Source organism: Onychomys torridus, chromosome 9, assembly GCF_903995425.1.
Source record: "Onychomys torridus chromosome 9, mOncTor1.1, whole genome shotgun sequence".
Classification (NCBI taxonomy): Eukaryota; Metazoa; Chordata; class Mammalia; order Rodentia; family Cricetidae; genus Onychomys; species Onychomys torridus.
Window position 1 is genome coordinate 96,282,816 of NC_050451.1, and position 72,089 is coordinate 96,354,904.

Below are 72,089 nucleotides of genomic sequence, written 5' to 3' on the forward strand. Positions count from 1 at the left end.
TGAAATATTAATTCTTAATCAAACATTTGTGTTTATAATTTTACTCATTGAAATATCTATAGGATTATATGTCCTATCACCCAGAATTTTATAGATGGTATATAACATAATAATCTTACATTTTTTTTCATTCTAGTAGATTCAGAGATCCACTGCCAAGCACTGGACTGAACTCCTGGAGTCTTTCTGAAGAAAGAGTGGAGGGATTGTAGGAGCTAAGGGGATCCTGATGTGGAACCCACAGAGACAGTTGACGTGAGCCCATGGGAGCCCATGGGAGCTCATGGACTCTGGACCAAAAGTTGGGAAGCCTGAATAGGACCAACCTTGGCCCTCCGCATGTGTGTGACAGTTTTGTAGCTTGGTTTCTCTGTAAGACTCCTAGAAGTGAGATCAAGGCCTGCCCCTGGTGCTTAGTTGGTTTTTGGTAAACTGTTCCCCATGCTGAATTTACCTTTCCCAGCCTTGATGCAAGGGAAGTAACTTGGTCCTGCTTCAACTTGGCTTACCATGCTTTGTTCAAGCCCATGGGAGGTCTGCCCCTTTAGGAATGGAGATAGAGAAGAGTAGGTGGGAAGCAGGAGCAAGGAACAGGAGGAGGGGAGAGAGTGGGAAACTGTGGTCGGTATGTAAAATAAATTTTAAAAATCTTATTTAAATTAATTACATAAATTCTTTTTCATTACAAAAGCATTCTTTTCTTTAGTAAGATACACACACACACACACACACACACACACACACACACATATATATGTACTCAACTTTACTATATACACATATATGTATGTACGTATGTATATGTATGTGTGTGTGTGTGTGTGTGTGTGTGTGTGTGTGTGTGTGTATGTATAGTTTGTATGGGGAATGGGGAAAGCACATGGCACAACATTCCTGTAGAGGCCAAAGGATACTTCTGGAGTCAGTTCTCTTCTTCCATAATGTAGAACCTAGAGGGAAGTCATGAGGTTTAGTGGAAAGTATCTTTCCTCTCTGAAAGAGCTTTCCAGTGAACAGATCTCTTGTTGTTGTTTTTATTATTATTATTGTTGTTGTTGTTTCTGTTGTTTTACTACTGAGAGAAGTAGATCATTTACTAAATCCTGTTAACATCCTGAAGCCTGTTCTTCCAGATTCGGAAAATCAACATTACAGATATGATTAAAGCTGTGGACATTAACATACAAAATGTGTTCATAAACTATTAAAGCATTCATACTGTAATTACACTAACAATGAAAAGAAAATAATTTACCAGGATCAATACACAGAATTTCAGTAGAAATGGGGAAACACTCTTATCCTGCCTCAGAGCTAGCAAGGAATTGGAGACTGTAGTCCTGAAACACTAGGGACAGGATTTGGCGAGCAAACTGGATGAATTTAGAAGTCAATGTTTCTCTACAGTCCCCCGGAGTACAAACACATCTGCTGAAAGTTGATTTCAGCTTTCTGAGAACCTAAGAAGATGATCCAGATAAGCTCACTGAACATTCTGACTTATGTAACTTAGATTTATTAAATATGTATTGACTAGCCATCAAATGTGTGGTGATTCCAGTGGTGGCAACAGAAACCTTACCTAAACTGTTTGGTAAACTGCAGTCAATTAGTAATGAGCAAATAAGCACTGAAACTATCAAAGCTTCTTTCCCATCCTTTAGATTGGCAATGATTAATAATAATTCCATTCAGGATTAACCAAATCCTTTTAGAAAAAATTGGTGACAATATTAATTTGTCATTGTTCCCAGTAGACTAATTTAATGTGCAAAGATTAAAATTTATTTGATTTGATGCAGAGCCACTGACACCTGAAAGACATGCACAAAACGTGTTGAGTTTTATGACACACTTTTCTGCTATATAAACAGAATAGTAGCAATTGTTTGAAAGCCCTTTCATGTATACTGGTGCAAAAGTACAATAATCAGCCATCCAGAAATTTTCACACTCTGTGTTTATTGCTACAGAATAATGAAGGTGCTAAGGATGGCTGTGTTGCTGTCCTATCACTGTTATCTGGACTGTATTGGATCAAAGCATCAGCGCATTAAACATTTGTTTCCTTTTCATATGACACATCTTGCTGCACTGACTCTTTGCTCCTTCGCTTTTGTCTTAGAATTACCTCTGATGCCAGTACTGAACTTCCAGATCTTCTGCTTATAGTCGCTTCTTCACTGAATTTAAGTTTCATGTTTTGTTCAACTTCATGAATAAAGTATCTTAACTCTGTCCTCTACATTTGACGAATAAAGATGAATGTAATGATATCATAATTATGCATTAATATTATTTATCATTTATAGTTTTCATGCAATTCATTGAAAATAAATATTATTTTTATGGATTTTTGATACAGTGTATGTCTCCTTGTTTATTACTTCCAATCTGCCGTCTGTTTCTAAGGGTTACTGCTGCACCTCTCAGAAATTTCAATATCCAATATTTGGTACTATGCTGTCAACTCTTGGTTAACTCTTTGTCACTGTCAACTCTTTCACTTCACAATATAGCATGAGAGTCATGTCATATTGAGTTCTCATCTAGAGAAGCAATTCATTTTATTTTGACCCATTTTCTGTCCATTAATATTGGCAATATTAAACTTTATTTTATACCTACATCCTAGGGGAAGATATAACGTAGAGCCTTCATAAGTTAAATCTTTTAGTGCATGTGAATAAATTTTGGCTAATTAGATGGTATAGAATACCACAGCAAATTATTTCATGTGATTACTATCAATTCTTCTGTGTGTGTGTATTTGTGTGTGTGTGTGTGTGTGTGTGTGTGTGTGTACTTTATTAGTAAATTCACCTGTGTGTAGAATCTGTATGTAGTACTCTTTAACCACTAAGGGATGTGGGATGAGAACTTCAGGAAACGGGTTGGTCAAGCTGAAACAGGGAAGGAGTGGGAGAGCAATGAAAGAGACCATGACAGTGGGGGACATCATGGATATAGGGACAAACAGGATTCCAGCGAAGTTCCCAGGAATCCACAAGGTTGACCCCAGCTTAGACTACTAGCAATAGTGGAGAGTGTGTCTGAACTGTCTTACCCCAATAATCAGATCGGTGAATACCCTAACTGTTATCATAGAACCTTCATCCAGTAACTGATGGAATCAGAAGCAGAGATCCACAGCCAAATATCAGGCTGAGCTCCAGGAGTCCAGTCAATGACAGAGAAGATGGATTGTATGAGCAAAGGACATCAAGATCATGATGGGGAAGCCTACAGAGACAACCAAACCAAACTAGTAGGAATTCATGAAATTTAGACCAACACCTGTGGAACCTCCACAGAACTGGACCTGCATAAGTATAACAGTTGTGTACCTTGAGCTTCTTAAGGGACCTGCTGTCATTAGGATTAGGATCAGGATCCATCCCTGGTGCATGAGCTAGCTTTTTAAGCCCACTAACTATGGAAGCGTGGGTGTAGGGGAGAGGGGGATCTGTGATTGGTATGTAAAAGGAATACAAAATTTTCTTTAAAAAGTAATCTGGATGTAGACATCAATGTCTTCCTCTCTTGCCCTCCAACAAATGTTTTGAAATAAGGTTTCTCACATAAGTTGTAACTTGCTGTTTTGGCTTTCCTAGCTGTACAGCAACCTCCTGTTATCTATCTTTAAACACACACACACACACACACACACACACACACACACACACACACTTTACACTTCTGGCTTGGTATCTCCATCCTCTGCCTTTACACTGATGCTTTGGGTCCTATCCAAGATATAAATGCTTGCACATCCTTTGATCCTGTAAGTTTTCTCTTCAGCCCTTATCAATTCATTTTGAAAAGTATTATAAATATATGGTGTTCTCCAAAATAAAATATATAGTATGTTATTTTGTAAACTCTAAATAGTTTACATATTTCTAGTATTTAAGATTGACTTTTTTATGCTTACAAATGTTTGTCTTCATATTTGTATGTTTATGTAATACATGCCTATTGATAGTAGAGCCTAGAATAGGGTGCAGGATCCCTTGGAACTAGAGGTAAGGACTGTTGCAAGCTGCCATCCTGTGCTGGTAATCATACCTGACTCCTCTGAAAAAGCAGTAAGTTCTCTTAACCATTTCCCAGCCACATTGTTCATGTATAGATGTGTTTCTTTATATAAGATTTCTACTATTAATTACCTAGAAAATTTCCATTTTTATGATAAAGTAATTCTACATGCCTTTTATTTCCTAAATGTAAAAATCTTGAATTTAAAAAAAGAAAAACAAAAAAAAGTTATTTTCATCCTGTAACTCAAAAACCTTGAAGAAATGTTTGTGACAAGTTATATCCTAGTGAGATGTGTGCCCATTTTTCTTCTGTAAGACTTTTAGAATGTACATAATATAGACTTATGTACTATTGTGATTTTTTTCTCCTTTTTTTATTTATTATATTTGTGTTTTAATTTTACACATCTGCCATGGGGTCCCCTGCCCCCCCCCCCCCCAACCCCACCTTTTCCCCAACCCCTCCCCTTCATTCCCATCTCCTCCAGGGCCAAGACTCCCCTGGAGATTCAGCTCAACCTGGTAGATTCAGTACAGGCAGGTCCAGTCCCTTCCTTCCAGGCTGAGCAAAGTGTCCCTGTGTAAGCCCAAGGTTCCAAACAGCCAGCTCATGCACTAAGGCGTAATGAAGGGCAAGGTTTGAGGGAAAGAGAGCTTAGGGGAGCAGGAGATCCCAGCTGGATCAAGAACAGAAAGGGAGAACAAGGAATAACAGACCATGATAAATAAAGACCACATGAGAACAGGAAGAAGCAAAGTGCTAGAGAGGTCCCCAGAAATCCATAATAATACCTCCACTGTAGACTGCTGGCAATGGTTGAGAGAAAGCCTGATCTGACCGAGTCAAGTGATCAGATGGTAATATTGTGATTTTTGTTCTCTGTCTTATCGTAAGGCACAGGCTTCAGAACTCATGAACATGAACACTTATGAGTATACATATGAACTAGTTTTGTAAAGCAAATGTATCTTTCTAGTTCTAGTATATTTTGAAGACTGAAATGCTGGAGCACCAGAGAAATAATAACCTATGTTGTGGGATGAAAGTTATGTATATTCATATTATATATTTCTCATGGTACATATAGACCTACTGCATAGAAGATAATGTAAAGGAGAAGATACAAGGCATGCTACTAAGTTAAGTGCTAGAAAGAACTTTGCATGACAATATATTATCCTATATTATCAGGAAATATTCATGCATTTGTGTTCACTAAGCTTAGGGTTGGGTTCCTGATACATATTTTCTGTTATTTTATATTGTCTATAATAATAGTGAAACAGAATAACAGAAAATATTTCATAAAATATATACACTGTGAGAGATATAATGATTTATCTGTGTCATTATTAAATTTCCATAAAAAATAGGGTCTCCACCAGGACCTTTTTAACAAGTGAGAGAATGTTAGAATCGTCACCCCTAATAAATAGTGTTTCCTATTCCGCCTCATTGGAAACATGTTTTTACTATTTGCATTATTTTGGGCATTATGTGTGTTTTGCATGAATGTTGTTACATTTCTGTGAAACACATGAGTTCTTAAAGTCCTTGGAGGCCAGTCGGGAAATCGGATCCTCTGAAAGGAGAATTTCAGATGATTGTGCCTTGCCATGTGAGCAGTGACCAGGGTTCTTAACCACCACACAGTCTCTCTAGTCCCTGAAGTGTATTTTTAATGTCATAATCATATCATACACTTTCCATTAGTTTCCATGGGCCTTCATGTCAGTAATTGATAGATATTTATGAGTTGTTACTAATTCCCCGATCTCTGATGTGGCTTAATACAAAGGTTGGAAATGGATTTGGGTTTCTGTTATGTACATTAGAAACAACACATAGAATATTTTCCCTCTTACCTGTTTTTCCAATTCTTTATTCACAAACTGAGGCCAGACTTTGTTTTCAGTAGAGTCCATCCAGGCATGAATTTCTCCTTTGATAATCAGAGTTTATTTAACCATGTTTGAATAAAAAATATTCTGTTTCTGTTTCCTCTGGATGGAGGAAAAAGAGCCATAGGAAACTTGCCAAAAACCTAAAAGACCCGCAAGGCCCCACGTTGAAGGTTACATAATCTGTAAGCAATTGTTGAGGAAAGGATATTTCCTAGAGTTGTTTTAAGTGATACAAAGAAATCAAGGGATAGACCATCACCACATCCGCTTTATGCTGTGTGTGTGGGGTTGTTGCTTTTATTTTGTCGTTAGATTTTTAACGTATCTACCTGTCACCACAAGTAACCCCTGAATCATGCCCCTGTTAAAAAAAAATCTCAATGAGCTCATTGGCTTGTGATGTTAGGCTTGACAATGTGGTTTCTACATTTTGCCACTGCTCCTTTTTATATGGTGAGTAGAAATGTAGACACTCCAGGTAAAACACCTCAGCCAATAAAAACATCTTAATTTTAAATCCCTAACCTCAATCAAGGAAGGAAAAACACCAACATGTTTATATTAGAGGAGAAATAGTCATAAAATTAAAGACTCAATGAAGATATTAGCACTCCATTACATTCAAGAAAACTGCACATTGTCTCTTGGCTGGCCCATCCTAATATTGTGCTTTGCTTTGTTTCTGCTCAGTTCAGCTGTGTTCTTGTACAAAAGTAATGCGATCAGAAATATCATGTGCTTCCAAGAGCTTTATCATTAATCTTTTACTATAATTCCAGATTTCTCATCTACACTACTTAAAATTCTCTTCATGTTTAGCATCTTCAAAAATAATTCCCTTAAGCAGGTAAGCTCTCCTCTGTAAATCATTGGCTGTAGTTCTCCATTGCCAGAAAAGGATTCCTTCTTCTCTTAGTTCTGAAGCCACCTAGATTATCTCTGGTTGTACTTTGAGAGCCAATTACATATTTTATGGGTGTTTTGATGCAGCAATGACTTTAGAAATGTATTTTCCTTTAGAAGGAATCGCAACATTTGATATCTAATTCATTACTTGGGTTGGAATGTGTTTACTCTTCAGAAATGATCAGCTTTCTTGATCAAATGCTACAGCTTATTATGTTTTACTTCTCACCAAGGCCAAACTGTTTGACACATCAGTTGTGGACTATGAAATATGAGCTAGAGTTATTTGCAGCACAGTTAGCATTGATTTTAGAATTTATTGGAACAGTTTCTGTCAGATGATAAGTATTTTTGTTGCAACAAAATTAATGTATTTTCATAATGTTTTGATAGATGAACATATCTCTGGCAAAAGACACACCTTGAAAATTTAAATAAAATATCATAAAAGCTACCATTAGTCCTCTCTTTTGTATCAGGGGACCTAGATATTACATGAAGGCATTTATGGAGCAGGCTCTCTGGATAAGTGAGCCAATTGAATAGCTTGAACTGTTTGGGAGGCATCCAGGCTGTGGGACCCGGACCTGGCCTTAGTGCATGAGCTGGCTGTTTGGAACCTGGGGCTTATGCAGGGACACATTTCTCTGCCTGGAAGGAGAGGACTGGACCTGCCTGTACTGAATCCACCATGTTTAAATGAATCCCCAGGGGAGTCTTGGCCTGGGGATTGGGAATGGAGGGAGGGGCTGGGGGAAAGGTGGGGGCGGGGGCGGGAGGGGGGAGGACAGGGGACCCCATGGCTGATGTGTAAAATTAAAACTCAAATATAATAAATAAACAAAAAACAAAAAAAGGAAAAATACCACAGAATGCTTGAAAGACCTTCTTCATATCACCTGTGCAATCTTCTCTAAGGTAATTAAGCTCAGAGGGATTTGCTTATTTTATTTTCTGGTACAATGGGAACATTTAAAAAGGTTTAATCATTTGCCTTGAAACATGAGCAGACATTTGCAAAGAAAATAACAAAATATTTTTAAGCAATGACTAAATGCTACTAGACCAGATCAGTAACTAGGGATTGTGGAACAGTTTTACTTTGAACATTTAGTATCTACCATATATACTTAAAATTTAAATTAATCACTGAAGAGTTTTACATGGTGCTATTTATAGAATATATAGAAAAGTAGTTGTATGTAAGGAAAATCGTAGCAGTAATTTCAAGATAGAAGTCTGAAACAATTTCAAATACACCCTAGATGACCCAAAGCATCAGGTGTCCAGAATGAGGGACTATGTAGGGTGCAGGTGTGGGCATTAAGGCTTATAATGTGCGTCAAATGCTTTCTGGAAGAAAATATTGTAACTATATACAGAGTCCTCTATATTCTGTATACTTTAGCAGAAAAATACGCATTAAATCCAGAACACAAATGTACTTTCCTGAAGGAGATTCCACAAAATCAAATCTGTGGAATCCAGATTAGTGTCATGCTCAAAACCCCTAAGACATTTTCATACAAGAAGCATTGTTTTTGCTAAAATAGTGGTCCTTTTGGACTTTATTCCCCTCTCTGGCCCAGAAAGAAAAAGAAAGATGAAAAAAAAATCACATCTTTTTTTTTTTTTAACCCCCTAAAGAAAAATAGCATGCCATTGAGGCTTTATCATATAGGAGTTTTCCACAGGTAGAATCCTCTAAGTAGTGATGTTAAGACCTGTGATTTTTTTTTTTTTTTTTTGGTACCCAGTGTAAATGAGGAAATACATCTGGCAAGCAACATTTTAATCCCCAAATGCCCGTAGCAGTTCTTGAAGCAAAATAGCTTATTGAGAGCCAATGTATAAATTTGGAAAGAGGAGTTGGATAAAGTGTAAATAGAAGGTAGCTGTTGTAAATAAACACATCTCTTGTGCCATTTGTTGCATTAAATTTTTAGCGTTTGTACTGTGTGCTTTTCTGTTCTGCTTTTGAAAGCTGTTTTCATGGATTATCAGTGAGGCAATGGTACCCAGGGAAATATGTTCAGTTACAGCCCAGTGGGAATATGGGGAACCTTTACAACTCAGTCTGTGAAAATGGTAGTATTGATTGTTGGATTTTCCAGAAGTAGATGCTGAGATGATTTTGAGCAAGAAATCTTTATTAAAGAATATAACCTGTGGGGAAAAAGGGAAGACAACACATTAAGAAGAGTATAAATACTGATGCAGCATGACAAAACATGACTTCATTAGCAGATAATAGCCAAATTAGGGTTACACATCAGAGTTGTTCACCCTGGGCTTAAATGATGGGCCGCTGTAACACACCTTAATTATTTAGCAGACAGAACCTCCGGTCTTCACAGCCCCTCATACCTAAGGACTCTGGAAATCTGTTCTTTCTGTTGGAGCAGATCACAAGATCACAAAAATTGGAATGGTTGATGGTCACTCTGCATCTGGCAATGTGCAATTCCACCTTGCTGATCCAGGTTACAAGTTCTTGTCCACCACTGCAATGTGAAAATTCTATAATAGGTTTAAAGATAAGAATTTACTCTACCCTTGCATATATAATGCCTTAAGACTCTCCAATTGTGTCTCAACTCTCCAATCTCCCCATGGAAATTTCAATTGATTTTTTAACCAACACAAAAAGTACTGAATAATATATATCAGAACTATTACGCTTCCTGAATATCTAATTTAAACATGATTCTTGCTTTAAACCCAACATTTAGACATGCATCCAAATCAGAATGTTTCTTTATATCTCTAAATATGGCCAGCTTTATTATTTTTACAGTCTCTCATTTTCTCTATTTTTATACATGTATAATGTTGACCTCTTATCTTTCAAGTCAAAAGGTGGTAAAGGTAATGAATTATTTTCTCTCAAATATAATTGAAGCACTAACATCATCGTACAAAACAGAAAAATACTGCAGTAGCAATGTGATAAACCATTCCAATGAAGAAAAAATAAGCACAATATATTTGAAATTCAAGAGTACAACAAATTATAAAATTGGGTGACATACATTTCATATCCATATTTCAATAAATATTTTTCTTTGAGGAACAAAAATATATTTATTTTTTAAACTGAGATCTTAATTTTTCTAGAGGCCAAGGTTCTGTTTTCTATATTCTTATAAACAAAGCTTGACACTTAGCATATTTAGAATTCATATACTCAGGATTCATTCCCCAAAAACTAGTCAACAAAGAAAATATGAATTTTAAAAAAAGGTTGCTAGCAGCTATGATGTCGACATATTTTCCATGACTCTCTTCAATCAGAGTTTTGACATTTCTTTGACCAGCCAGAGCCTTGATGAACCCTTCCGTTAGAGTTTTTACAGAAGTAGGGAAGCATGAAATTAATTTCCCTGAGTGCAGTAGCTCACAGATGCCAGCAGATCTCATAACTCAGTAATACTGGTAAATCCCTAAATTTGTTCCTCAGCTTCTCAAATGATTGTTGGTATCTTCGCTCTCAGGGTTTCACTGAGTGAATTCATTCAGGCTTTTATTTTATAGCTTCTAATATAGAAACACTGGATTACACACGAAGAAGAAGATGAAGAAGAAGAAGAAGAAGAAGAAGAAGAAGAAGAAGAAGAAGAAGAAGAAGAAAGTTCTTTTCCTCAACGAGTATGTTCATATGTCTTTATCCTTTCATTGTTATTTTGATTGTTAATTATCTGATTATAGTCTTTTCTTAAGAAGGCCCGGTTGCCAAGCAAATACCCATTTACAGTGCATTGAAAATTGAGTCACTTCCTGAATGGGTTAAGGTGACAGGAGAATGCAGATGTGATACCATTTTTATCTTTGTTTAAAATCTTCAAGGATTTTTACATGAAGGGTTTCAAATATTCTTTATAAGTTTCTCCTTTTTTATATGGTTTATAAGTTGCAAGGTTACAATGTCTTACCCAATATATAATTTTTTTGCATGTAAACATTTAACACTTAACACATTTCTATTGATCTATAAACAGTTTTTCAATACTTCTTGTGAAGTCGTTGCTTTTGAGTACAAATCAATTTTTGAAAATAGTTATGAAATGGAAGAAAGAATCTCCCATTGCTTTGTTTATAATTGATAATCTCCAAGTAGTTTGTAAAACTTCTAGCTAAGTGTTACCTAATCCAATTTTGCTTGCACACCCTCTACTATGAAATTCTGACAGGCATTTTATATCAACTAGTCATTTTCCTGGCCTTGAAAACCATGCCTAAACCACACTGGGAACATGAGATTCACTAGATGGAAAATCTGCAGTGAATCAAGTTATATCAGTTCCCAGTGCATGACAGAAGTACATTGGCTGCAAAAAGATATTTAAATGTCAATTCATTCTAAGTACATCTCACAAAGGAAGCCTTCAGCTATTAACCAATTCTATATTCACCTTACGTTTGACTCCTTTTACATTAATGAGAAAGTGAAAGGTATATGCCTAGAATTTGATGAGTCTCCACATTTATGCCAAGGCTTCTAGAGTAAGAAAATGTAGAACATGCAAATGAAAATCTTAATACTTCGTTCTTCTGTAGAGGTATAAGTAATAATTCAGAAGAATTGCTGCATTTATGTAATTCATAGTAGAAATTACTACAATTGTCAGAGATTTGTGAGATGTAGTATTAATAATTCCATCCTGTCCTGGTTTCTAAGAAAGCATATGTATCTTGAATCTGTTAATGCAAAGACATTGGTGCAGTATTTTGTAAATCTCTTTGGATTCTGAAGAGTGTACATGGAACATGTTCTAAAGTTGTGTTTATTACTTCATTTAACATTTGTCTATTCTGATTTAGTGCAGAGAAAACAGTCCTGTGAAAGACTGAAGCAATGATAATTTCACCTTTATCCATTAAACAAAATGATAAAACTAGTCTTGGTTTGTTGGAGGTGTTCCTTCTAGACAATATATATTTTTGTAAAAATTGTAATAATAAAAAAAAACTTTAAAATTTTTTCCATGATTATAACAAATTCAATCTATTTTTCTGAAGGAAATCAATATCATCAGCAAGGATACATTTTCACATTTTAGAATAGTCAAGTGGATCTTGGTCAGAAATAAACTCCTAGTTGTGAGATCATAAATAATTGCAATAAGTTCTACTTATTATGATCTAGCTACTAGAAATAGCAGATCTGTCATATCATTACATTTGTTTGAAACTTCATTAAATTATTGTGTAAAGCAAAACCATGTACAAATTTAGTCCTGGGATTTTTCTGTGGCTGCACATCAGTCATGCACACAGGGTGGTCTGTTCACCAATCACTACCCTTTACTTAATAGCTCATATTAGAGAATACTGGATCACTATTAAGTTCATGAATAGCCAGTTAATACAAAGAAGAAATAAACTGACCAGGGAAGTAGGTAGGCTAACTGCATATCTTCACCTCTCTTTCCCTTCCTCCAAATACAATTCTTCAGTCTCATCTACCATTCCTATAGTGATCACCTAATTTCTGAACTGATCTACAGCAGATGATGCATCTTATACTCCATCATTCCTCCACATTCATACCTTTATATCAGGCTCCAACTCAGTAGGCATTCCCTGGGAAGCTGCCACCCAAGCATGCCAGAGAAGCAAGTAGGCAAGCAAAGCAGGTAGGCAAATTTCAGCTCTTCACATGCCCTCTTCTACCAAATCCAGTGCTCAAGGCTCATTCCCAGGTCTATGGCAGATTACCTGCTGTGGCCTCACCTCACTGCCCCGATTCCTAGGGGACTAAGTACATCCTTGTGGAACACCCTCCTTTCCTTCCTCCTGCCGACCATCCCTCAAACCCCACCAACCAACCACCATTCCTAATGTCAGCTCCCAATACCTAGAAATATATTTTACCATAACCCCCAGTACACAGAAGAATCCCCAAAGCATGCTCTACTATGCAGCCTATAACAACCAGATGGTAATAAAAATCAGGAAGGGCAAAATAAATCAACATATATTCATAGAAACCACTGAAAAAGCACACTCTGTAATGTACAGTACAGAATGGCCATATTCGAGCCCAGCCCTACTGAAACAGTGGGTCCTGAGAAAACGCAACATGGCTGAAGCACAAGATAAGGACCTTTACGTAACCTTTATGAATATGAAATTAACAAACTCATTAAAGGAATCTATGGAAACACAGACAGTAGAAAGAAAGAAGGAAAGGAAGGAAGGAAGGAAGGAAAGAAGGAAGGAAGAAAGAAAGAAAGACAAGAATAAAGAAAGAAAGAAAACAGTTCAAAATACCAAAGTGGAAATAGAACAAACCACAAAATGAAGGAAATTTCTAAATAAAAAAAAAAAAATTAGGAACTCAAATCAGAATCTAAAACAAACCTCACCAACAGAATACAAGAATTGGAAGAGAGGAGCTCAAACATTGAAGACAAGAAGAAATGGCTACTTTGGCCAAAGTCAATATTATATCTGAAAAATCCTGCAACAATATATCCAGGAAATCTAGGAAATTATGAAAAGACAAAATCTAAGACTAAAAAGAATAGAGGAAGGAGAAAACACAGATACTATTTTCAACAATATCATATAAGAAAATTATCCAAGCATAAAGAGGGAGGTGCCTATCTAGGTTATAGAAATGTAAAGTGTACGGGCTGGAGACGTGGCCCAGAGGTTAAGAGCACCTGCTGCTCTTCTCGAGGTCCTGAATTCAACTCCCAGCAACCACATGGTAGCTCACAACCATCTGTAATGAGATCTGGTGCCCTCTTCTGGCCTGTAGGCAGAACACTGTATACATAGTAAATAAATAAATAAATCTTTTAAAAAAGAAAAAGAAATGTAAAGTGTATAGACTACAAAACAGATGGTAAAAAAAGAAATTCCTCTTGGCACATAACAATCAAATATGAAATGTAAAGAACAAAGAAAGAATATTAAAAGCTCAAGGAAAAGAGAACAAATAATATATAAAGGTGGACTTATTAGAAAATAGCACCTGGCTTCTTGAAAGAGACTCTAAGAGTTAGAAAGGCATAGGCAGGTGTTCTACAAACTCAAATGAACCACAGATGCAAGCCACGGCAAAAACATTCAATCTCAATAGATGGAAAAAGATATTCCAAGTTAAAATAAATGTAAGTGATATGTGTCTATAAATCCAGCCCTATAGAAGGTGATGAAAGAAAAACTCCAATCTAAAGATGTTGACCACACCCAAGAAAAAACAAGGAATAAATAATTTCAGAGCAGCCAATAAATAAAAGGGGAAACACACACACACACACACACACACACACACACACACACACACATATAGAGGGGGGTGAGGGAGGGAGTAAAGGAAGGAGGGAGGGAGGGAAGGAGGGAGGGAGATACCACAAGATCAAAATAATACAAATCAATAATATTTAATAATTGATAACTCTCAAAATCAATGGTGACAATTCCACAATAAAAGCACACACATGCTGGGCAGTGGTGGTGCATGCCTTTAATCCCAGCACCCAGGAGACAGAGGCAGGTGGATCTTTCTGAGTTCGAGGCCAACCTGGACTACAGAGTGAGTTCCAGGAAAGGCGAAAAGATACACAGAGAAACCTTGTCTCTAAAAACAAAACAAAACAAAACAACAAACAAACAAAAAAGCATGCACACAAACAAATTGGATATGAAATCGATGTCCATTTTTTCTGCTTTAAACAAGAAACAAATATAACAACAAATATAAACAACTAGGATAGATATCACCTCATTGTAAAAGAATGGAAAAAAAATATATTCCAAAAAAATTGACCTAAGAATAAAGCCAGAGTGTCCATTTTAATCATTGACAAAATAGACTTGAAACCAAAATAAATCAGACTAGATAGGAAAGGACACTGTACACTCATTAAAGGAAAAAATCCACCAAGAAGACATTGCAATTATCAATATACATCTACCATTCACAAGCTCAAGCAAGTTCATAAAAGAAAGACTACTAAACGTTAAATTACATATCGATTGACATATCGATGTTGGGAGACTTCAATATGCTACTACCAATAATAAAGAGATCATCCAGAAAACTAAACAGAGAAATACTGTACTAACTGTCATCACAAGTCAAATGGAACTTACTAAATATTTAAAGAACATTTCATGGAAACTGCCTTTTCAACAATTCATAGAACTTTCTCTAAAACTGATCAAACACTTGGATACAAAACAAATCTCAACAGATCTAAGAAAATTGAAATAAGATCCTTCTTCCTTTCTGATCATCAACTATTCAAGCCAGATACCAATAACACCAGAAACAACAAAGCTTATAAAATCATGAAAAATAAACAACTCAGAGATTAATGAAAAATTGGTCAAGACAGAAATTAAGGAAGAAAAAAATTAAAATTTGTCTAGAATAAATGAAAAAGAAAACACTACATACACAAACATATTATACCCAATGAAGAAGGCAGATCTTTTTTGTTTTTGTTTTTCAGGACAGGGTTTCTCTGTGTAGCTTTGCACCTTTCATGGAACTCACTCTGTAGCCCAGGCTGGCCTTAAAGTCACAGAGATCCACCTGCCTCTGCCTCCTAGTGCTGGGATTAAAGGCAAAGTGTGTGCCACCATGCCCAGCAAAGAAGGCAATTCTAAAAGGCAAGTTTGTTATATTGAGACCATTCATAAATAATTGGAGAGATATAAGGAAAGTGCCAATACTCCTGAATGCTCTAGAACAAAAGGAAGAAATCTCACTCAAAAGGAGTAGGCAGCAAGAAATAACCAAATTCCGTACTGAAATCAATGAAATAAAAACAAACCAATCAATCAATAAATAAAATAATCAATAAAACAGTTGAATTTTTGAAAATCAATATGCTTGACAAACTCTCACCCAAATTAACTAAAAGTTAGAGTTAAAAGATCCAAATAAACAAATTAAAAGATAAAAATTGTGACACAACAGACACCAAGGAGATTCAGAGAACTATAAAGACATACTTTAAAAACCCAGACTCCACCATATTTGGAAAATTAAAAAAAGAGATGATTTGATACATGTTAACTAACAAGTGAAATCAACGTGAATTAGACAGATACATAAGCCTTAGTGAAATAGAAGAAATTAATGAAGTCTTCTAACAAAATAAACACAGAGAGGAGATGGTTTTTAATCACAGAATTTTATCAGATTTTCAATGAAAAGTTAATGCCAATATTCCCCAAATTATCCCACAAGAAAAGGATTATAAGGAATACTACCCAATTGATTTATGAAGCCACAGTTACCATGATGCCTAACTCACATAAGGACCAAACAGAAAATTACAAACCAATTTTTATTATAAACATAGATGCAAAACTTCTCAATAACATACTTGCCCCAGAAATCAAGAAACCATTAAAAAGATCATCCACCATTATTGATAGGTAGATGCACAATAGTTCAGTATAGGAAAATCAGTAAATCTAATCTGCCATATAATCAAACTGAAAGGAAAAAAAAAAAAAACAACAGCAACAAAACACACACTGTCTTCCTGTTAGATGCAGAAAAAAAATCCAACACTCCTTAATGACAGAAGTCCTGGAGATACTAGGGATACAAGAGACATGCCAAGACATGGTAAAGCAAGTTAATGGTAAGGCCACAAGCACCATCAACATGAAAGAGAGCAATTCAAAGCAATTCACAAAGCAAGGTTGTTCACACTCTCTATACTTATTCAACATAGTATTGGAAATCTCAGCTAGAGCAATTAGATAACGGAAAGAGAGTAATGAATAAAAATTGCAATGGGAGAAGTCAAAGTATCTGTATTTGTAGACAGTATGATAGCATATACAAATAACCTTAAAATTCTGTCAAGAAACTCCAGCAGTTGATAAATCCTTCCAGCAATATAGCTGGATACAAAATTAACTCACAAATTTCAGTGGCCTTCATTCATACAAATGACCAATGTACTGAGAAAGAAATCATGGAAACAACACCTTTCACAATAGTTTCAAATAATATAAAATACCATGAAATAACTCTAAACAAGTAAAGATCAAAAGTTGAAGACACTGAAGAAAGAAATTGAAGAAGATATCAGACACTGAAGAAAGAAATTGGAGAAGATACCAGACGATGGAAAGATATTGTAGATTTGTGGAACAGTAAGGTAAATATAGTAAAATTGGCCATACTTCCAAAGCAATCTACAGATTTAATACAATCCTCATCAAAATTCCAACATAATTCTTCAGAGATATTGAAATTATAATTCTCAGTTTCATAACAAACATAACAAACCTAGGAACATAACAAACAGGATAGCTAAGACAACCCTTAATAATAGAGTAACTGCTGGAGGTATCACTATCCTCAATTTCAAGTTGTACTATATATAGAGCTAAAGTTATGAAAACATCATGATATTGGCACAAAAACTGGCATGTTGAGAAACAGAATTTAATTGAATATCTATACATATAACCACAGACCTTTAAACACCCGGTTGTTTTATATATATAACCAAGAAAAACATACTGGAAATAAGACAGCATCTTCAATAAATGGTGTTGTTCAGACTGGCTGGCTTCATGTTGAAAAATCCAAATAGATCTATACATATGACCCTGTTCAAAACTCAACTTGAAATGGATCAGCGATCTGGACATAAAACAAGATACATTGAACTTGGTAGAAATGAAAGTGGGAAATAACCTTGAACTCATTATCACACACACACACACACACACACACACACACACACACACAAATTCCTTCACAGAACATGTAGCACAGACACCAAGATCAACAAGAAATAGGGCATCATGAAACTGAACCTGCACAGCAAAGGATAACACCATTTGTGCAAATGGCAGCCTCCTGAATGGGAATAGGATTTTTTACTAACTATACATCCGAGAGGGGGTTACTACCCAAAATATATAAGAAGTGCAAAAAACTTCTTATTGAGAGTACAAGTAACCATTAAAATGCAGTACAGATCTAAAGAGAGAATTCTGAAAAGAGGAAGCCAGAAGCATTTAAAGAAATGTTTAATATCCTTAGTCATTACAAAAAATGCAAATTAAAAACGGCTTTGAGATTTCATCTTACACTAGTGATAATGGCCAAGTTCAATGAAACAAAAACAGCTCATGCTGGTAAGAATGCGGATCAAGAATATTGATCCCTTGCTGGTGGAAGTACAAACTTATACTGCCACTATGGAAATCAGTGTTGGGGTTCCTAGGGAAGAGGAGAATGGACTGCCTCAAGATCTAATGATTATTATTATGACTTAAAGAATTTTCAACAGTCCTGAATATTTGCCTGGTTCCAGACACTGTGCTTTGATCTGTCATGCTATTTTCTTTCTTAATTATTGCCACATCTGAAAGAGGATGTTAATGAATGTTCAAATAAAGCAACTGAATGTGAGAGAGTTTGAACAGTTTGACTAAGGTCTCAGGACTGAAAAATGAAGCCAGACTGATTTTCTTTATTATCAATTAAGCAACCATTTTCTGTAAGGAGTGAGGCATGTGAGGCTGTAAGTGACATTAACCTTTAGAAAAGAGAAAGACATCTTATTGTTAGAACCTCAGGGAGAAAATCTTGCAGCTGGTGGAGCCAGTGAATTCACATAAAAGAAGAAAAAGAAAGCTATGCCATAGGTACCTCATTAGAGCCAACGTGGAAGTGTTAAATATACATATATATGTGTGTGTGTGTGTGTGTGTGTGTGTGTGTGTGTGTGTGTGTTACAATGTAATAGAGAAAGGTATAAATAGTAAAGTAATTCAATTTACATTTGGATCACATATAGGGTTTCATTTCACATGATACAATGTGTTATTATTTTCAAATTTTAAAAGAAAACAATTGGCTTAATATTTAATATTTATGTGAATAAAATATGTTACACAACATGCAGATCTTTGGAAATTTGGCCCACACATTCAAGATCTGTAGCATGAATCTTAAGAAGTCTTATTAATAAGACCAAACTCAGAGCCAGGTATTGGGGTGAATGCTGGATGATCAGAGAAACAGAACAAGCCACAGGTACCTCACCTTGCCAGTTCCTCAGGTGATCCTGTTTCCTCAGACTAGAAGCCTCTGAGTCCTCATTCAGAATGGGTCTCAGCTGAACTGCTGCTAGAAGCCTGAAAGGTTAACCAGCCTAATGCTTCTAGTTTCTAGTTTTCACGCCTTATATATCTTTCCCTTTAGGCTGACACTCCCTGGGATTAAAGGCTCACTTCTTGGGATTAAAGGAGTGTGTCACCATGCCTGGCTGTTTCCAATGTGTCCTTGATCTCACAGAGATCCTGAGGTATTTCTGTCTCTGGAATGCTAAGATTAAAGGTGTGAGTGTCACTGCCTAACCTCTATGTTTAATATTGTGGCTTTTCTGTTCTCTGACCCCAGATAAGTTTATTAGAGTGCACATTATTTTGAGGAACACAATACCACCCTTAGAAAGAAACTGTAGATTCACTCAAGGTCCTGAAGCTGTGCATAAAGTGGGCATGTTAGGGAGAGATTAAAACTGGTAAAAGAACAGAAGCCATGACTAGGAAGAATACAAAAGAAACATGGAGCAGCCAGAATTGGAAAATGGAAATGACATGGCGAAGTGGAGTGAATGAAATTCTCATGGTTCAGTACTAAAGAGAAATATTTTCCAAGGACAGAGATATCCTGATTATACAGCTTTTAACAGTGTGCATTATAGTGAAGCTGTCTAGAATTTAAGCCATTTTAGCAGCATTGGGCATTGGCACATAGAACTCTCTCTCTCTCTCTCTCTCTCTCTCTCTCTCTCTCTCTCTCTCTCTCTCTCTCTCTCTGTGTGTGTGTGTGTGTGTGTGTGTGTGTGTGTGTACTCAAGTATTTGGATTTTATTCCTACAGCTGTGCCACAAGCCTGTTCTTCTTGTCTGCCAGGGAGGTCTTATCTCCCTGATGCCTATCTCTCTTTCTCCTCCTCTTTATTCTATCCACTATGCCTTTCACTCTCCTAAAGAGCAAGAAAACTAAGCCTAATATACTGCATGCTGTGAAGAGTTTTAAATGACAAGATAAATGCCGAGGAGGTAGAGCAGTACTGGCAGGGTATGTTCGCATTTTAGGGTTTAAATGCTTTAACATTTTCTAGTAAGTTACTCCTTATCTCCTATTGACATATGTTTTTGGCCTTATTATATATTTAAGTGTTTTGCAAAGACTATATATGTCCTTAAAATGTATATGCAATTATCTTATTGTGTGTCCATTTTTTTGCATGCAAATTACCCTGTCTAGACAGATCAGGAAAGAAAGCATGAAGAAAAGCAGTAAACACAATAGGTAATTACAACTTTGTCTATTCTTTCATGACTTTCAACATTTTTATTCACCCTGGCTTTAATTTACTTTCCTACAAATTGTGATATCATGAACAAAATTAATTTTCTTCTGTTTTAAACATAAACTAGAAAACATAAAACACAACCCAGATTAAAATTTCACATTAAGAAATTCCAGTTTTGCAAGTGACTGTTTGCATGGGGGCTCTGAGCAATAAACTAAGACGAGGCAGTCTATCTGTATATTCTGTCACTAAAATGTGTCCTATCAATTTGTCAATTTAAACGTCAGCTGCTATAGCTTTATCTATGGCACAGAATTTCCAAAAAGAGCATGAGTAAGATGAAGAAAAGCAAAAGATGACTCATGGAAAAAGTCAGTAACACATTTCATGATGAAATTTCCCTTTAAGACCAATGGACACTCTCATTTACATTCCCAGAATATGGAAAAGGTGACCTGAAGAGAAACAAGAAACCTGTCATCTTTTTTGGCATCCAGAAGAAAATCCAGTCTTTCAGGAGTAAGTAAAGGAGAGAGAAGTGGTGTGGGCATATGCCAATAATGCCACAAACATGTAGTCTTTATGTTGAATTTTAAATCATAATTGCCAAAGTGGAAGAGCCTTGGTGATAACTTTCAATTACTCAAAACTGAGGTCTGAACAAAGAACTTAATTTGTAAGCAAGAGGATCTGAGTTTGATTTCCTGACATGGGTGTAAAAACCAGCCTGATAAATTAGAAATAGAACAAGAGGAGGTATATGATAGCGTTTGGAGGGAAGAAAGGGAAGGTGGATATAATGGAATTATGTTATAATGTTAAGAGAATGCTAGATCCTAGCTACCCAAGCCTACCAACAAGCTTTATCAGTATCTACATGACATCCTAGAGATGGTAAATGGGGTATTCATTAGCTTTGAAGCTCTACATGAATAAGAATTGTGTGGACAAAATGCTTGATTCCAAAAACTGTTTTTAGAAACCCACTTAAATTTTTGAGCTATTAATGAACGTGTAAATATGGTCCAGAGGTAAGAATAGGGGTGGGGATCTCTGTAGCTGGAGTCACAGCGGAATGTGAGCCATGTGATGTAGGTTCTGATACAAGAACTTAGATACTCTGGAAGAATATAAAGTACTCATTATCTTTATCTTTAAACCAGGTTCCCATTGCTAAGGGTTTGCTGTTTTTATTTAAAATAGTTTGCCATAATTTCAATAATTTTCCAAAGTATTTTTTTATCTAAGAGTTTACTTGAAAATTTGATGCAATTAGGATATTTTGGCTTTAGCTGAAAGAAATCCAATTCAAATAGGGTTACACAAAAGGCACAGAGATTGCAAAGATCTTCATTTGTCTAGGAATCTGAATATAACAATGTGCTTGGACCACAGAGACATTAACAACAGTTCTGTCAGGAGAGATAACAGAGTCTAATCCTAAATCTGTTCCTCTCCATGCACTTACATATTTATTCCTCTATCACTTTGCATATTTCCAGTACCCACTGTAATGGCCTGAAAGTAGATAACAATACCACATAAGCGTTCAAAGTGTGTGACAATTAGAAAGCAACAGAGTCATATATTTATTCTTCTAAAATTCTCAGAATATATATATATATAAATGAATAAAATTTGAGGATAGTACCTGGATCTGGATGTGTAAATTGAGAAGAAGTGGACAGGGATGTGATTGTCAGTTTTATGTATAAATATGGAAAGATTATATTTATTAACTCTGACGTTAAATCAGGCCTCACTATGAATACACTTTGCAAGTACAATTCATGTATACATTCTTTCATCTTTATGTAAAAGGACTGTTTATATATAATCTAAGACATTAACATAAATGATTGCAAGCCACTGTGATTCCTCTGAGAAAACCCTGACCACCACATTTGCTTATAGATGTATCAACAAATGCAGTGCCTACCAGGTATTTAAATGGTGAGATAAAAGAAATAACATGGGATTGTGTCCACTGCTTGTGAGAATAGTTGCGTATTTTTTCTGCTTTATAAAAAGATAGAAATCTTAAGGATGTCTTATTAGGGTAAAGAAATATAAAGTTGTGTTAAGTTAAACATACCAATATCTGCAAACAAACAGATATTCAATATCCAGTGTTTCAAGCAGAAGTGAAATGACCCTAACCATTTTCTGAATGTAGAGGAATAATTCTAAAACTATTCTATATCAGAACTTCCTTACCATATAGTATACAGCAATGTGCCCAAAACTTTGTAAGAATGGAATATTAGAGTAATTTGACTAAGTGAGATTCAATAACCAAATTCAATGCTCTTAAGAGTGTACACAAATAATACCCATGATAAAAAAATATAAAGAGCACCCAAATTCACACACACACACACACACACACACAACTGTGAGTAGTCTTCTTTGTTGACACTGGGAACACTCAGTCAGACCAAGATTCTTAAACACAGTGGGGTAAATGTAGCTTCATTTTGGCAAAGGCCAAATAATAGTATTTAATCAATAATAGCAAGGAAATCATAAGAGAAACAAGAGTAATATCAGTTGTCAGAGGAATCTATGTCAGAAATGTGATTTCAATACTTAAATAACTATAGTGGTATTAAAAATAAACATCAGGGAAAATGTATGACCCTCAATTGAAGTGTAAATGTGGAAATATCTTAGTCAAGTGACCAGTAGTTATCATTGAATCACTGAAGCAAAAAGTCAGGCTTTTATTGACAGCCATGTTTGTGCCAATTTTCACAGAACAATGATTTCTTGCTAAAAAGAAACCCAACGCACTGATAAAGACACATATATTTACTAGTTCTTCCAAAATCTGATGGACTGCTCAATGAAGAGGACATCTGTGCAAATGGAATTACAGGTCACTGTTTTTGTGGCAAAATAGATGTCTGAAAGAAAAACATGTTCCATTATTAGTGTAAGGTTTTGTAGAGATGAGATGAGCAGAGATGCAGTGGCAGCTTTTATGTCAACTCGACACAAGCTAGAGTCATTTTGTAAGAGGCAATCTCCATTGAGAAAATGTCTCAATATGCATGACTGATCTGTGTCCAAGCCTGGGGTGCATTTTTTTCAATGATGGTTAATGTAGGAGGGCCCAGCTCACTGTGAGCAATACCATCCTGCAGGGAGGTTCCTGAGTTCTTTAAGAAAATGGGCTAAACAGGTCAATAAGTTCTATTCCTCCATGCACTCTGCTTCAGTTCCAGTCACCCGTTTCCACTCCAACTTCCCACCCTGACTTCCTTTGATGAAACACTGCGGTAAGAAACTTTAATCTGAAATAAATCCTTTACTCCCCAAGTTTCTTTTGGTCATGGTGTTTTATCACAGTCATAGCAACCCTAAGAAAAGAGGAGTCTAAACTCAGGTCTTTTTCATAGTCAGTACACTTAATCCCCATAGACTTTAGATACCATCTTCTTGACTATTGTAGGCTAATGATGATTTTACAGGAAAACAATAATTGGCATGCCTAGAATTGCCCCTACCTTTGAAACATAATGTCAAAGTATACAGTGTTCCTTGAAGAACTGTTAACATCATTGCCTCATAAAGGATTTGAAAGATGCATGAGCTGATTCTTAGCATGTCCAAATTTGAACTACTTCTCCATGCAGTAAAGAGGTTTGGCTTGAAGAATGAAGTGCACTAGCCAGTACCATATGTTTAACCAATTAATATTTCCAAGCATACATACTTCCACTCATATGGTTGTATTTCTAGATCAAACAGATGTTTCTAAATTTGGTGTTCTGCTACCTCTCTTGTCAATGTACTTTTGTGTTACTTAGTAGAAAATGCCACTGGAACCCCAGCTTTCAACTGGAAAGGCCAAGACATGCAGCTTTCCCTTCTACATTGGATTTATATCAAGTCAGCAGCTCTGGAACGAGACTAGTTCACAAGAAACAAGTTCACCTTTCCCTCCACAAGGTATCATATTGTTCCAGTATATTGATATGTATTCATTAGTCCAAGAAACTTGGAAGTAATAACTCTCTCTAATTTATCAAACACAGTTCTATACCTCAGAGAATAGAAAATGAGTCCAATCAAATGAAAAATATATGACATCATGGCTACACAGTTATGACATAAGATATGATGAAATCTCTGTTCTAAGAAGTAACCATACTGTATAAATCTGACAGCCTCTACAACTGAAATTAATTACCCCATAAGTCTATTCAAATATGAAAGCAAAATTTTCTTCTCTCTTGAGATATACTACTGTGACTTAGCAATGTACCAGATGACCTAAACTTTTTCAAGTAGTGTTTACAAAATGATGATCTCCCACACACCACCAAAGCTATGATTAGCACTACAGACAGAATATCTCAATACTTGGACACTAGTCATTCCCTTTCCATAGAGACTCTTCTTGTGAGCTCATCAAGAAAATAGCTGTGATGCAGGGTTGAGAGTTATCATAAATTAAGGAATTATGTGCAGTGTCATCTGGTACTTTAAAATCCGTGTTAGATGTGCAAGGCAGTGCTCCAACAGTAAATGAAAGTCATGCATACAGAACCAAGCTCAAGAAAGCTCCCTTGATAAGTCAGTTCCATGCAAAAGTGGCCTAAATGCCCATGTTTCCTCCTAGGGCTACTTATTTTCATCATTGAAGTCTGAAGCAATAATTCACTGGGTGTCTACCGTAAAGATTTGACAAAAAAGAAAAAAAACTTGGTCCTGTTTCTCTCTGAGAATCAACAACATGTGAAAATGAGCCATTTTAGGAACTTTGCTAAAGTAATGGATAGTGTAGCAGGACAGTTAGAATGTGATTCTTCTCAGTTTACATAGGCCCGTGTATTTTTTCTACATGAATCTCTAGTTTTCCTTGTTATCATTTAATTTAAGTAATTGAGACTACCAAATCTGTAAAATTAGTGATTTTACATTTTAATAATTCTCATATCTTCAAATTTCTGAAACTTCCATCTTATCTGTTAAAATGCAGTTACAGTCTGTAAAGGCCTAGCAATAGACTCTAGAATACGATGTTATTCATGAGCATATTTAAGTCAGACTACATATTTGTCTAAGTCTACAATATCTGGGGAATTTTTGGTGCTGTTGACTAAGGTCTTCAAATATTTTTGTAACCAATCACCTCTAATTCTCTGAGCCTTTTACTTTCATGTATTTCTTTATTCTCCACTTTTGCTGAAGCAAATTGCTTTTGAAATGTCCATTAACTTTTTTAGCAATTGTACTTTCTTAAAAGGAAAAAAAAAAGAAAAGAAAAAATACAATAGCTCAAGGCAAAGCAAACAAATATTACCAAATGTTTTTAGATGCTCTATTACATAACAAACAGAGAAAGAAAATTGGGCTTTAAGAAAATTAAAGTACTAGCAATACAAGGTCTTTGGCAACAAAATCTCTTCTGAAAGTGAATGTGTTATTCTGAAATTAAGGATGCATCTGTTGTACCAATTAAGCTCTCTTTTGTAATTAAACATCAGCAAAACAATTAGAATATGTTATCCTTGTTTTAGGAATATAACTTTAGAAAGATAACTGGGGAAAATGAATGAACTAATGAACAAAAATGAGACTAACAGGAATAATGAGATAACAGAAGCTAGAAAGAGATGTTAATTTTTTTCCATATATCACTCCCTATTTATAAAACACACTGAAGAAAAATATCCTTGAAATAATAATATTAAATCTGTATAAAGTCAATATATGATTCAGTATTCTCATAATACATGATATGATGCATAGGAATCATTGTAACTATTTCCTTCATCAATATTAATATTTTCATTTTTTGAGGATTATTAATAAAATGTTATTTAGGAAGATTTACTTACATAACAAAGTCAGAATACAAAATAAATGCATTTTATTCATTGGGAAGAATGTGAAAGAACATAAACATTTTAAAATAATTACTATGATTAAGGAATTTAATAGTTGGCAATATTTAATAATTTTATTATCCCATTAAGTAAAATTTTAAAAATTAAAATTTAATTTTTCCTTCATAGACTTTCTTGTTCTTGTCTCTTAGTTCTAGAATTTTTCCTCATGCTTCTTTTATATTTTGGATATACTTTTCTTTCAGTTTTCTCTAGGAAGTTGCTATTTATGAACTAGCAAGAAACAATTCATCTATTTTTAGACTTGCTTCTTTTTTATAAGAAATTTTTTATTCATTTTACATACTAATCACAGATTCCCCTTTTCTCAACCCTTCAGCCTCCCCTCGAAACGCACCCCTCATTTCCTCCTACAAGAAGGTAAGGTCTCCCATGGGCAGTCAGCAGAGCTGGGTACATTCAATAGAAGGAGGTTCAAGTCCCTCACCCTGCCAAAAGGCTGTGTGTGGTGGTGTCCCACCATGGTAATGGGCTCCAAAAATTCCGCTCATGCACCAAGGATGGATCCTGAGACTTAGTTTCTTAAGTACTAAGAATTTGTAGGAGATAGGTATGTTGTTACATACTTTAAATCCAGTTCTAGTCAAACAAGGGGCTGATAATTCCTAGCTTGCTGCCATCATAGAATACATGACAAGCTAAGAAATTGCTGGGGAAAGTAGAAAGGTCCTGTCTAGGAAAAAAAAAAAAAAAGTGTCTTCCTCTGAGCATCCTTTAGTTATCTTTAGTTCTTCATCTGGTATTAGGATGGCTGTCCTCCATTTAACATGTCTATTTGTATCATCCTTGTTCAGATTTTGCTTAGGCAACCTTGTTTGTTTTTTGGGATATCCTAAGCATAATTTAGGAGACATTATCTCATAGCAGACTTCCTATTTCTCTAGCTATTACAGTCTTTCGATACCATATTCCTAGATTTTCCCTCAGCCTAAGAAACAGGAGGTGAGAGAAAGGAAGGGCTCATTGTAGACTAGAGAGGCAGAGAGATGAAAGGAAAGGGGACATACTGTATAATTATATTTAGCTTTAAAACATATAAGTGCCCTGTTACTTATTACAAGTGTAAATAAAAAAGCATGTGCTAAGTCGTGTCTTTTCTAAATTAATTTCTTGTCATTAATTGATGAGGATTGCCAGGGTTTAGTTAGGTTGGTCAAATGTTTGCACATTGTGTGTGAAGGATGGGGTTCAACCTTCTGGATCTGCAAATCAGACATGGTGGCATTTGCCTTTAATTATGTCATTAGGGAGATGAATGCAGAATGAGTAGATGTTAACATTCATCCTTAGCTACCAAGTAAGTTTGAAATCAATGAAGGATATGTGAGATTGTGTTTCAAAAAAGATAAATGAACTGTGAAAAGTAGGATACTGTATACTAATTTGGAGTTTAGAAACAATTGATTGGAAACCTAAGTATTTTAGTTTTAATTTATGTTTTAGTGTTCCATCATATTTATTCAGTGGTAATAGATGTAACTTTTGTTTCTTAAAAATAGTAGTGAGGGGTTGGGGATTTAGCTCAGTGGTAGAGCACATGCCTAGCAAGCACAAAGCCCTGGGTTGGGACCTCAGCTCCATCAAAATAAATAAATAAATAGATGGATAGATAGATAGATAGATACATAGATACATAGATACATAGATACATAGATAGATAGATAAATAATGAGAAGTATTGAATTTCTGAGCTATTGCCAAACTTGAAATCTTAATCAAACTTCTTGAACATTAAAGTATTCTCACTTTGTGGGACACAGACATGGAGAATCAGGGTGTGGTGGGTTTGATGCTAAATTAGAGGAGGTTAGAGGTTGACCAGTATAGTCAGCATATCACAGCTGCAAAGTAAGAGAAAACTAAAGAAAAGCTGGGTCATGAAGTCTAGACATATTTTAAAGACAGAATTCTCTAAATTACAGATAAACAAAGATAATATGAATACAATGGGAGAGGAAATCAGGATGAAATTCAGAGCACAATAGGGAAGGTTTTATATATATATATATATCCCCATCTGGCACAAAACATACATGAGATTACACATGTTGAATGTTGCAGAAATAGTTTGGATCATCTGTGCTGAGAATTAAAATAATTTTTTCATGATGCTTTTACTCAGCAAAATATGGAGTTCCAAGGGTCCCAAATTAGAATCTTGACAAAACTTAGCAGAAATAGCCCAAGAAAGCTGCTTAGAGTGCTGCTGTGAACAGAAAGGGAACCATGAGGACTAAGTTGAGGTGGGTAGCCAGGAGTCTTCAGGGTTAGCAACCTGATTTGTTTTTTGTTTTTTGTTGTTTTTTTTTTTGCCAGATTGTACATCAGCCCACATTTCCCCTTTGTGATGTAGAGATGAGAAAGAATTAATTATGAGATGATGCCAGTGTAGAACTGTGTTTCTATTATGCACATGAATGAGTAACTAAGTGTCCTACCTGAAAAATTAGTATGTTCTAATATTATATAACATAATTTAACATTCACTTGCATATTGATACAACATCAAAATGTACATACAATTTTAAATTACAAAGGAATCTATGTGTGCTTTATCAAACACCTCTGAAACTAGGAGCAAATCTCAGTCATTTCTTCTGGACTATGGGAAGTACATGCCTTTGTGGTATGCTACACAAGGCGTTATAGAGGCCTCACAACAAAGTCCCCTTCCTTTTATGTATCCTCATTACACAGGAGTTCTAAGCAATCCCTGTTCAACATAAACAAATAATTATATATGCTAGAATTTGAAGGCCCAAACTAGAAACTTTCAATGATGTTATTTCTTCTATGTGCTAAAATATACTTATAGGTCATTTTACTATAGATTATTTTCATAATGATATAATTTGAAATTATAAAATCATCAACTCTTTTATAAACAAAATCTCATTCTTGTCCCCTACAGTACTTATTCTTTAACATAAACATATCTTTTATAAAGAACAGAACAATAAAGTTAACCACATTATTAGTTTCACTCACTATATAAAACTATGATAGCAAACATAGGTAATATTTGCAGTATTTATACTGATTCTATTAATATGTATGACTTGGTAGATGTAGATTTATTTTAAATTAATTATGGAAATTTTAAATTTATGAATTAATTTTGACATAAAATTTCATACTTTTACATAATAAGAAATTCATTAAAAGTTTAGAAAAGAAGTCCATATCAATTTATAGTAAAAGACAAAAGATCTAATGTCATTTGCTGATTCAACTCATGTGCAAATAATGATGACTGACATTCTTTAGACTAAAATTAAAATATATATATATATATATAAATATATACACATATATATATATATTTGGTATATTTTCATATATGCTAGTATTCTCCTATGTTTGTGTGGTTACATTGTCTTATTTTATATGATGAAGGATATGAATAAGAAAATATTATTCATTTGAAGGCAGGAGAAATAGATCATGGGAGATAAGCCTTTGGGAAAAGGCACTTGTAACCAAGCCTGATGACTTGAATTCAATCCTCAGGACCTACATGATGGAAGATGAGAATCAGCTCACGAAAGTGTCCTCCTTCTCTGCTAACATGCACACACATAAGCACATACATTCACACACACCAAAGCATATGCACACGCGAAGGAAGCATGTACACACTCACAGAATGAAAATTTAGAAGTTTTAAGATAAGAAACATATAAATGAAATTATTGCCATGTGCATGTGTTCTTTGATAAGATACACATTTACTTATGTCACTGAGCACCTGTCTGCTCATTTCCTTCTTCTCATTTTTTTTTTTGCCTCAAATATTATTTTTAAAGAAACACATTTTTCTCTATATTGAGTGAATAATTCTTGGTTATATACCTCACCTGTTGCTGCAAATCTTCCTTAACCACAGAAAATTGATTCTTGATCTATAAGGAACATTTCTCACCCCAAATCATTTCAGACAGAGGAACACAGAAACTGTAAAGCTCGGCTGTCCCTTCCCTGCCGCAGACTTCACAGCCTTGACATTAACAGGAAGATTGGAACGGTAGCTGCAACCTCCAGGCTAGCTGCCTCTGTGTTTAAATGCCTTGAACTGGAAATTTAGAGGGTCAGCTGAGAATGACTCCTGGGCTAATCCTCCAAGTTGTCTGGGAGATACAGAAAAACGCTGAAATGGCTGGTATGGTACGCCCCGGCTGCCAAGGATTGGGTGGAGGGAGTTGCTGAGTGGAAATGTTTGTTTGGATCGCTCTTCTTATGGATTGCCTTTCCAGAAAGACAGGAGTATTTCTGGTATATCACAGGGACGTTAAGTACATTTTAAAAATCTAGATAAATATATCATGTAAAGAGATGGAGCATTATGTACGGGTGCTAAAATACATGGTCAAATTTTTTTCCCTAAACACTAACTTGAGCTGGTTCTATTATCTTGACTTTGGATTCATTTTATTCTTGTGTAGAAACCTTATTTATACATAATATTACAAGATAATTATTTTAATGTACTTACTTCTGGTTACTTTTATGTTTATGCCAGAAAAGAATTAATTAGATTCTTGTATATTCTCTACTAAAAGAAACTTTTAAAGAGATCTTAACAACTTGATAAGCCAGATAATTTTCATTTGAAGCTTACAAAAGATGATTATATTAGCTATAGCATGAAAAAGAGTAAACGATCTTTAGCAAAAGTGCAATCACCCTGTTAATGGTTTAGTAAAATGTACTCTGCTGCTCAATTGGTATCAAGAAAAATGAAGGATGGAAAATGAAAATCATATGTCTTAGCACTACTTTCTTTGGCTTTTTCTCTTAGGTATTTTTTTAATAAAAGTTTTCTCCGAAATTATACCTAGTATGAAAAAGAACAGTTTTATGTGAAAAAATTAAAATCTCCATGTATTTTTCTTTTTAAAAATATTATTTTATAATTTAATTTAGTTTTACATATCAGCCATGGATTCTCCTGTACCTCCTCCCCTAGGGATTCAGCTCAGCTTGGTGGATTCAGTCTAGGCAGGTCCAGTCCCCTCCTCCCTTTGCCCAGGCTGAGCAGTGTCCCTGCATAAGCCCCTGGCTCTAAACAGCCAGCTCATGCACTAAGGACAGGTTCCAGTTCCACTGCCTGGGGGCCTCCCAAACAGTTCAAGCTAATCAACTGTCTCACTTATCCAGAGAGCCTGATCCAGTTGTGGGCTCCTCAGCTATTGGTTCACAGTTCATGTGTTTCCACTAGTTTGGCTATTTGTCCCTGTGCTTTTTCCAATCATAGTCTCAACAACTCTTGCTCATACAACCCCTCCTCTTTCTTGTGGATTGGACTCCTGGAGCTCCACCTGGGTTGTGGCCATGGATCTCTGCATCCAGTAAAATCTCCATTTATTTTTAAAGTAGTTCCCTCCTCCAGGAGTTATTAATGAAGCAGTCGGTGGGGGAGAGGCTGACATAAACAAGGAACAATATTTCCAAAGTATTTATTAAAGCTGGGAATTCAGTGAAATAAGAGTTTCTTGTGTGTAAAATAAAGAGTAATTAAAAAATAAATCGCAATGGTAACATTTTAAAATAATAGGCACAGAGAAAAGAAAGCATTTGTATCCAAATTACTTATTAGATCCAAATACTTGTATCCAAAATACTTATTGTATCCAAATACTTACTGTATTAGAATTTATATCTGTGAATTTTGACACCATTATTTTAATATTGACTAGCATCATCCACAGGAACAAGTTTCTTTGTAAATGGGAGAAGCACTGCTTTCATATTGGTCCCAAATTCTTACAGAAATGATGGAACTGAGATGTCAGCCTCCATAGGTTGAACTTGTCTTTCAATTTCAAAACAAATACGTTTGTTCTTGGCTTTAAAAAGTATGTTTTCCCAATAAAACAACTTACAAGCTATATAATGAAAAGCCTGGAGTTCTTTTAAACCTCTAATAAAATAATAACATCAATTGTATTCAGGAAAGCCCCAGCGTTAATGTGTGCTTCTTACCTTATTTTGTGTGCTATACATATATACCAAAATAAGGTGTGCAGATGTGTGAAATGCCCTGTCTTTAGATTATATATTATGTACTAACATTAATTTATATATATATTCAATCTTAGGTTTTAGTAAGGAAAGCAGATTTAGATTTGAATTTTTACCTAGTGAGTATTCTAAAAATGAATAGTAACTTGGAAATGAATACCATTTGAAATTTCTTTTATCCTATTTTTCAAGGAAATTACTTTAAATTAACTTTGTCTTGTAGATCTGCAAATTTTAACTACAAGGTATGAATCATTTATTAGATTCTCATAAGTATCATATTTCTCAAGCTTTAGGGGGAAAAAAGACACATTGGGCTCTCATTCACTCATTGATGGCCTTTGGCTTGATCAGAATTGCTTGTTATTATTGCAGTCTGTCAAAAAAAATTCATTCTACACATCACTTTCATTCATATGAGAAAATATGCATGGCATGTTGCAAGAAGTCATGTGTTTGTAGCTAGAACTTTAGCTGGAAGGAAGTGCAGTCACTTCCAAATACTTATGCCTTACTGCAAGAATGGGATATTTCCTCAGAGACATTTAGTGTGAATTTTACCTTTAAAAATTGCCCTGCCTATATCATTCCAGTATAAATGAAAAGATGATGTAAATTATATATTATAACTAAATCCTCTGTAATATTCACACAAAAAATTGGAAAGGTCAGAATAGTATTTACTGTTTTACAATTTACATAAAAAATAGATTGAATCCTAGCTTCCCATTTGAATTTGACAGGTAATATGTTGGTAATAAAAGATCCCAGAATCTTTCTTTATAATCCACACAATAATCTGACATCACTGTCACTTTCTCATTTGCCTCTTATTTGCTAACACTTCCAAAACTGCTGGTACATAAAGGTCTATTCATACCCTGCTTCTATCATTGCAGCAAATGATCTGCATCTTTGTGCACTCACAAAGGAAAATCTGTCCCACATATAATAGCAATGCAGTTAATGAAGTAATTGCTTTAAAATGTTGTACGTTCATGTTGTTCATTGTGAAGATTTTTGTAGATAGACATTGTAGCTTTTAGCATGTCATGCAGGGTGTCACATTAGAGTATGTTGTTATTTCAAAGAAATGGCATGAGAGATGTAATGTTTTTAATATTTCCCCTTGATTTATTGCATACACATTCCTTCACAGTTTTTGTTATTGAAAGTATTTTCTTCAGCCTTTTTTTTTTAAGTTGGGAGACTCTTAAGGACTGCTTCTTTTGCCTTAGAGGTTGTAGATCTATTTAAATTGTTTATCTGGTGTTCATTTAATTTTGGTAAGATGTATCTCAAGAAATTTGTCCATTTCTTTTTAGATTTTTCATACTTCATAGAGTACAGGTTTTTGAAGTATGACTTAATACTCCTCTTGATTTACTCAGTATCTATTATGTCCTCCATTTCATTTCTGATTTTTTAATGTGGATATTTTCTCTCTGCCTTTGCCTGAAATGCCAGGACACAGAGGCTGGATGGACCAGAGAAGCAGGATAGAATCAAAGAAGACTGGAAAACAAAAAGTCAATATAATGGATGCCTAACGATATTCTTTATACTCATAGATTGGTGCCTAGCCCAGTTGTCATCGGAGAGGCTTCATCCAGCACCTGATGGAAACAGATGCAAACTCACAGCCAAACATTACAGTGACATCTGGGAATCCAGGGAGGAAGGATTGTAGGGCTGGTGGGGTCAAAGACACCATAAGAAAACCCACAGAATCAATTAACCGAGGCTCAGAGGAATTCACAGAGTCTGAACGAACCAGTATCAAGGGATCCTGAACGGGACTGACTGCATATGTGACAGTTGTATAGCTTGGTCTGCTTGTGGGAGCAGAGCTATCTCTGACTCTTTTGTTGGCTTCTGGGACCCTTTTCTTCATATTGGGTTACCTTGCCCAGTCTTAGTACAGTAAGCAGAGGTGCTTACTCTTATTTCAGCTTGATACGCCATATTTGTTGATATCCATGGGAGGCCTGCCGTTATCTGTCTGCAAATGAGGCAGAATGAACTATTGTTGACTGGGGTTGAGTGGGGAAGTGGAGTTTGGGGGTGGGGGCTTGGAATAGAAAAGGGGGGGAAACTACAGTCAGGACATAAAATAAATATATTTTAAAATATGAAAAATTGTTTAAAAGTAATAATTTTTCTCTTAAATAGAGTGTCAATCTCATTGTGTAAAGAGCCTGGGACCTGAAGCAAAAGAGCTTCTACTGTCAAGCTGAAGTCCAAGTCATGAGCCCATATCGTGGGTCCATAAGCTGTATTACACACACTTTCAAGTCACTTCCAATGTCAGTCAGATGGGATGTTGGGCATTAACTGTGCTCACAGCAACTTGATCAATGAAATGTTTTGTTTAACTTTCCCACATTTGTGAATTCTCTTTCCCTTTGTGTTTATAAAGAGGAGACTCAATGTTCATTATGCATATGTGCTAAGTTTTCAGCCTGAAAAAATCCAATTAGGAAAATACTGAAATGAACTTTTAAGAAAAACTGATGCAAGAGAAAGAAAGTAGACTTCAGAACTTCATGCTCATTTTGCTAGGGAAAGATCTTGTAGGAGGTAAAATATAAGTTTCCTTAGTGTATAAAGTAATCATTGTCAGGATACTCCATCAATTGGGTGGAGTGAAAATATAGACCTAGGTAGCTTCTAGAAAGTTAATCAACTTTAGTTTATACATATGAGATTGACTACTCTTTCTTAATTATAAAAAAATCTAACATGAAGGTCATAGTATTTGTTTTCTCATCGGTATATTTATGCATACTTCCATATTCTTTAATTTTCATGATTAAATACAACCAGAAAAAAGTGCAAGAAACTTAGAGCTTACTAAAACTGTTCACATATATAGGTTTCCAAAGCTGATTAGGGTAAATGTAGATGAACAGTAGCTAAATGGTAAATTTTCAACGATTCAAAAGAAGAAATGAGTATTACCTCCTATGAATATTACCAAGGATATAATTTGCAACTCGTATTGGTATCTAGTGATGCACATCATCATTCACTTAGATATCTGTGCTACATATTTACAGTGCCATTCTTACATCTCTGTCTATCAGTGGTTATTTCTTAAAGTCAATACCAATGTTGTTTGAAAGTGAAATGTTGGAAACATCCTTCATATTACATAGGGAGCCATGTATAAATTGGGTTTAAAATGATTACAATATGGAAGGATTCATTTGCTTCCTCAGAATAATCCCAAACATCTTAAGGTGTAATAATTAGTGTGCAATTGAGTATATTGAATACAAAATATTCATATTCATTTTAACCATGAATAAGAATCACACAAGTAAAGGAGTATTATCAAAGGCCTCTTTTTATAACAAAAAGAGTAATCCTCACTGTGATTCAATTTACACCAATATGCAGACTATTAAATATACTTGAAAGAAGATCTTTAGGCAGAAGATAAAAATGGCTTTTGTACTCTAACACAAAACTCTCCTTCTTTAACCACTTCAAAGATGCTCTCTTCCATTTTATCTCCAGGAGTTTCAAAAAATAACTTTTACTTTCCTAGTCTACGTTTGATTCTCTCATTCACTATTGAACCCCCTGCAACCTGGCTTCTGCTCTCAATATTCAGCTAAAAGTATTCTCATGATGAAGGTCATCAAAACATTTTTATCCTAAAGTTGAGTATGTCCTAGTATATCATTTGATGTTATTAAACCCTATTCCATATTTTTTCCTCATTTTTAATTTTAATGTTTTTATGAGCACTTATATTTTTGCATATTTTATATTTTGAGATATTATTGGATTTCTTATAATAATTACCTTTCTCACATCATAATTTTCCTACTTTCTGCATATAAATGACCCTATAAATGTTGCTTTTCAAGCTTGTTACTTCAAGAAATTGGACCATATTTGAAGTTTAGATGTGCTTGATGAAGATCAAGACAAAAATTGAGTGAGGTCATTATGAGTTTACTGCCATCAAAATTTATTGAGTTGTACTAATTGTATATCCAACAAGTACATTCCAAAGAAGACTCAATTGTACTCCTTTTTCTGAATATTTACTACTAATTTTTATCTACTTTCCAATTTTTTAAAGCATAATTATATTTCAATTATATTTCATCTACTTTTACTAAATATTCTGTTCCTAAGGTTATACATGTCATTGTTATTGAGCTGGCCAAAGTTAACCCTTCTGATAGGCTGTCCATGTATGCATCGTAATATGTGTCCTAACTCTCCTCTCAACATATATCATCAATTAATAAGTAAGCACATGTTTGGAAATCTTTCATCTTCTTAACCAATATTATTCTATTGAGTATATTTTTAATTTTTTCCACCATATGTTCTAGACTCAGTATCTTTTTACAGATATCTTTACTGTTGTGGGATGTCTTTCTGTATGCTCTGAATATGTGTGACTCCCATTGGATAATAAATAAAGCTGTTTGATCAATGGCAAGAAAGCTTATAGTCAAGTAGGAAATCCAAGCAGAGATACAGAGTGAAGAATGGTGGAGTCAAGAGAGATGTGAGCCTGCTGCTGAAGGAGCAACAAGATGTCAGCAGATCAGCAACACCATGGCCACGTAGCAACATTTAGATTAACAGAAATTGGTTAATTTTAAATGAAAGAGTTAGCTAGCAAAAAGCTTGAGCCACAGTTTGTAATTAATAGAAACCTCTGAGTGATTATTTTATAAGCGGCTGGGGGACAGTGGGGCCAAGTGGGACTGAGAAACTTCTGGTTCTACTTTATAGTTATTTAGCTTTTTCTATATTTTTGAATTTAGTAGATTTCTTATAACCAGACTTTTCACTTGTGTATCTGTGTCCTGTCCATAAGCTCCTGTGTATATCTCTAATGAATTCACATGAATTTGCTTGTTTCTAGTTCTTTGAAAATCTAGAGTTAGCAAAGCAAATTACCTGTTATCTAACAAGGCATTACAATAATGCATTATTGGGAATTGTGATACATAAATAGCAGCATTGTCATTATAGTTCTGCACCAAAGAATTGATTTTTCTCCCTGGCTGGAAATATCAAACACAATCACACATAAGCTTTTTTTCTCCTCTCTTATCCAGCACATAGGAAACTTACATTCATATTTGACAGGAATGTGAAAAGTAAATTCTTCCCTTTAAGCAAAATGCCAATCTTTCTATCTTTAACATCTCACTCATATCATCCCCATTTTCAAAGAGTACAATCTGAAAATGAGTATTTTTACTTATATTCTCCTGTTAAGTAACTCCTAGCGACTTTCCTTTGGACCACTCAGAAATCTTTACACACCTAAATGTTAAATTGTATTGTTGCATCACTGTATCACATGATATTATGACACAAATTTTTTAGTACAATGACAATTATGTCTTCTTTGATATTAATAACCTAACATGCTAAAGCTTAGAAATGTCAAATCTTCTACTAATCTTTTAATTAAACAATTTAAAGTCATTGTTTTTCTGTGCATAGTATAGCACAACAAAGAAGAAAGGAAGAATTTCTTCAGCCCCTCACAAATTGTGTTCATTTTCAGGTAGGTTCCTGATATCCATGGAGGATCTGAATCCTAAAACTATGTTTGAGTTGCATGTTCTTCCCTCACCTTTACAGACTCTGAAAGAGCTCTGAAACTCAGGAACATGTTGCGAGATAAAGTGAGCACACCTGGTTTTCTGCATGTTTTCTAAAAATCTGCATACAGGATTAAGATGGACAAGTGAAAAGAGATATTCTCAGTATCAAAGTGTAGCTAAATCTCAGTTCTATCTTCTTGTTGAAATGTTTATTGACTCTAAAAGTTTTCATACAATGATGAAGTGAAATAGGACTCCTGGGGCTTTACTCAGCTAAAAGAAAAATAGTGACTGCAAGACTTTCTGTCCTTTAAATTACCTTCTGTTCTTAACAGAAAAGTGTAAAGTGGTTGGGTGTGGGGGTGGGTGTGCTCTTGTGCTCCTGTATTTAAACAATAGGGAAATAACTTTGTTTGACCTTTCAGATGAGGAAATTATTGAAAATTCCTGTCCTTTGATGTTGTTCTCCCCACCCAATACTTCCTACTGACCTTTATTGAACAATTTTGAATTAAATTCATATTTCCTTTGGTCTCTGTGATATTTACTATTGAAATATCATTTGCTTTGTGGATCATTTTAAGAAGTTCTTTATGCACATAGCATTACTATAAATGAGGCCAGATACTCCATGAAGTCTTTTTTCTCATCATATTTACCCTGAGATTCAGTGACTCAGTTACACACCAAGATACACACACACACACACACACACACACACACACACACACATACACACACACACTTTAAATCAAAAACACATCTTTTGTTGTAAAGATACATGCAAATAATCATGTTTATTTGTTTTAATACATGCCATAAAGAAAAATGAAACTAAAAATATGATTAAAAATTATATAGCGCTTTCTTAGAAAACTGGGAATCAATCTCCCTCAAGACCCAGCAATACTACTCTTGGGCATATTCCAAGGAATGCTCAATCATACCACAAGGACACATGTTCAGCTATGTTCATAGCAGCATATTTGTAATAGCCAGAACCTGGAAACAACCTAGATGCCCTTCAACTAAAGAATGGATAAAGAAAATGTGGTACACATACACAATGGAGTACTGCTCAGCAGAAAACAAAACAAAACAAAACAAAACAAAACAAAAAAACAATGGCATCATGAGGTTTGCAGGCAAATGGATGGAACTAGAAAAAATCATCCCGAGTGAGGTATCCTAGACTCAGAAAGACAAATATGGTATGTACTCACTCATAAGTGGATACTAGATATAAAGCAAAGGATAACCAGACTGCAACTCACAGCTCCACGGAGGCTGCCTAGAAAACAGGACCCTAAGAAAGACACAGGGAATACATAATGACAGAAAAATGGATGAGATCTACATGAGCAAAGTGGACATGATGGGGGTAATGGAGGGCAAGGGTTGGGGGAAAGAGAGCTTAGGGAAGAGCTAGGTCCCAGCTGGATCAGGAACAGAGTGGGAGAACAAGCAAAGAGATACCATGATAAAGGAAGACCCCATGGGAATAGGAAGAAGCAAAGTGCCAGAGAGATCCCCAGAAATCCACAAAGATACCTCCACAATAGACTACTGGCAATGGTCAAGAGAAAGCCCAAGCTGACCTACTCAGGTGATCAGATGGCCAAACACCCTTACTGTCATGATAGAACTCTCATCCAGTGACTGATGGAAGCAGATGCAGAGATACAAAGCCAAGCCCTAGGTGGAGCTCCAGGAGTTCAACTGGCTAGAGAGAGGAGGGATTATATGAGCAAGAGATATCGAAACCATGATTGGAAAAAGCACAGGGACAAATAGCCAAACTAGTGGAAACACATGAACTGTGAACCAATAGCTGAGGAGCCCCCATGGAACTGGAGCAGGCCCTCTGGATAAGTGAGACAGTTAATGAGTTTGAACTATTTAGGAGGTCCCCAGGCAGTGGAACCTGGACCTGTGAGCTGGTTTTTTGGAACCTAGGGTTTATGCTGAGACATTTTGCTCAGCCTTGGTGTAGGATGGAAGGGACTGGACCTGCCTCAACTGAATCTACCAGGCTGATCTGAATCAGCAAGGGAGACCTTGCCTTAGAGGAGGTGGGAATGAGGGGTGGATTGGGGGGTATGCTGGTGGGTGGGATAAGGGAGGACAGGGGAATTTGTGACTGATATGTAAAATTAAATTAATTATAATATAAAATAGAAAAAGAAAATGTGTTGGAAAAAAGTAAGTCAATGATTAAAAGTTTATAAGTCAATATCTTCAAATAATATTGCCATTCAGTTCAGTGTAATTTATAAACAACAACAAGCAAATGGATGCCTTATTGTTACTACAGCCCTAACTTTAAGACAAGTAAAATAGAAGAAATGTTGGCGGAGGATTATATTATTCTGACCAATTTCTATACCAAGAAAGTTTTATGTCTAGTAGACTGTATGTACTCTTTATATGCAATCTGCAATCTATGAAAAAAAGAAAAAAATAGCTAAACTGAATCACTGTGTGTCTCAACATCAAGGATTTAGAATCCAACCATACCTGACTACAGTAAAAATGGAAACTTTGTTTTCAATCTTTGCACTTATGAAATTGATGAAAACTTAGAGATCTCTTGAGATGAGAATTAGGAATTAGATTTAAAGTATGGAATTAATAGCATACAAATGTGCTGCTATTAAAATAAAACGCCCACATATTTCAGGTTCACTGTTGTCACACACATCATGAGCATACATTGATTAAAAAGGCCACATAAAATATGTTCATGCTTACAAAGAATCTCTGAGATGCCGACCTGCCTTGGGCATGCGAAAACCCATAAGGACACAAGAAAAAATTAGCAACACATGATGTTTCACTAGAAAGAAAGCAGTGCATGTGAGTTTGTTCTTGACAGTTTGCCACGTGTCTCCTCTTGAATCCTCTGGCACACTCTTAGCCAAGGATGAAGATCCTCTAAGGTTTGTATTTATGTGGATGACACATAACAAAATATAGCATATGACAAATTCAAGATAAGAATTCTTTAGTTATGGAGCCCATTACCAATGGATACATCTATAAAATATTCCCATACCTACTGCATAGGGGATATTGCAGAAGAGGTGACAGACAGATTGTAAAAGCCAGAGAGTCAGGATGTGTGCTGTCAGTTGTTTCTCCTAGTCATTTCAGAAGCCACAGTGACATAGTCTCATCAACATGATGGCCCAAAGTTGAGCTGGAAAAGCAGGACACCCATGAATATGTCAAATTGGATATCAAATTTCATGAGGACTCAACAGTAAACAAAGTAATATGGGCGACTGAGGAAAGCTGGGATGAGGAGAGAGGGACTGCCACAGGGAAGAGCATACCAGTTGTTTGTCCTGTACCCAACACTTAATTCTGTAAATATGCATGCAGGCAAAATTTTATGGACTCAACATATTATATTTAAGAATATATATACATATATATGTATACATTATACATGAATGAAATAACAAATTATTGAAAAATAGGCCTTGAATTTGAAATGAAATGGGGAGGGATACATGGAAGAGTTTATATGGAAGAACGGGGAAGGACAAATATTTTCATTATATTGTAATCACAAAAGTAAAAAAAAATAGATAATTAAGTAGTAATTAAATTAAATAAATAATTATTAAAATAATACGGTGTTAGAAAAAGGTTTTTTTCTTACACCCCAACCTTGTCTAATGGCCCAGCTCAGTCAGGACCCTTCCGGCTAGACTTTCCCTCATATCTACAATTGAACCCTTCCCCTCAGTTATGCTTAGGAGTGGTCTTGTTCTCATTTTTATTTATTTGTTTATATTTACCTGTTTGTACCTTTATTTATTTTTAAAACATAAAAAATGTCTTTTTCAAAACAAGGGTATTAGTTGGAAAGTAAAAGAAAAAAATAAGTAAATAAAATGCTAAATGCAAGTCTAAATAATAGGTAAGGCTAATTCTGTATAATTTATGTGCCATTTTCAATTGTTCTGGATATTCGGTATTAGTAGATGACAGGAGCTTCCAAAGAAAATAGTAAGTGTGGATCTAGAAATCATGGTGGAAAATAGGGAGAGAAGAAAATGGCATCAAAATTTCTATGAAGTACAATATAATTTTACTATCTTAGCACAAATGGTTTGTCTGGAATACAACACTTTTTGACTTATTTGTTGGAGAAAAACAATAATCTGTGGATTCATTTTTTATTAGATTCATATTTTAGAAGTGTATCAGGAAGCAGTATGGTCAATGGACAATGTAAACAGCATGAATTAGTACGAAATTACAGGAAATGTTAATGATGATAGATAGCAAAGTGCAAGTCAATATAGCTACTAATCAGATCAATATTGTGATTTGTGTTTATAAATTTTTATACAAAGGGCCATATTTCTAAATAATTTAATGCAAAATGCATATAATGACTGACCTAGTCAATTAGTGATATTGGCTCTATTTTCTTTAACTTTATTTAAAGATGTATAAAATTTATTTATAAATATATGAAAATTAACTTATAGTTTTCAGTAAATTTTAATTTTTATTGTTTATATATTTATTTCAAGTACAGGATTTAATTTGTACTTACACACAGTTATCTCAGCACAAAAGAGAATAAATAATTGCTGAACAGATTTTTCATCACAAAAACTAGAATTCTCAAATATCAGGCTTTCTGAAATATTCAATATTTCTGTATTTCATAAAATATTGTCTGGCTTCTTTGTTTCATCTCCCAAATTTGACCTGTGTTGTCAGGTACCAGTAGATTCTTATTTGGAATGGCATTCAACTTGAGTAGTCAAATACTACGAAACAAAACCAACATTGAATATGTCAAGTTTCATGATATTCTAATTTCCTTTACTTTGCCATTTTTGGTCCTAAAACAAGGATACACCTTTCAAGTATATATTGCATGTGTGATAGGCCACCTGTGTAGGTCCCTCTGTTAGCACGAAAGTTCTTATTTCAAGGAGAATAGCAAGTAATAGCGAGAGTCTAAATCCAAGATGAATTGAGAGAAGGTCTTATCATTATAGTTTAGGATGACCTTAAAAATCCTACATACTATGAGTTGACCAAATTGTAGTTTCCCTGCCTATACCATCCAAATGCTAGAATTGTAGGCATTTGTTACCATATGTAGCTTAGTTTATTATTATATGCAATACAATTGTAATTGAAATGAATCAAATTACTTTCTGAACTATTCTAGATTTGTTATTATTCTTGGTGTTTGTAGTTGTCATTTAGTAAATGACAAAATAAAAAAGAGCTGGGGTGGTGGTGGCACATGCCTCTAATCCCAGCACTCAGGAGGCAGAGCCAGGCAGATCTCTGTGAGTTCAAGGTCAGCCTGGGCTACCAAGTGAGTTCCAGGAGAGGTGCAAAGCTACAAAGAGAAACCCTGTCTTGGGGGAAAAAAATGATGGCAATTTTAAAATTTTTATCAATACCAATGGCTTGGATTCCAGGTGGTGTGTTTAGTACATAAGATTTATAATAAAAACAGAAGACAATGACAAGGATAATAATAATCATTATTATGTAGGCTTAAAACACTGGAAAGAGTTGTGAATGACCTTGAAAGTATCATCAAAACTAATAACTTATGAATCTATATTTAATTTTTATCTCTGGATTTTTTTCTGATGGACACAATGCCTTTTCTTTCACTGCCTGCTTCTACAATTGCCATAAGAACCAGGGAACAAAATGATTCTAAAATATCTTTGAGTTATTTGTCTATTCTGTTTGGCTGTGTAACAGCTGTGTCTATATTTTGCATCCCTTCAAACACTATATTTCAAAATATAGTGACTTAAATTTTAAACAACTGTTATGTGTGTGATTACTAGAACAGGACATAGAATTAGCAACAGACAAGGCTCTGGGCATACTTGGTAGCCTCTATCTATGCTAGTGAGAAACTATCTTGTTTAGGTTAACTAAGGTGGAAAGATATTCCCTAAAGGTACACTCTAATAATGTGTGATGAAATTTCATGTGCTAATGTCCTAGACTACAGGGGAAGGAGAAAAACAGATAAGCCAGAGCTCTGTCACTAATCTCTGCTCCATGTTTGTCAGACAGAATAGGTCTGCCATGGTAATGCAATTCAGTGTCACTGGGTTTCTGGCTGTCATCAAGAAGTCTATTATTTTTTATTGTCCAAGTCAGCCTCAATTATTTGGTTGAGAGTTTTCTCAGAACAAACATTTTTATTGCCAATTTATATCTTATTAGCCTATAGTAACTATATAAAAGTGTTAATGATTATCATGACATTCTTCTTCATGTTTATCATGTGCTTTAATCGTGTTCAATTTCTCCTTACTGCCCTTTTTCCCTCTTTCTTCCCCAACATTGCACAAGTCAAATAGTCTCCCTTCTGCTTTGATATATTTATTATTGTTTTAAAATCAATTTTGCACATATCAGAAATAGAACATTATATCTATGTTTTGGGGTATGATTTTTTTTCTTAAATATGACCCACCAATTTTCCAGAAAATAACACAGTTTGTTTTTTAATGCCTATTTGTCTGTAGTAAATCTCTCCCACATTACCTTTTTCCATTCACCTTTTGATAAGAACAAACATTTTCGGAGATTAAAAACTTCAGGAAATTTGACAGTGTGTTTTTCATGCACCTCACTCAATTATAAGCAGTCTCAGTCATCAACATTTAGTCAGAGAGAAAATATTCAATGAGTAGTGAATAAATTGCCTTTCAAGAAGACAGAACATGTTTGTGGTGTTTTCCAGATTCTGTGATGGAAGTAGTCACACTGTGACAAATCTTAAATCGTTTCATGATGTCACTGAACAGTGTTGGGAAGAAATGGCAATGAATCTATCTTGTGAAGATGCACAAACAGGGCCTGCGCACTACTCACAGGCAAGCTACCCACAGCAGGCAAGGGCGTGACTACAAGCAAGGAGCCATGTATTTTCACTGGTAATGAAATGAATTTCTTCCTTGGCCAGTAACTGTGCTAACTCACAATTTTCTGCTCAGTAGAAACATAGGAAGGTTTTACAAACACTTTATCCTCTGTGATCATCATTGGTCGATATTTTCCTGAGACTGGGTTCTCAATAATGATGGTTAACGTGTCTCTGCAATAAAGCATAATGTGATCCTTTACCATGGCATATATTATGCTAAATCTAATGGATCCTGAAAATATATTTGAAGTTAGGTCACATTCTGGTGAAAATAGTGCCATTTAACTCAAAAGTAGCTATGGAAATGAATCGCTAACAAAACATATGAATGCTATATATACCAGAAGAGAGATAGAGATTTTAGTAATTTTTACAGGTTCTAATCTTTTGGGGGGTGTTATGTAGAAAGTCACAAGATCCAAGTCACGTATTTGGAACAGTTGACCATGTCACAATACACTGTTGGTGAAGGTGTCCTCATTTCCTTTACCAGTCTTAGTTTCAAAAGAAGAAATTCTTTCTGTACATGGATAATATTGTAAGTGGCATACAATAGACTGGAAAAATCAAGGTAATTGTCAATACTGTACCCTGTTTCACATACACCAATCTATTGTTAAGTTAAGCAAGTATTTGCTAATCAAGTTTTAATTGAATGTATTATGTATCTCTGCCTCTCAACCACATAGTAATAATTTCAAATAAGAATCTCTTATGAAACATATTTTAAAATAAGTATCTGTCCTCTTATATAACTTTGAGTATACAAAGTGTATCTTTATGAATTTTATTTCATAAATATATTTCTAACACAGATACTTTATTTTTACAAATATTTGTATAATATTCATTTTATTTTATTTGTCTCAAAAACAATTCATTGTGTATTTTACATTGAAGACTTATGCTGGTATTTTAGAGTACCATGTTTAGGTTTAAAAGAAGAATATATTACCATGCTATGATATATATATACTCTTTTATCAACCACCTGTCTTCAGCAAGTGTTCTGCTGGTGTTCCTGTTATTTAAATGGTCTTTCTGAAGTGTGAAACTTTCTCTATATGATGCTATCTATAGGCTATGACAATGGAAAATTCATAGAATATCTTGAGGTACAAAGTGAAGGACTAAAAATCATAAAAGAATTAATGCTTAAAATATTTTACCTTATTATAAATTTTTTTCTCATGTTAGCAATTTTAATAATGCATATTTTCTGTTGCATAAGTAATAAGCCCAATGTATAACATTCTTCATTTCATTAACATTTGATGAATAGCTACCACAACACTTTATAAATTGACATTAGAAAAAAAAAACACATATTCTTACAACATTTTAGAAATCAATGTTCCTTTTGCTGTTCTTGCAGAGAATCTATGTTCAGTTCCCAGCACCCATATCCAGAAATGCATAACCCCTTTGATACCAGTTCTAGGAGATCTGATGTCCTCTTTGAGTGTCTGTGGATAACAGGCATGCACATGATGCACATACATGCATGAAGGTACTCACAAAACACAAAATAAAAGTAAATAAATATCTTGATGAATTACACAATTCTTAGTGATTTAAAATAAAATATCATGGAATTTCAATCAAATCACGTGTCACAATATCTTAGCTAATTGTATTAAAATGTTGACTTTGGTGAAATGTTCATGAAGACCACTTCACTAAGAGATCTTAGTAAACACACATTGATTGAAATAAAGTCATGAAGATAGAAGTTACATAATGCTCATGAGTGGTAATAAACAATGGGGATCTGTTTAGAAGTTGGAAGAGGCAATAAACTCTTACAGAGCCATACTAATTGTTAGAAACAAACAAGTAAATAAATGATCTTAGCTATATGTACTACTATTGATTCAACTTGAAATACCATTTGAATTGTTATCATTGTGTGCTAGTAATATGTACAATGTCATTCTCTAAAAATTTATCCACAAAGAATATTCATACATTGTTTTGAATGGGCATGTATTCAATTTATTCTGAAGCTAGTTTTCTTTCCTTTTTAGTAATCTAGAGATTAGTCAAGAGTCTATGGAGGAATCAATTTTACTAGCTGCTAAGTGTATTTTTCTGGTGACCAAAAAATAAAGAACTTACATGTAAATACATTACTCTTAACAGACTAGGTTCTAACAATAGACAAGAATGTCGATGAGGAGACAGGGTATGTTGAGTGGAAAGAATATCTTGTCTCTCATGCAAAAGTATATAGGCAGCATCACTTTCCTTAATATGTTCTTTTCTTTTTATTTATTAATTTTGTTAATAGGACTAAAAGTTGGTGTGCACACCACTCTGAGTGACTCTGAGAGAAGCTGTAGAAGGTATGAAGGTGACCAAAATATATTTTACAAAATTCTCAAAAAATTAATTAAAAAATTACGAGAAAGAAAAGAGGAGTCATCCCTGGGTCTGCATGTTGGGGTCAAAGATAGGTTGAGCTATAGTGAACAACAAAACCATACAGATGCTTCCAGGCTCAGGGCAGGAGCACAATGGTAACAAAGAGAAACATTCTCTCTTCATAGAAGAAAAACAAAGAAAGGGCAGGAAAAAAGTGAGGATATGAGAGGTGAATGTCAATAAAGACAAATCTCAGATTTGGATCCTCACAAGTGGGCTCACAGAGTATACTTATCATAGAAGCAATGTTTTTAGAAAAATAATGAAGTAAATGTTGGTATCAAAGAACAAAGAAAACTCAAAATAATAGTATGATTTGTTCTCTTTATTTAGCAATGCTGGGTTGAATGAAGATCTTACTAATTGCTCTGCAAAAACTTTACCACTGAAAATTTCCAGTGCAAAACTTTGATTTCAGGCAAATTCCCAGACTCAGTCTATTAATTCAAGGGCTCTGAGAAACAGCAAACACCTATTATATCTGATCTCACCTGCTTACATCTAGACTGGGTTTTTACAGTCCATCACAAGTAATTCTTCAAATCAAGGAATAGAATCTGAATATCTATGCAATAGCAGTTTATGAAAAAAGGGGCCTTGAATTTGAAATAGAACATGGAGTAGTATATGGGAGGGTTTGGAGACATATATATATATATATATATATATGACAGATAAGTGTGTGTGTGTGTGTGTGAGAGAGAGAGACAGAGAGACACAGAGAGAGAGACAGAGAGACAGAGATTCCTAAAGAAACATAAGTCTTTAAGGGCAGTCTTCAAACACATGTGTGACGAGGCCCTGATAGAATAACAGGTAGGCAGAAGGAATAAGATCAGTGACAGGTGGTCTTGTTCATGTGAGCAAACCACCCAGACTCTCCTACAATGTCAATGATCAAGTTCCAACAGTCTTGCAAAGATGTCGGTCTTTACTCAAAGAAGGAAAGGATGGTTCTGGGAGGATTTGAGCTAGAGGGATGTTATCTTACTATTTCCTTTTTTAATTAGTAATTTCTTGAGCTTATAACATAATTCAATAATTTCCCTTTTTCTCCCTCCAAACTTTTTCATATTACCCTCCTTGATGGAAATAAGTTACAATAGATACAGCAAGTACACAGGAGGTAGTTGGAAATTTTTACATTTTTTAAATTTAAACTGTATTTTGTGACTTGAACTAAAGCAGTAACAGAGCATTCAATAAAAAATTTGGATTAACGTTAATTTTAAAATAAAGAAGATAAATTAGCTTATAGATATGTAAAATATCAGCGAAAAAAATGATAGTAAACTCTTGAATGACTTTGAATTTACTGAATAAAAGGATGGACTTTCCAATCACTAGTAGGTGACCGAGAGTCATTTCCTTCATTGTGAAGCACATAAAAAGTCCAGTGTTTATTGCATTATTCTACAAATATATAGTAGACATTCAATATGAAATATCAAATAGGCATTCAGGATAGTTTTCAACTTTATGAAGGCAACTTTAAGTTGTAACTCTCAGGCTGGGGGAATTCAGGGGGAGAATAACTGTGTGAGGATCTGGGTTTGACATTGTGTATCACACACACACATCTTAAATAAATATAAAAATTAAGGACAATTCAGTAGTTTTATAAATTAAGACTGATAAATAAGTTATAAATGCATGTCAAAATCTGCACAATGATTACAAAGATAGATTGTGCAATTTTGTGAAATTATGGATTAAATGATGAAATTGTTCATTGTAAATCATGGAAAGTCAGAAAGAACACTGTATTAATGTAATACACACAGTTACCTGGGAAATGTAAGATTTTCAAACGCGGCACACAGAGCATTGTGATTAGTTGAACATGGTAGATACTAGTGATGTTCAAATGATGTGTAGATCGTAGACCTGATGGAGTTTCTGGTGGAATAGCAGTTTTACTGGACAGCAGGTTAAGCCAGGATCTAGGTAAATTCTGGAAGAATTAAAGAAAGACAAAAAAACTGCAAACATTTTATGAATTGTTGAGACCCCAAGTTGAGATCACTGTTAGTCACATATAATTTACAAAGGTAGATGTATTGAGTAAATGTCTGAAAATAATGCTGAGGGCTAAATGCACAGGAAATGACTCAATGACATAATATTTCCCTTCTACTTCTACAAAGCATCATAACAATGGTGTCAGTGGTGCTGCACAGAGCTTAGAAGTACGCAAGTACATTGAGTTGATATGCATTCATGTTATTCTTACAGATTTTGACACAATGCATTACCAAAAATTAATAAAATTTAAATCCATGTATGAAGTAGATTTCAATGTATGTTTAAAAACAGTTATTGGATTGTGTTTACATAAATGCCAGACAACAAAACTTTTGAACAAAAATAATGCATTTTAGGGTGTATTGCAAAGGTAGATATGACCAGAGTTAATGGGGTCAGAAATGGTACAAACAAAGTACCAAAACATGCTGAAAGAGTTACCATCCAAGGGCCAGAATTTTCTCAGCATATCACAATTTGAGGAAATAAATATCAGCAATACTGCCTTCATTAACCTGCATGCTTCCTTTACTTAAAAAGAAGTTTAGTTTTTGAAGTACAGAGGAAAATTTGGGAAATTTTTAAATCACAAGAATACGTAAAAAGAATATGCTGGTCTAAGGGACAAACATCAAATACTAAGAGCCATTAATTCATCAAACAGTTGATTCGAAGATGATTTTAAAATGGTTTCCGAAGGGAAGTAAGAAACAAAATCGCCACATTTGATAATGAGAATCCTATGGTTGGATACTTTGCATAGCCTTGGTGTGCAAGGGAGGAGGGGCTTGGACCTGCCTCAACTGAGTCTTACCAGGCTGGGCTGAATCCCCAAGGGAGAAGTTGCCTTGGAGGAGGTGGGAATGGGGTGTGGGTTCAGGGGGAGGAAGGCTGGAGGGCAGGAGGAGGAAGGAGAAGAGAATCTGTGGTCGGTATGTAAAATGAATAGAAAATCTCTTAATCAAAATAAAAAGAGAATGATATTCAAAAACAGTATCAATTATAGAGAAGATAAATGAAATTTCATGGGCTGGGGATTTAGCTCAGTGGTAGAGCGCTTGCCTAGCAAGCACAAGGCCCTGAGTTTGATCCTCAGCTCAAAAAAAAAAAAAAAAATTTCAAACATTGCTGGTTTTCTATACTAACACACACTTTATATTTCAAGTCATCATTAGAAAACAAAATCAACCTTTTATTCTAGAGAACACAATAATGATTCCAAGCAACTGGAAATGGAGTCTTTGGTGTGACAGTTTCTAGTTTATTTAAATAGCATGGCAGAGAAGTGATCCTCATTTGGGCTGTGATAAATGATCTTGGCTGGGAGGAGAAATGTCATAACACTGTACTATAAAATGTAATATAAAAATGAGTCGTTTCACTTTTGAGGCTCTATGGAAACCACTATAACTTATGATTAATGTTGGTGGGAAATTCACATCAGATCAGTAGAGTAAAGAAATGTAATGACCCAGTATACTTCTGGAGTAATGATTTTATACTTCAGTCTCATGAGGAATTGCAACAATGTGAGATGATCTGTAAGAAATACAGAAAGGCATGAGAAATAGGAAAATGTCAATTCTGGCTTCATGACTAATTGCTTAAATGAGAACTTTATTATTGACAAGTGTCTCGTCTTTAGTTCAACATGTACTTCACTTCCAAAGAGCTTATTTTCTTGTCCCCATTTTTATTATCTTATCAATTAATGTCAAATGTGCTAAGAGTAGTGAACTTTGGAGCTAAACTTAAGTTACAGAGTACAAAAAGGAAACAGGACTCAAAATAAGTGAAAAATTACCAGCAACAACAGAGAAAGGGGTTTGATGAATTAATTGAAAAGGTTGTGAATGGTTGTGTTTGTACCAGGGACAAATGGATAGTGCAAAGGAAACATTTGAGTTGGAATATATATATATATATATGTAATAAGCATTTATACAGATTCCAGATGGTAAGGTGTGGTGGTATTGTGTTCCCCAAAATATTGTGTGTTCCCCGAAATAAACATATCTGGGGTCAGAGAACAGACAGCCACTAGAACAAAGCCAAAAATGGTGGCTAGAAAATGGGAAGAGTGAGCCATAACAGAAGTTGGGCAGTGGTGGTGCACGCCTTTAATCCCAGCACTTGGGAGGCAGAGCTAGCTGGATCTCTGAGTTCAAGACCACTTTAGAAACAGCTAAGCATGGTGACCATGTCTTTAATCCCAGAAACCCAACCTTTAATCCCAGGGAGTTGGGGCAGAAAGAGAAAGGTATATAAGCCGTGAGGACCAGGAACTAGAGAGTAAAGCATGTAGTTAGTTAAGCATTTGGTTGGTTAAGTGTTCAGGCTTTGGAGCAACACAGTTCAGCTGAGATTCATGTGGAAGAGGACTTAGAAGCTTCCAGCCTGAATAAACAGGATCACCTGAGGAAGTAGCAAGGTGAGATAGCTGTGGCTTGTTCTGCTTCTCTGAACTTCCAGCATTCACTCCAATAACTCGGGTTTGTTTTTATTAACAAGTACCTTTAAGATTCATGCTACAATAAGGTGTGACCCTTGATAGCATTCTGCTTTGTTAATTTGTGTAAAGTGGAGTCATTTTTTCCAGAATTTTAGTCAACTTAATTTTCTTAACTAAGAAGATCCACTAAAGAAACAATAAGTGTGTGTGTGTGTGTGTGTGTGTGTGTGTGTGTGTGTGTGTGTGTGTGATTTTGAAAGGCAATATAAAAATAACTTTACAAGCTAAAACTGTCACTGAAGGATCCCACCCATGTTAGCACATACAGTTTGTGGATCCACTGACTTACCGCTGGTCTTCATCATCTTTTCCTACCTGCCACATCTTTCTTCCAGCTTCTTAGACTCCTGGGTTAGAGGCACAGGTCCATAACTTCCCAGTCATCTGAAGTTTGCCATCATTGTTGGACTTGCAGTTGTAAACACTGGGAGACTAACATGCCTCCTAGTCTATATTCACAGCTCTAGAAAACCAGGCTCAGTGTGTAAATATTTGTTGAATTCAGAACTCTCTTACAGAAGATTCATTACAAACTGTATGTAAACCACAAGGACTTGTTTAGGAAGTTGGGATTCAATGACTCATCTGCAATTGTGAATTTCATAATTAGAGGTAGTCTGGACTGAAGAGAAACACAGTTATTAAAAAAGGAAAAACAGAGAAAATGGAACTAGTGACAGAGAATCAGAAAATTTATAAAAAAATACTTTATCAGCATCTGCTCGTGTTTATTGCTGTTTATTTATGATATTTATGTCAATATTTCCTAAAGCACACTGTTAAAATCTCAGAACAATAGTTTTATCTTCCTATTTTTCTATGCTCAGAATACAGTTCAATATTCCAGACCATGGAGGTTTGTAATAGATACTATTTTGAGTAATTATTGGAAAACCCAAAACATAGCTTTTCCTGATTTTTAGAAACGGCTTTTCCTTTTTGTTTCTGTGTTCTATGAAGTTTAAGTTTTGAAAACACGTCATTTTATTCTTTCTTTAATTTTAATTATGCAAGTTTTTCTGTTATATGGGGAACACTGTTTCATATTTAAACTATTTTTCTGAAAATTTCCTTCATATTCAAAACCACTGTACTAATTGCCATTGCCATTAATGAGCATAACAGTTATTCACTTTTTCCTCTTTAAAACATTCTTATCAATCATCATAAAATATTTTGAAAATACAATATGAATATGCATAGATTCTAAGTAATCATATACAATCAACATTGAAAGTATTTCTTATAGATACAAATGAAATTTATATGAATTACTTATTTTTCATTTGAAATTATTAAAGAATGCTTTTAATATTTTTTCAAATAACATCTATCACTCAAGATATCAAGGTAATTAAGCAGTGAAATTATTTTTAATTATTTTATTACAGTGCATCTTTATTATGCTGATTTGATTACATATATTTCTCTATAGTATTTGGGGGGATTAGTTTGGGTACAGCAAACAGTAAGAATTGTCTCATATTGCCACTTATTTAGATGATGAGTAAAAAATTCAATTGTTCTAAATAAATAACCTGTGTACAACCAGAAAGTGTGAGAGAAATTTGCTTCTAATTTGTCAGTTAGATTGCAGCTGAAATTCTGTCAGCCCTTGGATTCTCATCATAAAAAATAGTTATGAACAATAATCAGAATCTGTGAGGAGAAGAATTTCCATAATAACAATAGAATTAAGTGTGCTTGTCATCTACAATATTGCAAGACTAGTGCACAGACAGTACAAAAAGATTCATTAATGTCAGTATATACCGTTTTATTTTCTACTATATTGCATCTTCTCAATTACTTACTCATGGGAGTCATGGGTTACATTTGTTTAGACTTGTGATTTTCCTTTCAATTCAGATGTCTCTGTCACCTAGCAAGCACTTTGTGGATGACACCATGAAATAATGCATAAATTCTCTATTAAATGAGATTTCAATTACAATTAGAAATGTAGAAGTCAAATATGCAGCAGCATAAGAAGCATATTTCCTTCAGAAAACTGAACCCATTTCACTTTTCAATAAACTCCTTTAAATATGTCCATGGAATGGGCGTTCACGTGCTAATAATTATCCAAAAGTCAGTACAAGGTCTGTTTCATCCATCTACTTGCTCAGAGGTTAAAAATCATCGCTCTTTTCTACTTTTTTGGTTAAAAAAAAAAAGTCATGTCATTTCTCTGAGTTATACTGTCCATTCACTTTTAAGAACTGAGCCCAAATTAACTACTTGACTGTGACTCAACAGTGATTTCTCTTTTCTTTAACGTCCATGTGTGAATAGCAAATTCGGTGCTTTTCTTCTCTAACTTTGTAATACATGTTTCTTTCATTGTATAATTCGGCTTCTCAAGCAGCTGGTATTGTCTCATTATTTACTTTGCTGTTTCATTTAGTAAAAATAAACCCTATTCTACAGGAATTGTTGATAGATTTAGTGATCATCTAAACTGTATACCCAATCTGTTCCTTCTCTAAGAAGCAAGAAGATAGCCTTGAGAAAAAAATATTCAAATAAATTTAATAATTAATTGGGAATATGATTCATTTTCATTCCTGTGCTTAAGTTCATTTGTTGGCAGTTGAAAGCATAATTGCATGTATTTCACTATATCTACTGAAAATAGAGAGAGATAAATATAATAAATAAATAATGGAATACCTCCACCCAGTTTACTTGACCTCTGAAATGGTTGTATTCACTTGGTAGCACTATCTCAGGTTGACTATTTTAATATATTCATCTATAAAAGTATATAAGAAGTATAACCACCCATGATTTACTTGGTGGAGAATGATTAAATAGAGATTATTTAAAAAAAAAAAAACACAGAAAATATCCTCTTTCTCTCTTTCTCTCTCCATGTTCCTTTCACACTTCCTCTCCTGCTTCCCTTTCTCCATATGTATCATAACATTATTTTTATTTTTATTATAAGGAATGCTAGTATCACCTACAGCTGTTGACACATGTGCACTTATTGCTCGTTGTTTATACTACATTATGATATCCACAACAACCATGGAGCTTGCATGGAACTGACCTAGGTACTCTGTATATACGCTACAGTTGTGTAGCTTGATCCTCTTGTGGGACTCCTAACAGTGGGAACAGGGGCTGTCTCCAAGTATTTACTGGCTTATAGGACCCTACCCCTAATCATGCTGGGTCACCTTGCCCAGCCCTAATACAAAGGGATGTGCTTACTCTTACAGCAACTTGACATGCCATGATTTGTTGATACTCATGGGAGACCTGACCTTTCCTGGATGGAGATGGGAGAAGAGCAGATTTGAGGGTGGGAGTGACGGGGGATAAGGGTACAGACTGGGAGGGAAGGATGATGTGGTGGCTGTGGCTGGGTTATAAAATAAAGAGATGTATAAAAAAGAAAAAAAAATATCTAGACAATTATGGCATTTTTTTTTGAGGATCTTGTACATGGAAGAGGTTGCTTTTATATTTGGTGTGAGTTAATAATTATCAAATCAAGAGAAATGTTTTTTTCCAAACAGCTTCATCTTTTTAGATTAACTGTTACTCTGCCTGAACAAACTGATGACTGAGTCTCAATATGGGGGGAATAATATGTCATTAAAATGTGTTTGGCATTTGAAAAAAAAAAAAGCAAAATAATTCTATAACCTATCCAGGAAATAATAAGATTGATGTGGGTGGTGTCCACATTTGCCACAAAGGATCCATTCAGAATGGTAAGGGCTTGTGGGACATGGGTTTGAGTCCTTTTCACTGTGGCATTTCTAAAATATGATCTTCCAGAGAGACAGGAAGTATGGAAGCAGGATGCCCATCCTTTACATCCTTTCCTGACATGAACATGTAAGGAAACAGAGAAATTAAATAGGGCTAGTGCAGAATAATACAGTAAATGTGATGTGATTTTCCTAGAAGTTGTAAAGTGCAGGGCAGAACAAAACACAAGTTTGTCTTGTGATCCTTTGTTCTTTGTGAAAGGTTTGGCCGATATACTTGCATAGATTTTCATGCTTCATTCATGATGAAATTCATTGGCAGATATTTATAACATTTGGATTCCTCAGACGTAAAAAGTGTAGCTTAAAAGTCTTCTTTCTGCATTGGCGATGTATTTAGCTTTGGAAACCACTCATTTCACTTATAACAAATATTTCTTTTGAAAAAACAAAACTGCTATTCATGTAGTTTGAGAGGCACTTTGCCCATGTGAGCAATGCTAGTCTGTCATGCTGTTACCCATATTATCTGAGACTCTCTGTACTTTATTATTCTCTCTTACAATGTACAATAGGACATATCTAGCAGGTAAGTTATGAAGAATATTAATCATGTGATAAGACCCACATAGACATTAAACAATAAAAGACTTTACTGTACCAATAATGATGAACTAATAAAATAAATTAGTGTGTTGTAAATGCTACTCTCTAGTATTTTAAGACATGTTAGACATATTTACATGATACATTGTAAAATTGCCAATTTTCCTATAAATTTTATAGACATTAAACAGTCATGTGCTATTATAACCTGTAATGAATCACAAACATTGAGGTTTTAATGATTCATATGTTGCCTACATAACATCAAAATAAACTCATTACATTATTTTGTGTATTGTATCAAATAACAAGAAACATGAGTGTTTGCTATTTACTGTTTTGATTGTAAATCTTATAGAAAATGTATAAAATTGGAAAATTCAGTTCATAAAATATTGTTTGCTGTATGTTCTAGTGGTCCCAAAGATGATCGTGTTACTAAATTCTCATGTCTTGCTACACCCATCATGTAATGTCTCAATACATTCCCCTATATTTGTGATGATGCTAAGGTTAGCAAACTATAGACCATAAACATCAATGCTAGCAGGAGCCTGGAATAAGACATGTTTACTGTTGGTCATAACTGCCTCAAGAAGCCAAGTAGAATTGTGCTAACATTTAGAGTAAACACGTTGGTGATGTTTGCTATATAATGTTGAGATAAGTAAATATGCTGTCAAACTTTTATAAATATTTATGTTTATTTCCTTAGACTAGAGCCACTGACAACCTGAGGTATAGTCTCTCTCTCTCTCTCTCTCTTTTTTTTTTTTAAGAGCATGATAGTTAATGTAATGACTCATTTATATTCAAACTACTGAGAGTGATTGAATGCTGAACACTTCTGTGTGATAAAAGTATTGAGAAAAATTGAGCTGGTCCTGTATCATCCTTTATCCAATGACCATGAAATGTCACAGACAATGCCAAGAAAAGAATGTGAGTGGACAGAGAGAAGTACCTTTAAGTACTGTCATCCAGCTATGACACAGTTATTGCATTCATGAACACACTGGAGCAATGGACATCAGCAAAGTATCTGGCCCTTCAACATGCCATCATGGATAAAGAAAGTCTCATAAAGCCTCACTATTTTCTGCTGTGTTGACTATTTCTTTTATAAGACAGGGCCTCTTTGTATAGCCCTGGCTGTCTTGGAACTTGCCCTTTAGACCAGGCAGGCATCAAACTCATTCTACCTGCCTCTGACTTCTTATTAAAGGCATACACAACCATCACCTGATTTTGTTGACTATTAATGATAGATTCTGGGGTGTGTGTCATTTTCCTCAACAGCATAACAATGAGGGGCTACTGGGGAAGAAAAAGAGGTTCATAGGGAGAGAAAGTGGGAAAACTGAGGGAAATGAAGGTAAATATGATCACAATAACTGTGTGCATGTGAAGCTTCAAAATACAAACAAATAGAGGAAGGAAGAAAACAGTTCTCAAAGTTTTTTACCTTTTCCCTATAAGACAATCATATGTCCATACATTACAAACTCTTTCATCATTTTAATTGCAGTAATATTAGTTGACTTTATTACCATAAATAGAAAATAGAGAATACAAGGAATATGTTAGACATTTGCTGTTATAACCTGGATACCTCTCATCCTCTTATCTGGAACTACACAACTCCTGAATATGTCAGTCACTGTAGAATCCAGGTGTTATGCACATTGAGGTCACCTTTGATCTATGCTCTCAAGAATCTTCTTTTGACAGGTGCATCATCTCAGCTACACCCAGACTTTCCTTATAGCTTTGGATCCCAATGAATTATTCAGTAATTATAACAATATTCTTCTTATAGGACTATATTTAAATTTAGAATCAGTGTCCCCAGATTCAAATTAATGAGTTATTAAAGCAACATATTTCTCTGTTTTCTTTCATGTAATCTCAATAATGAATCAAACTGAATCACAGGATATCTATATCAACTCTAGTTTAAAACTTTGACACTTTTGAAGTTCAAGGTATTTTTTATTTATCTTTTATCTTAGAGACCAGTTTTCAAAAAAAAGATATAAACTGGGTAATAAAAAGAAAACTCGATTATATTATAGTATGCTAGCTATGTATTTTCACTGCAATCATAGGAGTTTACATTACATTAAGAGCATTTAAAACAAATTAGAAACTAAAAATGGACTTTGCTGAGATATGCCATCTTGAATCTGAAGATATTTTCTAATCATTACTTTGCTCTTGTCTGGGTCTTTGATTTATCTTTGAGGCAGTCTACCACTTATATAAAACTGAGATTGGTTTATGTATTACATTTCTGAAGGGGCTTAAAGTGGCTCATCATTTTTCTTCGGCTCAAATGTCTTAGATCCACAATAAGATCACTTCCATTTCTCTTGGCCTTTGAAACTGTGTTCTTAGAAGCAAACAATGAATACCTGACTTAGAATGGTTTCACCTGTACTGACAACTTTTACCACATGATGAAGGGTTTTATGCATTTTTGTGCACTCCATAATGGTTGCTGGCAGATGATTTTAACAGACAGAATCAGACATCATCTTAATTTTACAGATCACACAGAGCAGCTACTAAACCATGTAGAAGGATGATGTGAAGGAGGAGAACTCCCACTCACTTATTGATGGGGGACATGGCTTACATTCACCTTTCCACCTTTGAACAGATTTCCTGCATGCTTGGAAAATTAAACTTTCCAAATAGAACAATTGTTTGGGGAATGACTTAAACCTAAGGAGAAATGTGCTATACTACTAACATCCTCCCTATAAAAATGGTTCAATATAAACTTCAACTATATGATAATAGATTAAAGAATGCAGAGAGAGGCCACATGGATTCCATAATTAAGAATACTCAAAATATGTAAATCAATGAATAAAGAAAATAGATTACTAAACAACAAAGATAAAAGAGAAGGAACAGGAGATAGGAAAAAATCAAAATGGATATTATCTCTGGAAGAGATGAAAATATTGCTAAATCAAGTAATAGAGTGTTTTAGTAACTTTATGAATGAAGAAAAATGAAAATATTTGGCCACTTAAACAAAATAGTATGATAGAGTATATAGCTCTGAAGAATTATATCAGACACTACTTTATAAAGAAGTTAAAATTTAAAACAGCTTGGAAAAAAAGAATAATGAAACTTGACCAAATACTAGGGAGTCTAATTTTCATAAGGACGCATTCCTTCCCACCCCCAGCATTTACAGTTCTTTGAAATCTAGAAGGTCATGGGGAATAGTCACCATATAAGCAAGTCATAAATTTCTACAGATTTTAAAAATGTTTGTCTTATTAGTATTTGTAAGATTTTAAACCCCATATTCACTAAATTATTTTCCTGTCAGTATCAAATGATTAGCTTCACAAGCTCACTGATAATGTAATCATCCAGGAATGAAAGCAAATTGGGCCAGCATGGTATTATACATTCTACTCCTGAGTTTTCTTCTTTGTGGCTCAGATTCTTCCAAAGTTTAATATTAATTTTGATGTATAAATTTATACCCTAAGAAAATCTAAGCATATTTGTTCATTCTTAGTGTCTCATTTTCTCTGATTCTGATGCTCTGTCTCCCTCCATGTCTCTGTCTCTGCCTCTCTGTCAGTCTCTCTGTCTCTGTCTCTCTCTGTCTCTCATGTCTCCTCTCTTCTCCTCTACCCTCTTTTCCACTCTCCTCTCCTCAGCTACTCTTCTATCCTCTTTAGCAGAATTGTTATAAGTTCTTATTAATAAAATAAACTCGAGGCCAGGTATTGGGGTAAATGCTGGAAGAGCAGAGAAGCAGAACAAGCCACAGCTTCCTCACCTTGCCAGTTCCTCAGCTGATCCTGTTTCCTCAGATCAAGCTTCTGAGTCCTCATCCAAATGAATCTCAGCTGAACTGCTGCTCCAAAGCCTAAAAGCTTAACCAGCCAAATGCTTCTAGTTTCTGGTCTTCACACCTGTATATATCTTTCTACTTTCTGCCATCACTACCTGGAATTAAAGGCTCACTTTCTGGGATTAAAGGTGTGAGTCACCAAGTTTGGCTGTATCCTTGAACAGAGATCCAGGTAAATCTCTGCCTCTGGAATGCTAGGATTAAAGGCGTGTGCTACCACTGCCTATCCTCTATGTATAATATTGTGGCTGTTCTGTCTCTGACCCCAAATAAATTTATTAGGGTACACAATATTTTGGGGAATATAATAACACCACACTCCTCTTCTCTTTTACCCCGTCTCTCCTATGTTCAGTTATGACCCAGAGAAGATTCTTTTTAATGAAAAAACACATTAAAACTGCTTTTATCAAATGAATCCATTAAGCTTAATTTTTGATATTATGCAAATATAAGTGCACTATGGTTAATTACATTGCTTATTGAAAAGAAATGTGTTTATGGGTTCTTCAAATTTTCATTTTTAAACTATACACACATTGAAACATAGTTGAAAGCACAGTAAAAGTTTGGCAATATAAGACACTGGCCAAAAATATATTATATTACTCATAGAAATCATTTACATATAAGTTAGTAGGAAAATATTTCACAAAAATCAACTCACTTTCTGCACATACATTTTACATGAAAGTTGACTGTGGACACGAATACAGCCACACAACCTTTGACTTACAGTCTCTCCTGCCTATGAGAGGTGCTGAGTGGCACAGAGACTGCGGCTAGTTGGACAGTCAAAACCACGCCACAAGAGTGACACAACCCTTGACACTGTCTGGATTTCCAGGACCCAGAGGCTGGATGACCCAGAGATCTAGGACTGAACTAACATGGCTGGAGAAAAAAAAAGTCAGTGTAATGATGGCTAATGATATTTGGCTATACTTAGAAATTGGTGCCTAGCCCTTAGGATGCCTGCCCTTTCCTGAATAGAAAGGGAAGAGTGGATGGGGGTGGGCAGAGGGGAAAGGATGGGGAAGGATTGGAAGGACAGCGAGGGGGGAAACTGTGGTTGGGATGTAAAATAAGCAAACAAACAATAAATGTTGAACGTGAAAATATATTTTATATTCTGGTTCACCGTTATTTATTTTTACTTGAAAAAACTTTAATGTTGTAAACTAGAATATATTTTAGCATCATGACACTAAATATGTTTACAGGGAAAAACTGAAGGAAATATACAAAGGACAACAAAACAAAATATAAGAAATTTTGTAACTTGCATCTAGAAAAAAATGATTAGAAACACTAATTTCTTTCACAGCTATGACTCACCAGCCAAGTACAAAAATGAAATGTTGGTGTGAAAATAATATAAATATTCTCCAAATCAAGTATGTACTAAGTGAATATCAGCAAAATAAGAAGACATTTGATTAAAAAGAATTAGCTCACATAAATTTTGCTGTATCATACAACCCTTCATCAGATATTCATGCATCAAAGCATATAAAAGAGAAACAAAAATAACAAATGCCACTGAAGTAGAGAATTTTGTATCAACTTTTTAGTATTTTGTAATATATTTATCAGGGAAAGGGCATTTAAATACTTGTACAGAAACAATGTATGATAGTGTACAGCAGAAATGCCAGTGCTTGGAAGGCTGAGACTGGAGGAGGACAGCATGTACATCACAGGGACTGTTTTATTTTTTTAATAAAGAAAGAAAGAGTAAGAAAATTAATGCATACTTTGTAATTACTCTCATAGCTCATATTTAAATATTTTGTCATGTAATATGGCTTATACTATTAAAATTTTAATTACCCTCAGTGTTTTTGAAATTCTATGGTTACTCCAGCATCACTATAGAAAGCTGAAGTACACCATAAATGCAGCATATTAGTTCAGCTTAAAACACAAATCTATTCACTTTGGGTGAAAATTATGTTACAAAAACTGCTGGGTCTAGAAATTGTCTTCAAGGAGACAATGTTTTGGGGAGTTGGTTGGACATTTGTTAAATAGAATGCTATTAGGGTAAACAGATTTGATCATGAGATTTTATGAAATCAGAAAAAAGGCATAAAATACAAGAAAGAAATATCTTTCCATTTTAATTTTTTGAAAATGCAGGCTATTTGTAAATAATTATTATTCAAAATAAGTGCTTTGCACTATTTTTAATGCCATTTGTACATGGTGAGTTACTTCATTCACCATGTTTAAATCCAAATGTTTTATAGACTGTCAAAGCCTTAAACCACATACAGCCATATTATTGCTGAAGACAACATAACATTTCTTGATAAACAGAGAAGTAGAATTGATGCCTACCTAGAAGCTTCACCTCTCTCATAGCATGAATGGTATTGGAGGTACTATTCACACTACTGGAGGAGAAAATTTATCATAGAGAAAAATGAAGTTAGCTGGGTGTGAATTTAGGGAGGATTTGGGAAGAAGAGTTGAGGGAAAGGAAGGATATTATCAAAATATATACTAAAGAGCTTAATAAAAACATTACCAATATCTACTTCTTATAATTTGTAGAAGGACTTTGCCAACATTAAATTAAGTATGTAATATTTTATATTTTCTATCATTATTTTCAGAAATTCAATACTATGCTCACCATAGTTTATTTAAGCTACTGAAATAGATTTTCTACTTATCAAGTAAAATTTCTTCCTATGAATATAACCACTAAGATATTTACTGTATGATTACATTTTAATGTGTTTTTATTTGAAAGCTGTTCCAGAAAAGAGGATTCTAATGAATTTTGGGTAGTAAGATAAAAATTAGACATAGATTTTTCACTTATGACTAGAATTTAAATAAAACTCAAATAACCAGGAACACAAATATTTATGAGACTTCTGTAAAATAAAATTCTCTGAATATTCTGATCATTTAAATATAATTTTTCAGGATGTCATTTTATTGCTGTGATGTGATAATGGAGATATTGATTCACTTTAGATTTAGTGCAATGGAATACTATGATTAAATGTTTACTAAACAAAGCAGACTAGAAATTCATTTACCAGACAACAGTAAATGAAATACAGATTCTCTACATATTAGTTCATTGATATTCATAAAATGAATGTCTCTCTCTCTCTTTTTTTTTTTTTTTTTTTTTTTTTTTTTGGTTTTTCGAGACAGGGTTTCCCTGTGTAGCTTTGCGCCTTTCCTGGAACTCAATATAAGAATGAGCCAAGGATGGACAAAGGGAAAGAGGAGGAGGAAGGAGAAGAATATTTGCATTTTAATGATGCCAGTCATAGTTGTCCAAGGGAACACACAAAGCCACAGTGAACATCAACTTCAATTAAATGTATACAGTGTAGTCATGGTCTATTTCTTTGACAGAAGAATTTAGAATTTAAGATAGTACGTCCTTTGCCCTGACAATGGGAATAAATCCCAGGTCTAACGAGCCCAATTTATGTATAGTAAAAACATACACGGCATTCATGTTATGTTGGTCTTCTTTGTGCATGGTTCTTCTGAGGTGCTTGCCTTTGGTTTTGTCTCCTTTAAGTGGATGTATATTTTTATGTTTCTACAATTGATAGACATCCCCTTTGCCTCTTCAAAGGAGACAACTGAGATATATGTTGGAAAACATTCCCAGTCTTCTGTAAAACATTTAAGTGTTGTTCTGATAATAATAAGAAATATTATAACTCTAAACCATTTTATTGTAATGATAATTTCCATTTACATAGCTATTATAAAGGAGCATTTTGTATGTATTTGCAAACTGGAAAACAGTGTAATATTTCTTATAACGGTTTGAGGAATGACTAATGAAGACAGAACAGGAATCTAAAGATTGTTTTCCCCCATAGTAACTATTTTATGAATCATTAGAACACCCTAATATTATAAAATAAATTATCTTAAAACATATCTATACTTTTAATATTTTCTTGTCTGGTACTATTATACACTGTAAAAGTATTCCTTTTATTAAATTAATACATTAAGTAGCTAACATATACTTTCATTAAGCAGAATTATGAAATACTAACTGGTGTGCCTATGCTAATAATCTAGCTTATTTTATGTCTAATAAGGTGTCATCATTTCATGACAGATATGTAATGAGAGTGCTTGTGTTTATGTACATATATAAGAAAAGCAATGATTCCCCAGTTTCAAAGTGAGAGATTATGAAATTTGAACATTTCTTCCACTGCTACTTAACTGTATCTCCTCTTATTATCACATGACTTCCTAACGTGCATGAAATCAATTGTAATTCTGTTTTCATTTCATTTTAAAGATAGAAAGCAGAGTTCTGCACCTGTTAGATGAGCCAGGAAGACTGAAACATGTCTTCTATGTCAATACTAGCTCACACAAAAAGACAGAAACTCACTCCTGGATTGGAATATACCTTCTAGGTAGGTAAATATAATTTACTTGTTGATAATGAATTTTCTGATTGAGTACCTGGTTTATGACAGAGTGCAGCAACAATGGGCTAAAATCATTACATGAAAGCATGATAACATGGAACAAGCCTCCAGCTCAATTATGATTTGAGAACTATGTTTTATATCCAAAGTGGATGTTTGGTGTCTTCAGCAATAAGGTGTTACCATAAAGTTGTGTTGGGCAACGAAAATCAAGAGGAATATCCTGTACTGACTGAGGTTGTTATAGGACTTCCCTGACTAGAAACTCACAGGATATATACCTTGTCTGGCACGTGGACTTGATTTTAATAGCGTGTCTTCTGGGATACCTCTACTTAAGACTTCTTTTCCCTCTTCCCTCTAATTTTTGTCTTTCTGGCCTCTCTAGGCACTCCAAATTAAACAAGCTAATCTAAGGGAGTTCTAAGGGTCCACATATGATATGAAGAAAGTATAAGATCTTTGGAGAAGAAAATCCATCTGTAGTCTGACCTATCTGTACCTTGTGAGCTACAACACTGATCTACAAAGGCAAGATGCTTACTCCCATTAGAACAAAAGTAGTATGGTGATTATGGGGATAGTAAACCACTCTCTGATGGAAGTTAGGTCCACCCTACAGGAGTGAACCAATGACTGGGACTTCAAACTTAGTCAGGAGCCCATGGCTTGGTAGGTCACGGGCACTAGAAGGGAACCTACTACTATTGTTTTATTAAATGAATTGCTTTTAACTGCCCTCTAAATACATGTTTAGACCTATTAGATTAGTGTTGTACACATCCTTAGGTCAGGGAAACTTTTTAAAGCTGTAGGAAATAATTAATGCAAAGACTCATACCTCATAGGAATTACAAGAAAAAGTGATGGTGAATGCTTAGTTTTAAACAGGATATATATACCTCCAAGTTCCCAGGAACATTTCTGAAGAGGAGACTGAAAATAAAGAGCTAAAGGATAAAGAGGCCTGCTGCAAAAAGACATGGCATTGATATAACTGGTACATTGTACTCATGAACTCACTAAAACAGCGGTCACCTATCTAAGACCCGTGGTAGACTGAGACATCAACATTGCATTAGGAGTAGGGCATGAGCTGATATCTCCTCATTTCTACCTAAGGAACCATCGGTGGTGTTCTCAGTTCCTGTTCTATTGCCATAAAGTGACACCATGACCAAAGCATGACGAAGACAACTTATAAAAGAAATCATTGAATTAGGGACTTGTCTACACTCTCATGTCAGGAGGCAGGAAGCTCATAGCAGAGACAGGAAGACTAACCTGGCCTTGACTTAGGAAACAGAAATTTTGTCCTAAGTAATCTATCAGTTGTGAACCAAACCTTCAAATCTGTGCCCCTTTGTGGGGCACTTCCTATTCAACCAGCCCAAGAGTTAGTGGCTCCTGGGGGAGGAGCTGTCATTTTCTTCAGTGGGCTTAGCTGCTGATAAGTAGCTCCTGTCTTAGTTAATAACCTCCTCCTAGACTCACAAAAGCAACCCTAATCAAAGTCAGTGGATCACACACACAAATCTGAGGCACAGAAGGAGGAAGAAAGGAACTTCTTGAAAAGATTTCAAGGAAATGGAAAGGAGTAGGGAAACCAGGTAATCAAAACAAAAATGACTAAAATACACTATACACATATTTGAAATTTTCCAAGAATACTCATTATATAACCAGTTCCCTTGTGTTTTGATTTTGATACCACTGAGTATAAATTTGGAATGAGTTACTTGGAAATACTATTTTAAAATTGGTAGATCTCACCCAGCATTTCTTTTTAGAGCTATGAGTATCGTTTTATGTGTGGGTGACATAGTATAAATCTCTAGAGATAAGCCAGGTAATTGCTATGGATGTCAATGTCGAGAAGCCCTAGTTAGAAAGGTTGTTTTCAGATGCCCTCGCCAAAAAGAACGAGCATTAATCAGGAGCTCAGTGTCTGGGACCAGTTTTCTGTTTCAGTATGCACTCCAGGTGGCTTGGATCCATGCCAAAGTTTAAAAAGTGCAAATGTAAATTACAATATAAAATAGTCACTCAATGTATTGATGGAGATATTGGCTGTAACTATAAATGTAAGTGACTTGTTGAGTGGAAATTGCTAAGTTCACCTGAAACATTCTTAACAGAAGCATTAGATCTAAATATAAATAATCAGAAACATTCTACAAAAGCCCACTATGAGAGCAGTGGTGTGAAATAAAGACAATAGTCTAAGTTAAATAATGAAATTAAATTTATAATACTCTTTCTTTTATGAAATATTTTCTACCATAAAAATTCAATTTACTTTTATCCTCAAATTCAGCAAGAACGTATGAAGGAAATATCCCATATCCTTTTTAGGGACTAGAAAGAATAATGAAGCTTAAAATGAAATTACTTTCTGAAAATCCATGGAAGAGAGTACACGGAGGTAAAACTTTGAGAATCTGGTGCTCTAGTGTACATATTTCAAGAAAAAAATAAGTGGTAGGAAAGTAGGATTGTGTTGAAGGCATGGCTACATAGAAGTTTATTCTCTGTGCATGAGTATGTGAGTTGTTGGCCCATGGGATAACGAGAGGCAGGAGAGAAAGTTCACACAAGCTATTTGATTCCCCATTATAGAAAAGGAAATGGAGTTTGTACATGAAGCACAGAGTTATAATTAAAACAATCAAATCTGAGATATCTACAAAGATTCTGAATAGATTGCAGATTGCTTAAGAGCGAATATAATCAAGCCAATCCAGAAAGAATTTACAGAGACATCTTGAGTCTTAATTATATACACTCACTCAGCTTAGCTTTCAATACACAAGGGGCATTTCATTTTGTTTGTTACAGACTGAATGTCAATCTCTTGTCTTTTGTCATAACAAATATTCATCTTTGAACTTGTATGTGTCCAACCTTATGACTTCACTGGCTATGTAAATTATCTTTCTAAAATTTCCTTTGAGCTTGTCCACATTCAGAACTTCATATTAGAGTGATACACACCACTCCTTCAGCTTTCACTGCCAAACACCATCCTCCCAATAAATGCAGTTTCTTTTTCATGAATAAGAAATATGTGAGTAAAGTTATAGTGTAAATTGACCACACGTAAAAATGAACTCTTCATCTTAATATTAATATATTTGCTGGCATATGTTAGTTAGAAGGCTGGTTTTCTTTTCAACTTAAGTTGAGTGTCCACAGTCACATATAGAGATCATTTATGAAATCAGACTCAATTGAACTGAATATTTATTATATGGAAGTCTTTATGAAAGGTTGTAAAAACTCAGGAGTGAAGAACAGCAAATATATGGCTTTTTACTTTTGGTTGGATCAAGGCATGAAATGAAAAAAAACAATTTTAAGTTTAAAAATGTTAAATGATGTATGTAAATGTAGAAATGTAAATAAATATGAATCTAACAGATGCAACTGAGACAGAAAGCCTCCTAGAGCACATTTGCTAAATAATCATGTTGTCAAAATGCTTCCTAATATTTATGTTTATACCCAAGGACTAGGTCTGTCCTCAGCTTTACTAGAAGAAACGTGTTTGTTGTTGTTGTTTGTTTTTTGTTTTTGTTTTTGTTTTAGCAATGAAAGATGGTTAGTACAGTCACCTGGCTTGTCAACATGCAAAGAACAAGTAAAACTTGGGTGTTTAAGCTTAATTGAGACACCATATAACCCTGACCAAGCTCAAGAACTTCCCAGGAAAGGGAACAAGATGAATACCAGAGCCTGACAATAGGATCATGAAACACTTTCTTATGAGCCTGATGTGATTGTGGCACTTATGAATGCTGCAGATTTGATTGGTTGAAAAGCTCTGTACAAGTCTGAGTCTGTAAACAGTCAGTCATAGTCAGTGAAAGGGTTTATGAGGCTCAGCTCTGCTGAGAGGAGCTACTGAGGACAAAGGTCCAATGGAAAAATGAATTCTCATTCATGCCTATTCCAGAGCCCCTTTATAAGTATAGGAAGTCACAAAGCCAAAACAGATGAACACATGAAAGTTGGAAGAGTGAAAGAGGATGGGAAGCACAGGAAGAAAGGAGACAGAAAATAAGAAAGATTAGGAAGGAAGAATACGAACAGGATGTATCATAAACATGTATACAACTACCAAAGAAACAATTTGTTTTTTAAAGCATTGGGCCACTTATTAACCTTCATAAACTTCAATAACTATATGTAAAATAAAGAAAATATCTGTTTTAGAAATAATGTATAAAATATTCAACATAAAATAACAAAATAAATGCTAAATTTTATCATTTTATTTATTTTGAAGCAGCATATTTTGGGGTTGGTATGAGTTACTGAATCCTATCTCTGGATAAATTTAGCATGCATTGAACAAAATATACTACCATAATGATAAGAAAAGTCACCATATTTACAGTGAGAGCTAACAGCTCAGAAATTTTACAAAATCCAACAATATGGGTTTTTTAAATAATTTAAAATATATTTTAGGATAAAAATAAGGAATGCATAATAAAAGATAATTACATGTCATTTTGGAATCTCTGGTATGAACCGGGCTACATTTGTAATTTATCCCAAGTATTTTATCTAAACCCAGATCAAACTTTATCATTGCAGACACAGAAAAAGAACTGAAACTCCAAGATGATAATTTCACCAGTGTGTACAGAGAACTGTAAGAACGTCCACGGAGGTGGTCAGAACACATGATCTACGTATTTGTATATCATTGAACACAAACGAAAAACCCTTGACTTGGAGGAGGTAGTAATGGGGGGAAACCTGGGGCTGAAAGTTGGTGATCAGGAAGAGGCCAGAGGAAGGAATCTATGGTTGTTGGTATTTAAAATGAATAGAAAATCTCTTAATAATTAAAAAGGAAAGAAAGAAAGAAATTATCTCAGGTGATTAAAAAAAAAAAAAAAAGAAAACTCCAAAGTTTTTATAGTCTACAGACAATTCAGATATGACTATTTTGTAATGGAAACTGGAAGTAAGCCTTTCCAGAAAATTTAAAGCAAAACAAAAAGAATGCCAAGATATTTTTACCTAGACTCAGTGCCCTTTACATTGATTGCTTATACCACTAGAAAAAATTCAACACTAACACCTTGTTCTCCAGGAAATATATTTTGGAAGAGCTATGCATTGTCTATTTTATTTTTTTCATATTTTTTGTGGAAATATTGACTTCGATTTTTTTCTGTTAGTGTTTAATTCATTGAACAACCAAGAAAACACAAATAAAGGTCTTCTTTAAATTAATTCAAAATGGTAGGCAAAAGATCCAGTTACTTTTTTTTCTCATTTTTTTAATTTTATAATTTGATTTAATTTTACATTTCAGCCACAGAATCCCATCCTCCCTCCTCCTGCTCCCCCTCTGCCCTCCCCTCAGCCCATCCCCCATTCCCATCTCCTCCAGGGCAAAGACTCCCCTGGGGATTCAACTCAACCTGGTGGATTCAGGCAGGTCCAGTCCCCTCCTTCTAGGCTGAGCAAAGTGTCCCTGCATAGGCCCCAGGTTACATTTTTTAACTTTTTATTGATTCTTTGTGGATTTCATATCATGCATCCTGATTCCATTCCTCTTCCCATTCTCTTGCTTCCATCCTCTTCCCTTTCCACCTCCCCTCAAAACAAAATTTAAAAATAAAAACAAAATAAAACAAAAGAAAGAAACAAACAAACAAAAAAATCTCAGCGTGGTAGCTATAGTGTCGTCCAGCAAGCCACACTTTAGTCCATATATCTTTACTTGTCACTGTTCTTTGAAATGAATCCTTGGTCTGCTTTGAGGCCTCTGGCTTCTGGTAGACCATTTATACTGGGACTCCTCTTGGAGTTGCTTTGTGTCATGAGGATCCTATGGCTTGGGATCTGCAGATCCATCCCTTTCACTTGCCCCAGGAGTTCCTAGATGAGGTGGGTGTTGGGGTGGGCTACCTCATAGTTCTCATTCTGGGCCTGGGTGGTAGCTAGGTTGGTGACCCTGCCAGTTTTCCCTCATTGCCACCACCTGGGCAAGGTCTCCAGCACTGCCCAAGCTAGCTCACCCAATGCAGCAGACAGAAATGAGTGAAACCAGTTCTGCTCTCACGATCTCGGGTCCAGCTCACATTCACTCACATTGCCAGGGCCCGCTCTACCGCTTTTCCCAGGCAAGGTGCAAGGCCTGCTCTACAGATTGCCGCACTTGCACTTGGTGACTGGCAGGTCCAGCATTGCCATTCTCATGCCCCAAAGTCAGACTCCCTGGCTGTCACAGGCGGAAAGGGGTGAGGGAAGGGCTCTTTTCCCTTACCCTTGCCACCTCATGGTATATAAGGGAGAAGGAGGGGCAGCTCTCTTGCTCTGACTCCCAAAGGCCCAGTGCATCTACATCCCTGACAAAAGATCAGCGCTAGTGTTCTGCCCAGGTGAGGTGCCCTGCCTGCTCTCCTTTGTGCTACAGCTGTTGAATAGCAGGGCCACTTTTCCTGCTCTTGTGGCCCCAGGGGCATCTCTTCCACTGCCACAAGGGGCAAGAGGAGGGAGGGCATTTTTTTCCTCACCCCTATTACTGCCTGACAGATGGGGGTGGGATCAGTCCTCCTGGGCCAACTGCCCTGCACCCCTGCCAACAAGGACTGATTTATTGTGCTGCCCAGGTGAGGTGCAGGGTCTGCTCTCACAAGTGCTGCTGCCAATGGGGACAGTGCCAATTCTCTCACTCTAGATGTTCAGCTGTTAAAGGCTAGGCTCATAAGAGATTACATTTTTATTCCTACGTGTTTAATCCTATCCTACCTGTTTGATAAATACCTTTATTGAAACAGTGATTAACTGTGTGAGTGTTGCAAGCAGTCAGTGATTAACTGTGTGAGTGTTGCAAGCAGTCAGTGTCACTGAAGTTTACCAAATGATTTTATGTATTGATACAATCTACAATACTATATATATTATATATAATATTATATAATATAATAATATAATAAATATTTATACACACACACACACATATATATATATATATGTAGTACCTTCCAATTCATGTTCATTTCTACAAACTGCCCAAGTAAGGAAATATGCTATTTCCTTCAGTATGAAGTTTAATTTATTTAGTGTTCTCTGAGTTTAGACACAATTTTATGAAAACTAAGGAACAGGGTGAAGTAGCTGAGAAAATACATGGAGAATAAGGGGCATTCCCTACTCACATGGGGCTGTTTTGGTATACATCATTAATGCTACATCAGGGTTTTGCCAGAAAAATTCATGCACACATAGAAATTCACACTTTTATATAGGTGGTAAATAACCAAGCAGTTATATCTATGATGAAACACACAGAACAGAGGATTTTGCAATAGCAAGTTCTTTGGGTCTGTAGAATTACACACTTATGTTCAAATTATAGACGAATTTTTAGTTTGGGAACAGGAAGTATTGACCACACTAATGAATCCGAGGCTGCATATCCCTTTTATTTCTCATATACTCAAATGAAAATCGTAATACAGCACGGCAATGGTGTATTAAATTCGTTAGTTCATTAACTTCACTTCCCACGGAGGGCTGATTTTCTTCTCTAATTTTATGTTATACAACATTTTTAATTTATCTATTCACATTCACACATGAAACAAAGCTTTCATTTAAGAGGTAACACTTATTTTGAAGAAAAGCGACTCATTTAATGTTATTAACCTCTGATTCACTTGACAAGAAGAATTTAGAGTCATAGAGTAATATTATATAATATAGTACAATATACAGAGTGTGTGGAGTGATAATATTTGCATGCATATGCTTATAAGGAAATGCACATAAATACAATCTTACACCTATAGTTTCCCT

General features: G+C 34.9%; 1 long non-coding RNA gene across 1 annotated transcript; it reads right to left on the reverse strand.

Moving 5' to 3' along the window:
- Positions 1-7,687: 7,687 nt before the first annotated feature.
- LOC118590957 lies at positions 7,688-49,023 on the reverse strand. Its single transcript, XR_004945890.1, has 4 exons — positions 48,858-49,023; positions 44,702-44,816; positions 40,761-40,904; positions 7,688-9,355 (listed from the first exon to the last, which is right to left on the reverse strand). It is a non-coding gene; the product is annotated as an uncharacterized LOC118590957 (long non-coding RNA).
- Between the last annotated feature and the right edge of the window lie 23,066 nt (positions 49,024-72,089).